The 61,995-nt window shown below is 61.1% G+C and overlaps 2 protein-coding genes across 5 annotated transcripts; one reads left to right on the top strand and one right to left on the bottom strand.

Moving 5' to 3' along the window:
* Positions 1-941: 941 nt before the first annotated feature.
* Positions 942-21,003, bottom strand: LOC137161106 (TBC1 domain family member 20-like). Of its 4 annotated transcripts, none has more exons than XM_067560172.1 (8): positions 20,952-20,969; positions 19,395-19,475; positions 18,613-18,647; positions 17,595-17,781; positions 4,233-4,334; positions 3,792-3,933; positions 2,898-3,082; positions 942-2,090 (listed from the first exon to the last, which is right to left on the bottom strand). In XM_067560172.1, the coding sequence occupies exons 4-8, from the start codon at positions 17,777-17,779 to the stop codon at positions 1,835-1,837; spliced, it is 870 nt and encodes a 289-aa protein (XP_067416273.1). In that variant the 5' UTR covers positions 17,780-17,781; positions 18,613-18,647; positions 19,395-19,475; positions 20,952-20,969; the 3' UTR covers positions 942-1,834. The 4 variants fall into 4 exon arrangements, with proteins under 4 accessions (XP_067416273.1, XP_067416272.1, XP_067416270.1 ...); XM_067560171.1 differs by lacking the exon at positions 20,952-20,969 and adding an exon at positions 20,912-20,925; XM_067560169.1 differs by lacking the exon at positions 18,613-18,647 and having other exon boundaries at positions 20,952-21,003.
* An 11,402-nt stretch (positions 21,004-32,405) lies between these two features.
* On the top strand, positions 32,406-60,699 carry DGAT1 (diacylglycerol O-acyltransferase 1). The gene is made up of 17 exons (XM_067560157.1): positions 32,406-32,647; positions 42,148-42,235; positions 48,108-48,148; positions 50,277-50,362; positions 51,605-51,657; positions 52,879-52,984; positions 53,386-53,505; positions 53,936-54,010; positions 54,559-54,662; positions 55,301-55,339; positions 55,959-56,000; positions 56,433-56,477; positions 56,761-56,873; positions 58,009-58,074; positions 58,469-58,556; positions 58,949-59,011; positions 59,354-60,699. The coding sequence occupies exons 1-17, from the start codon at positions 32,484-32,486 to the stop codon at positions 59,498-59,500; spliced, it is 1,440 nt and encodes a 479-aa protein (XP_067416258.1). The 5' UTR covers positions 32,406-32,483; the 3' UTR covers positions 59,501-60,699.
* Positions 60,700-61,995: the final 1,296 nt, after the last annotated feature.

Here is a 61,995-nt window from a genome sequence, read left to right on the forward strand (position 1 = left end):
GCCTTAGGTTTCCACCTCTGCCGCTGGGGCAGCTCCAGCCAGCCCCCGGAGAGGAGAGCCAGCAGGAAGGCCCGAGAGCAGCCGAGGCTGCGTGGGAGGCTGAGGCCTGGGGGCCAGGCAGTGCCTGGGTCACGCACAGCGGGCGGGTCTGGGTGCAGAAAGGGCTGGGATCATGGCAGGTCAGAGCCGGGCGTCACAGGCAGTGCGCTGGGGCCAGTCTGCTCCGGGCTCCCTGAGCCCCCTCTGCCGGGGGCAGGGAAGCGCCGAGGCGGGTGGGGGGTGACTGCCAGCATGGCTCCACCAGGCTCGGTCCAGCCAGGGCGCCCCTCTGGTGACGCTGGCCCAGGAAGGGCTGCAGGGCCCAGCCCGGTGCTAGTGGTGGGCAGGAACCGGGATCCCCTGCCCTGCAGCGCCGGCTGCTTTGTGCCGATCCCCTGGGCTCCAGACCTTGGGTACCCGTGGAGCAGCTGACCCCCATGGCACAGGCTCTCCAGAGCCCACGTGGCACGCACAGCGGCAGCCCCCCTGCTGCTGGCATAGCCCCGTAACGACCCAGGCCCAGGCGGGGCCTGGCTTAGCAGCTCCCGCCCAAACGCAGAGGGAGAAGCAGCGAGCGGCAGCCGGCAGGGAGCGTGTCCAGCCCAGGCCGGCCAGCCACTCGGCAAACGGGCAGCTCCTGGGGGGCAGGCACCTTGGGTCTGATTGTCAGGGGTGCTGGGCACCCAAAGCCGCCACTGGCCGCCCTGGCGGGGGACGCTGCTCAGCCCCATGGGAAATCGACCCCGGGGGACTCCCAACCCCCCCCGAAAGTCAGCCTCTCTCTGCTCTGCCCTGCTGCAGGGGCCGTGTGGGTGGAGCAGAACCAGCCCTCCTGCGCCCGCGGCTCCTGCTCTAACGGCTTCCCTCGAACCCGCCCACCCCCGCCCGCGACACGCAGGGCGCCAGGCTGACATACTTTATTCACGTGCATGCCCGCTGCTCCACGCAGGGGGCGGCCCGAGAGGCCTCGTGTACCGGGCACAGCGGGGCCCTTCCCAGTGGCAGCCTGCCCTCCCTGCAGCCGGGGGCTGGGCAAGGGGAGCTGAGCCTGCTCGCTTGCTCTGCCACCTCTTGGTATGGGCAGGGGGAGGCAGGACCCACTGGCTGCTGCCCCCCTTTGGGATCCCAGAGCAGACCAGGGCGTCCCAAGCCCAGCTGCTCCCACAGCGCCTCCAGCTGCTTCCAGGGGAGGAGGGGGCCGTTTGCACCATCCTGCCAGGGGAGGAGGGGCTGTCTGGCTCTCTTCCTTGGTCCTGTGCAGAAACACGCCTGCAGCTGGTGCTCAGCAAACACGACCCCCGTGTGGCCAGCAGGGCAGGACCGGCCGAGCCCTGCAGCAGCACAGCCGGCGGGGCAGCGGCAGGAAACAGGGAGCTGGGAAAGCTGTCTGGGGCCAGCGTGGGACTAGTGGGTTAGTGGATTTGTGCTCTGCTCCTCTGCAAGTGCCCCAGGTCACCGTTCCAAGCTTCCACACGGGCGAGCCGCAGCGTTAGAGCCCCAGCTCTCATACCGGGCGTCCCATCCTGCCCGGCAGGCAGGTCACCCCCTGCAGGGCCACGAGCGAATGGCCTGGCCTGGCCCGGCTCAGTTCCGTGCTGCTGTGGCTAGTGCTTTGGCTACTGGCCGCTCTGAGCGGAGCACATGGAGCTGGTCTGAGCTCGGCCGCCCAGGCGCCGGAGACAGTCCGACGAACGCAGCCTGGGGCGGCACGAGGCGGCAGCCTCCCCCTGCGGGGCCGTGGCTCCGTGGCCCGGTGCACGTGCCTGCCGCCGAGTCCCGTCTGGCTTGCCACGCACTAGAAGAGCTGCAGTAAGAACTCGGGGGCCCACTCCAGGGCGGTCTGCGTGACGGCCAGAGCCGCTGCCCCCAGCGTGGCCGAAATCCCCCACACGGCTGCTTTCACCAGCGGGCTGTGTCCGGCCGTGGGCAGGAGGGCACCAGCTTCCTCCACGGCGTGGGCACCATCCTGCTGCTGCTGCCGGCGCAGCACGGCATCCGGGCGCTGGTGGGAGGCGGCCAGCTGGAAGGCAGTGAAGGAGCCAATGGAGATGCTGGAAAAGGATGGGGAAGGAGCAGGTTAGCACAGCGGTGACACGCCCGGGTGGCCAGGGGCCGTCTGGGGCTCTCCCCACCCAGTGCCCAGATGCACGGCCTGCACAGATCCCAGCAGGCAATTCCATCCTCAGTGCCGGCCCGCGCTGCAGTCTCATCTTAAGAGAAGGCAGGAGGGCATCTGGGAGGGCACCATCTGCGTGCAGCCCCCTGGCTCCTGGCTGCTTGGCCGGGCCGGGCTGGACAGCCTGGGTTGTTGCCCTGGGCGGGAGGGAACTGGACCCGCCCCCATGTCTGTGCTTATGTCACTGTCGAGGGGCCGGAGACCCAGCGGCACAGGCCTGGGCGTCTCTCAGCCCCGAGTCTGCACAGGGACGGGGGGAGGAGGGAGGCGGGGGATGTGTGAGACAGCCGAGCTCCCCACTGGCGTTCAGAGACGCCACGAGCCAAGTGGGGTGCCCGGTCCTCCCCACGCCTGGCTGCAGCTGCAGCATCTCTGAGAGCGGGGCCAGGCTGTCCGCTTTCTTGCTGCTCCAAGGGAAAACTGACCAGGGGTGTGTGAACCTGCCCCCTTGCAGCACAAGGAGGGTTGGGCAGCCTGGCGGCAGCCCTGGTACAGACACACCCCAGCCCTCATTGCCGGGGGGCGGGAGGGGGGAAGAATTGCAAGTTTCACCAGACACTCCTGCCAGGGCCCAGGGGCAGCCCCAGGCCCAGCACTGCTGGAAATGCCTGGGAGACCATTGGGGGCCCGGCCCCCATCAAGCACCAGTTCCCCTCCCCCCCGCTGCCCCGTCCTCCCTCACCTCTTATGGTGCTGCAGGGCGGCTTGCTTCGCCAGCTCGGCGTGCGGGTGCCGCTGGAAGAGCCGGAGGGCCCGAGAGATGAGGCTCTCGTACGGCAGGTTCTGGGGAATTTGGGACAGAAGGTGGTGGACGCTGGGCATGTCGCAGTCACAGGCCAGCACCTCCTCCTCCCGGTGCAGGACGATCTGCAGGGAGAGCGCGGCATTGTCACACGGGACCTGGGCAGAGTCCCAGCCCAGAGCCTTCGGAATAGCCCACATTCCCCAGCCCAGACAAGGGCTCTGCCCCTGCCACGCCCCATCACATGGATCTGGGTTTTATACCACGCCCGCCACCCTGGGGCGTGAGCACCTGCGCTGTCCACCACTGACAAAACAGCCACCTCTGGGGTGGAGCACAGTGGCGGTTTAGTAGCACACAGTGGCTGTGCACCGGTTTGAGACAGGAAGTGGAGGAGAACCCTGCCACCCACTGAAGGTGCAGGGGGAGCTGGGAGACAGAACGCAGGTGCCCTCAGGGGAGTGGGCTGGGACTCCAGGTTAAGCAGCTTGACTGACTACAAGAGCCAGAGGATCGTCAGTGAGCATCAGTGGCCAGCGCCTAGCTCCGCAGGGGGGCAGTGGGCCCAGCGCTGGCCCCTCCTGAGCCCGCCCCACCCCGCAACAGCTCAGAGCTCTCCCAGCCAGCTACCGAGCTGTCCCAGCCAGTCAGCTGGGGAGAGCTGACCGGGGCCAGATCTGGGGAGGCTCTCTGGCCTGGTCACACTGGATGATAACAACGGGCCCTGCTGGCCTTGGAGGCAGTCTGGCTGCAGGTCACCTGCCCCTGGCAAGCCCTTCGGGACCCCCCTCCCTACTTCCTCCCCCCCCAGCTCCGCTGAGGCCGCGGACGTACCACGGCAGCGATGTAGACAGGCAGGAGCGGGTGTGAGGCCAGGAAGAAGTCATAGAGGCGCAGGATGTGGTGGAAGTTGGTGAGGACGTGGCCGTACCACGTGATGAGCCAGCTCAGGGCGAAGATGGTGCCCACCTCTGCCCTGCAGACACGGGAGAGAGGGTCTGGCAAGGCGCTGCCCATCCCCATCCTGCCACTGCCCCTTCCCTGCTCCAGACACCCTCTCCCCCACCGCTGCCCTTGTACCCCCATCCCGACCCACGGCCCCCACCATTGCAGGCCCGGGCGTCTCCCCCACACCCAAACTGCAGAGCCCCCCCAGCGATCTCAACCCTGGGCCCAGCGTGGCGGCGGGCAGCTGCTCGGCCTGGGAAGCGGCAGAGTTGGGCAGCACACGTCCGCACCGCCCCTGCCCCGCCCCGCCCCGCCCGGCGCCGGTACCTCAGCATGAAGTCGTGGAGGCGGGGGCTCTCCCGCTGCAGGATGGGCATGAGATAGTTCAGGATGTGCTTGGTGCTGTCCATCGTGGGGTCCATGAAGTCCCTGAGGAGGGGGAGAGGTTAGAAGAGGTCAGAGAGGTGTCCCCAGCGAGTCACCAGGAGCATCGAGGGGCGTGATGGCCAGGCTTGGACCCAGGGCGGATGGAGCAGTGCATGCTGGGACCCGGAGGCTCCATAGCGCCCAGCACTCAGGCCTGTCTCCAGGCCACGCTATGGCCCTTCCCAGCCTGGCAGGCAGCGACTTGCCAGGGCGGGCTAGCACAGCAGGGGCCCGGTGACCCAGGAATGGCTTAGGGGGCACAGAGGGGGGCGTAGGGGTTACAGGGACGTACAAGCCAGTTCACCCAAGGTGCCATGTGAGGCCTCGAAGGGCAGAGTCGCCCCGGCCATCCATGGCATCGCCGCACGCGTGTGTGGCTGTCGTGTGAGGGGCTCTGGGTAGACACTGAAAATTGGTTCTCAAGGGCTGCGTCTAAGGACCGGCAAAGGTGCAAAGCAGGTTTCCTGCCAGCCAAGAACCGTGTGTGTGCGCCTGTTTGCACGCGCACTAAGCGTTGTCTGGTTCACAAGGAGACTCCTCTCCCCAGTCTGAGCCAGGTGCTAACGCAGGATCATGAACCCTTCAGAGAGAGGAAGGTAACAGGAGGAAGGAAGCAGTGGGGGCAGGACGGGGCCTCTCTTGCACAGCAGAGCTTTGCTTTACGACATTTGCGGGGCACAGAACCCCCTGGCACCCTTCACCTAGGGAGTAAATGGACAGCAAGTTTGCTTCATGGAAGAGGGCTCAGCCTGCTGGGTTAAAACGAGTGGAGAAAACCTGGGGCGAGGTAAGGAGGGCAGCCTGCTAGCTGGGCGGCGTCGTAGGAGGCTGAAAAGTCCCAGGGGCGGCTGTGCTAGTCTGTGTACAGCAAAAACAGCGGGAGGCCTGCAGCACCTTCCAGACGAGCCAAGTGGGCTGCAGCCCACGAAAGCTTCTGCCTGCAGAAATGACATGTGTTAGTCTACAGGTCTCTTGCTGCTCCAGGAACTGGTGAGGGTTTCGTATGTGACCGTTTGTCTCCAATATTCTCACTCCCTGGCACCTGAATCTCTGTCCTTTGATGCTAACCGTATTCCTGTTGTCACTATATCTAGGTGCTGGGTGCTGGCACAGTGCTGGCCTGAGCTCAGTCTGACCAGCTGCTGTGGTGTGTGCGCGCAGCAGGCCTGGTAATTCTGGATCAGGGCTGGGCACTGCGCAGGGACGCTCCGCGCACTCGGGGTTGGCGTGTGCCTAGGGCTACCTGTGCAGAGAGAGCGGGGCCTGCGGAGGCCTGGCAGGCGGGACTGGCACTGCCAGAGGCTGCTGCTTTCAGGGAGCTGAGCCCCAGCAGGCAAAGCCAAGATTTCCTCACGCTACGGGCAGGTGGTGGTGAGGGGCCTCCAAGCCGGGGTGCCCCGAGGAATGTCACAGGGCCGCAGGCGGCAGATCTTAGCCGAGGATCGCACTCCAAGCACTCCAACAAAGGAGGGTGTTAAATGAGTGAACAGGGTAAAGGGCAGAGCCCACCACGAGAGCCGGAGTGCAAGGGTGGGATGGGCTTCCAGAACCAACACGACCCAATTCTCAGTGAAGCAGCCACACGACTCTCGCTGGCAGAGACGGAGGGTCCAGGAGATGGAGACAAATGGCTGGGAACAGAAGCTGAAAAGCAAAAGCTGGAGGGAGAAACAGGCAGCAGATACGGCTGCACTCCAGAGAGCTGGAGCTGGAAGACAGAAGGTGCAAGGCCTGAGAGGCAGAAGCCCATGAAAAAGAGGAGGAGACGCTGCACGCCCCAGGCATCCTGGCAAAACCAAGGACAGGCCACTCTGTCCCTCCAAGGACAACTCCTCCCCACAGATCACACGGCTGGGACAAACTGTCCTGGTTATGGGAAACTGACTGCCTGGGGGGAACATCTAACCACCTTCAAAAGGCTCTGCAGGGTGCGTAACATCCCTGATGACTGGGGAATGACTGTCCCACTCTCCAAACTGCCGGGAAAGCTTTTCAGGTGTTTCATGATGTGGATGTGAGGCAAAGGGGATTTTCTGTTCTATTTTTAGAGTCCTAGGTGTACCTCAGTTTCCCCCTCTACTTTGCATTGCTACTCAGTGGATGCAAAAGGGTTAAGTCTGCTCTTGGGGTGGTGCAGGGGACAGGAGGTGTGTGTCGGCCCCGCAGTCTGGGACGGCCTGAATGGGTCACTAAAGGGCAGAGCGGAGGGCAGAGGCCAAGGTGGACCCATATCAATGGAAAATCTGACAAGACAATGAAAACATTGACACCTAGCAACCAACAACCCAGAGGAAGGAGACTTTTCCCTCGCCGCGCAGCAGGGAAGCTGAGCAGAGCCAAGCGAGAGAACCATGTGGGACTATGGCGGTAAGTGCTGGCATTTGCAGAGGCATGGAGGGCTCGCGCCTTGCGCTGACAAAGGGACGGAGAGAGACGGAGCCTGGAATGACGCCCAGAGCAGCGTGGCTGGCGGATTGCTCTGGCGCGGCCAGATGGGCCATGTCTTGACCTTTATGTCTCTGTGCTAACCTCAGGACTCCCGTGCTGGGTTCCAGGTGACTACTAAATCCTGTTCCTTTCTAAACGTCCGCCTTGTGTCACTGCAAATACTGGCGGACGTGTGTTGGGCCCTGCAGAGCAGACGGGTCTCTGGCCACGAGTCTGTCTCAGCTGGACTCGCAGGGCAGGGCTCACCGCATGATGCAGGAGGGCTGGAGCCCAGAGGCCTAACTTTGAGGATGAGTAGGACCGCCTGGGGGGTCTGGCACACTGACAGGTCTCTCCAAGGGACTGTTCCAAAGCTGGGGCACAGTACAGAGCCTGGAGATCTGTGACAGGATGTAAATGAAGCTAGGACGTTAAAATGTCCCTGATACGAATTCAGGAACCTCACAAAGGCTGATAAATCGTTACGTCATGGGGAACAGGTGCACAAAACGGTGAATGATTTGGAAAAAAGAAACGAAGAGGGCAGCGCCCCGTGCCCAGCTGGCAGATCTGATCACGCAGGAGCCGCTCTGTGAGGGCTGCGCTGAGGAAGTGCACACTGCCCGTGTGGAAGCAAACCCCAGCATCAGTGGAAGCAGCTGCCGAAATAGCAAACTTGTACATGCAAGTGAGACTATATAGGGGGTGCAAGCCTTAAAGGGAAGGGCAAAAAATCTGGAGTAAAACTTGGCTCCCAGTTTGTCCCTAGGAATAAAGAGGGGGAGGTAAGTCCACACCATCCCAGTATCGGCCCCTGGCTAGTAACACTAATTACTGGACCCCAGCCCAAGGGGGCCCAAGAAAGTGTTACAGATGTGGGCTCCGAGATCACATGAAGAGGCAGTGTCCGAAGAGTGAGGGTTCCCATGTCACCCCCCGATCTGTTCAGGGTAACGCAGCTACCCTTGGGTCAGAGTCTTCAGTAGTGGTAGCAGCAGTTCTCGGCCCTCCTGTCCGGCCTTACCTCCTGGAGGCAGAGAACATAAAAAAGGCAAAAGCAAACCGTGGAGTGGGCCGGGCTGGCGAGACATGGGTGCTCTGATTTCCCGGCTCAGGAGAGTGACTTTTTTCCGGGGGAAGGAAGCGAATCTACGAGTGTTAAGACTGTTTAAAACCATGCTGCCTCTAGCCTGCATCGAACTGGAACGGGAAGGTTTCAGGGGCACTTTGAAAGGGGGGGTTCTCGAGAATCTCCCAGCAGATGCAGTGGCTGGGAACACAGACAGAGCTGTTACTGCTGGGACCCGTAGTGAAAGGGAACAGGTCTCGGAGATCCAGGAGTGAGCTCGGAGGAAGGAAAGGCAGCTGAGTGGGGAGATGAATAGCAATGTGCCTCAAAGGCAGGGGGAGTCCTACCAGTGACGGTTTGATTGGCCCGGTGTCAGGAGGAGGTGAAGGAAGCCGGCAGGACGTGATGTAGGTCAGAAGCAGAAAGAGGCTGTAGGACACCTCACGGCTCCCTTGCCTCTCCCGTCAAGAACCAAGGAAGCTTTTTACGGAGTTGCCATGGCCATGGCAGGCCCACTCTAGAACCCACTAGACAGAGAGGGAAAACATTGATACGGGTGGGGATGGACTTTGCCATAGGTCCCCAGAGGCAGGTGCTGTCGAATGTAGAGGCTAAACCAGTGGCTAAGGCTCTGGTCGCTATATTTAGCAGAGTAGGTTTCCCAAAGCAGATCTTATCAGATTACGGGTCAAATTTCACGTCCTCACTGTTCAGTGAGTTATGGAGGATGTGTGGGGTAAAGCAGCTGAGATCTGCCCCATATTACCCAGAGACAAATGGTTTAGCTGAAAGGTTCAATGTGACCTCACATCTCTGCTAGGAATGGATAAAAGAGGGCAAGCGACTGGGATGTTCTGTTCCCCTCTCTGTTATTTGCTTACTGGGAAGTACCCCAAGAGCCCACGAGGTTTGCCCCATTTGATCTCCGGCCGGGGAGAAAGGTCTGAGGTCCCCTGGGTCGCATAAAAGACTCCTGGGAGGGTGAGGCTGGGGCAGAGGGGAACTGGGGGCTGAAGATGTGCAGTGGTTTAGGAAGGATTTGAAGACGATGATGGGAATGGTTCAGCAAAGCCTCGTTAGAAGCCAGCCTGCTCAGGAAGCGTGACCACAGTGCCTGAGTCGCTCTGTGAGGTGGGCGCCTCGGTGCGGGAGTTACTCCCTAGAAAAAGGTACAGGATGCAGAACTCTCAGGAGGGGCCTTCTGCGGGCATGGACGGGCTTAAGGAGGGTATTTACAAAGTCCAGGAAGGCTGCCGTAGCTCACAAACAGCCGAGCAGCATGCCGGGCACACCCTGCATCTCTGCGTATCGCGGCAGCCCTGGGCTCTGACCGCAGCAGCCTGCCAGCAACCGCCAGCCACTTGCTGGTTCCCAGCAGCTGGGTTACCAGCAGCAGGGTGATCCCCCCACACTCCCAGTCCTGAATCTCCCCAACACATGTGCCCTGCACTGTCCAGCCCCCTCCTGCACAGCTCAGAGGAAGAGGATTCATTGCTCCCGGAAAGAGACAAAACCACAGCACAGCTTATGAGCTTAGCTGGGGTAAATACACCCGTCCACAGTTACAGGGAACTTTTAACAATAGGGCATCGGTTGAGTGACGCCCGGTACAAAGGATAAAGTCAGAAAGGGCTACAAGGAAATGAAAGTGAAAACACAGCTCGAGGACTAAAACCATCTCACAAGATACAGCCTTTGTTCGAGGGGATTTCTCTCACCCGTCATTTTTCTTCCCAGCCACAGCCGGCTTTCCCTCAGTTTGGACCTCCCACAAGAGTAGTAGGTGCTGGTGTCCCTTGTCTTCGTAGGTGAAAGATTTTTGCCTAAGCAGGTGTCTCACCTATACTCAGTTCCAGAGACTTCAATCCCCCCTTAGCTGAAGGACCCAAGCCTTGCCAGAGCTCTGTTCCCTGTCGGTGCAGTGACGGATGTCAGAGATGGCGTCTGTCCTTGCTTATATCTTCCAAAGTTCAATTCACTTGTTTCAAAAGGCAGGATGACCTCATGCTGTCCTTCCCTTCCTGGGGGCTTCCCGTCTCCCTGTTTGATTTCTGTGTAAATGGGCCTTCCATTGTTTCGGATTCCACCCTGCTTCATTTAGACAGGAGACAGATAGAGGACTCTGATTTCTTCCCGTCTGGGCAGGCTGCGCAGCCTAATATCAGCTAGGATCCATAATTCCTTACGTAGTGTTAATACAGACATCTCCCAACGATATTAATCACCAGGGTGTCACAGGCTTTCAGACAAGGCCTCACTCCAGCCACTTTCCGAATACAGTACTATTGTAGAGAATCAGCTGGTTCAGTTATCACCCGAGGTGCCGCCCCTTGTCTTTATAAACCAGTAAACCTTGAAAAGTAAAACCCAGACCAACCTTTTCCATCCTGCTGGATGCAAACATCATGCCGTCTTCTCCCTCACTTGGGGTGAGGTTTGCCTCCACCCCTTGATACTTGACGGGTCTGTTTCTGAGATAGGTAAATACATTCTCATCTTTCAAAGTCATCTGGAAGTAACTGGCAGGGGGAGAAACGCATTCCTTGGTTTAGGGCAGACCTGTTTACCAGCTCTGATGGAGTCCTGGGCTCCGGAACCCCTTGGGACGCAGCCAGTCAGGGCTCTAGTGCTCGGAGTCTGCCCCCCGGGTCTCCACACACCTGTGCAGCTGCCTCCTGACTGGCCTCGCAGGGTCCAGCACCCCTGCTCTGCCAGAACTCCCCCTATGGGCCTCCTGGATGGGACCCTGAGGAGCTCTTCCACACCCCAAAGGGGCCATGCTCCCCACCGTGCAGTCAGAAGCGATTCCCAGCCAGCGTGGGTGTCAGAAGGGTTTATTAGATCTCAGGATCCCAGCGTAGAAAGGTTCCAGAGGGGTAGGCATGTTAGTCTGTGTACAGCACAAACAACGAGAGTCCTGTAGCACTTTACAGATGAACACATTTAATTTCTGCAGACATAAGCTTTTGTGGGCTGCAACCCACTTCTTCAGATGCAAGAAACAGAAATCAGATCGGGTGTGTGTGTGTGTGTATATATATACAGCCAAGGGTAAGGAACAGCACTGGGGAGGGCAGGTGTTAGCAAAGTCCATTCAGTTAGAGTAGATGAGGCGTATTCACAACCGTTGATGAGAAGGTGAGAATGTGTGAACAGTGACAATTATTTCTTGTACTGAGAGAACCATTCCAAGTTCCTGTTCAGACCCAGTCTGACTGTGTCAAGTTTGCAGATCAGTTCCAGCTCTGCAGTTTCTCACTGAAGTCTGTTTTTGAAGTTTTTTTTGTAGAAGTACATCAACTTTCAAGTCAGCTACAAAGTGTCCTGGGAGATTGAAGTGCTCTCTGAGTGGTTTATGGATGTTACCATTTTTTATGTCTGATTTGTGTCCATTTATTCTTTTGCGCAGTGACAGTCCGGTTTGGCCAATGCACATGGCAGAGGGGCATTGCTGGCACATGATGGCATATATTACATTAGTAGATGTGCAGGTGAATGAGCTCCTGATGGTGTGGCTGATGTGGTTAGGACCTGTGATGGTGTCACTAGAGTCGATGTGCGGGCAGAGTTGGCAATGGGGTTTGTTGCAGGGGTATGTTCCTGGGTTAGTGTTGTCGTATGGTGTACAGTTGCTGGTGAGTATTTGCTGCAGGTTGGGGGGCTGTCTGTAAGCAAGGATAGGTCTGCCTCCCATGGCTTGAGCGAGTGAGGGATCATCTGCTAGGATAGGTTGTAGATCTTTAACGATGTGTTGGAGAGATGTTAGCTGGGGCTGTAGGTGATGGCCAGTGGGGTTCTGTTGTTTTCTTTGTTGCTTGCTAGCAGCTTAACTAGGAGTTACAGCAGCAACCAACCAAGGAGCCCCAGAGCCCCGTCCCCGGAGAACCCCCCTCGGGCCGTCCCCCCCTCCCGAGCCATCCCCCTGCCCCTCCCCAGTCCTTTGTCTCCGTCACATGCAAGGTGGCCACTCCTCTTGGTCTCCATCTGTCACAACCTGTTGCAACTGGCTGGGCCAAGGCAGGGGCAGGGGTCCTGGCCAGGTCTGCATAAGTATGTGTGGCTGGGAAAGGCCCATCGGCCCTCTGTGGTCTCTGAAATGATCACACACCGGGTCCCATCACTGAAATACGTCAGTAACATATGGGGAAACTGAGGCGCGCACACAGCACTCAGAGAAAACCCCAAGAATAGCTTTACTTCGTCACAGCAGCTCCCCTGGCATGCCTGGATTAAACACAGGCTGGTTATAATTCTAGCATATTTCCAGAACTCTGAATACCCCCCACGTACATACATACATACATCACGCAAGAACGTCGCTGATCAGTGAGTTATCAGTTTTCAAATTCTACCTCACAAGGCGTATTTTGTACAGAGGTTGTTACAAGAGTGGGTCGGGTGTGAATACAGGGCTGCTTTCGCTCACACCTGGCCCCTTACAAGGCGGGTTAGCCACAGGCTGACCTGAAGGCAGCAGTTCAGAACCCACTGTTCTCCAACATGTTTAATGACATCTGAAATCACTATCCTAAACCCACAGATTAAAGGGCATCTTCCCCTCTCCTTAACACCCCTACTTCCCCCAGTGACTGCTACACACCCATCTGGGTCACCCAGGCCAGGAAAGACTCTGGTCACCCCTGAAGGTGGTCACTCAGCTCTCTTCCAACGCTGAGTCTGCCCTGCACCCAGGGAGTTCTGGCCCACAGCTTTCCTAGCTGGATGAGACCCACCACTCCCATCAGGCTTCCCTGCTCTCAGCAGAGTGCTATTCCCTAGCTGCCCCAGAGTCCCACCGCTCCTAGCTGATCCTGGCCCACAGCACCCTCTCGCCGTGCCTCAGTTTCCTTCACCCAGAACAATAAAGAGTTGTCACCCTCTAAGGTGTGAAACCAGATCGCTGACCTCAGTCTGCCCTGCTCCCAGCGGTGCTCTGATCAAGAGCAACCCTAGCTGTGCCAGCATCTCTCCACACTCAGCAGTTTTTGTGCCACTGCACCTTCCAGCCGTGCCTCAGTTTCCCTGCTCCCAGTGGAACTCTGGCCTACCGATTTCCTAGCTGTGCCAGAGTCACATTTAACACTGACTCAGTTTCCTTGGTGTTGAAGGGCAGGACGTCACACCTGCTGCCTAGACCAGCACTTCGCACCAGTTCACGTCTCTCTCCTGTCTTGTGATTTACACAGCCACAGGCTCCCACACTCAAACGTTCCCTTACCACGGGGGATCCAGATGTTCTGGGGGAGATTAATGCCAGCAGCGACTCACACGCATCCCGTGCAGTCTAAACACTAACCACCTTCTTATCGTTCTAATCCAGGTCTGAACAATACCGACACGCAGTGGGGCCAGACGGGGGCCAGCCACGGATTTGTCAGTGTTCAATGGAGACACGGGACCTTGGCGTGAGCTGGCTCCTGCCCTGCTCCCTATTAAAAGGTACAAGATGCAGAATTCCTGGGAGGAATAGTTGGTAGAAAGGATTAACCGCGTTATTTACGAGACAGAAGGAGGTCCCCCCAGCAAGGCTGCTCCACAGACCATGCAAGTCAGCAGGTTAAAAGCGTGTCACAGACGAGAAGCCATTGTAAACATGATCCGTCGTGCAAAGGAGGATCCTCAGAGTGCACCTCTCATGGATTTGACGGCTGAACGCCACCGTAACAACTCACTCGGGAGCACTGAGTTATGTGACGAGCTAAACTCAGCTGAAAAGGCAGAGGTTTGAGTGTGTTGCTGCGTCACCAGAAGGTATTTTCCAGCAGGCCAAGACTGAGTCATAAAACAGTCCATAAGATTAATTTTGTGGAGCCTCAGCCTGCTCCCAGCAGAGCATATCAGACCATTGGAAAAATGCAGGAGCAAATTGCTAAGGTGATAAAAAGCATGCTGGAAATGGGCATAATTAAGGGTCAAACAGTCCCTGGGCGTCTCCAGTTGTTATGGCTTCCCAAAAGGATGGACCTAAAACTTTCTCTAAACACCACAAAACCTAACACCATGCACACCCTGGGTCCAGAAATGACAGGATGTTAGACACCCTAAGTCAGACAAAATACCTGAGCACGCCAGACCTGAAAAAAGGATATTGGCAAATCCCATTAGATAGCAAAGTGCAGGAAAAACATCTGCCTTCATTGCTGATTTGGGACTTTTTGAGTTCAAAGTGTTACCTTTTGGATTAATTAACCCGGGAGCCTCTTTTCAGAGACTCGTTAATCAAGTGTTAAACAGGACAGAGGACTTTGCACAGGCATTGCAATATATAGCAATTCCTGGCCAGCTAATAAAAACAACTTGGGAACTGTGACGACAAAACTCAAAGATGCAGGTCTCACAGTGAAAGTGTCAAAATGCAGGATAGGAGTAGCTAACCTCCCTTATTTAGGACATGGGTAAAGGACAGCCAAATTTCCCCAGATCCCTTGAAACCAGCCTGTGCCCAGATTATGAGGCAAGCCCCGTCTTCTATATCTTAGCTAACTCTTCACACCAGTCTGTAAATGGTTTCCGTGACACTGTCTGCACTATTGCAGACTGACGCAAAAAGACAAAACCAGACAAAACAGCACGGCAGCCTGTCAGAAAGGTGTCGATGAGGTAAAGACAATGCTTTGAGGAAAGCCCGTTCTTGCCAGGCCAGATTTTGACGAGCTGTTTGAACTGTGCACTGATGCTTCCGGTACCATGCTGGGAGTTGTACCAGTGCAAACAGGGCGGGGCACAAGAAGCATCCTATTGCTTTTCTGAGTAAAAACTGACACCCACTGAACAGAATTATTCCATCAAAGAAAAAGAATGTTATGCAATTGTGTGTGTGAGAGACAGATGGTTCACAACTGTCCATCAGCAACTCCTGTCTGGTCTGACATACTCACTACACCTCATACAATGTTGTCATGGTACAGACCCAAAAGGCATCATGCAATATCTCACTGGAAACTAGTAACGCCGTGGTCATTAATATTCTTGCATGATGTGTACGAAGAACGATGGATCTGGGCTCGAATTATGGTTTTAAAATGTGTTTGGCAAGGAACGCATACACCCAGCCTGCCCTGGACAGAGGAACGGGTGTTTGCTTAGCTGACCAGCCAGGTCATCAGGCACAGACAATGAAGGCAAAGTTGCATAAAAGGTGAATAAAGCTATCACCTGAGCGAGACGGGGAGAGAACTTCTGAACTATAAAGACGTGGGGTCTGAACCTCAAACGACAAGGGACTGAATCAACTGTTTGCATAGGATATTACTGGGTTATAAAGTGTATCAAGTCAGGTCTTTCCTGGAAGCTAATGACTCCTTGCTGATTGGTGTAACTGTGAAATGTCTGTATTAACACGATTGTGAGGAAATCAGGATACTTAACGATATTATGCTTTAAAGTCTGTGACCAAACACAGGGAGAAATAGGTTCTCCCCCAGACAGGAGGGAAGGCAGCTGTCTACCTGTCTCCAATGAAATTAAGCATTTCATTGCACCAAAAACAATAGAAGCCCAATGTACATACAACTCAGCCGGGGCATGGGAACCCAAAAGGAAAGGAAGAAAAGCGTGAGGTCATCCTGAGTCTGAGGACAAAACGGTGCGCTTGGGAAGATATAAGAAGAGAGGAGAAGCCAGCGTGTCATCCATCACTGGACAGACACATGGGGCCAGAGCTCTTGCAAACTGAGAAAGATGGGTCCTACAGCCAAGGGGGTTGAAGTCTCTGGGAACTCAATATAGGTGAGAAACCTCCTTAGGCAAAGACCTTTCACCTAGGAAGACAAAGGAAAGCAGCACCTTGCACTTCTGTGGAAGGTCCTGGCTGAGAGAAACTCAGCCACAGCTAGAAAGACAAAGATGGGTAAGAATCTACCTTGGCCCAGGGCTGTAGCTTGTTAAGTTAGGTCTCAGCCAGAGGAAAGCAGTTGGCAGGTTCTCAAAGACGTTATTAAGGGCACAAGAGCAAACTATCCCACTGCATAGGAAAGACAGAAGTATGGCAGAGACCAGCCTGGCTTAGCCAGGAGATCTTCAGTGATCTGAAACTCAAGAGAGAGAAGTGGAAACTAGGCCAAATGACAAAGGATGGACATAAAAAAGGTGTATTCAGGAGCTCCAATTACGCCTTTCTACACCAGTCTCGCGTTGGGGGTGTCATGCGGGCTGGCTTGAGTGGGGGGACATTTAGTATATTGTGTGACATCAGCATGGCAGAATCATAATAGTCCATGTGGGATATGCCATGTCAGGTACTGTTCGGAAGGTTACAATGTGCTAAGTAAGATAATAATACTTATGTTCATGTGTAATATGTGACATGGAAGTTATAGATGTATTTGAGATGTCTATGTTTCAAATTGTGCTGCCTGGGCAACACCCCAGATAGGAAGGCTGCAGAACAATGGCCTGAGTAATGGCTCATTAAGGCATTCCCAGGTGCAAGGGGCCCAGGGGGAGAAGCCAGCATCACCACTGAGTCACCAGAACCTGCTTACGTGACTCTGGACTCCATTGCAGGCAGCACACCTGAGGAAGCACCAGGACTGTCCCATGTGACTCTGGACTCCATGTTAGCTCCTGTAAGTTTCACAGGCCGCATGGCCAAAAAACAGAGGGTATATAAGATCAAGCCAGAGAAGCCATTTCGCCTTTGTTCCCGTTCAGCGGCGGACTCACACCTACCTCTGGATCTATTCCAACTGAACCAAAGGACTCAGACCCATCCAGGTACTGGATGTGAACCAGAGGGAACTACACAAGCCTGCAACTCCACATTTCTTCCAGAAACCTGATGTAAATGGACTTTTAATCATTTGTATATCTGTGATTTGCTCTAACCCTTTAACATTTCTCTCATGGTTGATTTCTTTCTGTTTACAATAAACCTTTAGTTTTAGATACTAAAGGATTGGCTGCCAGCGTGGGATTTTAGGTAAGATCCAAACTTATATTGCTCTGATGCTGTGGCTGACCCCTTAGGGTCAGAGGGAACTTTTTAGCAAAGAGCAGAGAGTTTAAATAACTGGTCTCTTTGCTGAACCTAGTGGCTGATTTGGGAGCCTGGAGCTGAAATGCAGTAACGGGGGCTGTGTGCATTTGTGTACTGGCTTCTGTGGGGATTCAGAAGTGCAGTTTGTAGCTGGTTGGGAAGCCTGGCTTCAGTGCCACCCACCAGCGCTGGGAGAATCTGCTCTCCTTTTGCAGCCTGCCCTGACCTTGGCATTCTCAGTTGGCTGCCCTGGGCACGGACTTGTTGTCACTATATCTAGGTGCTGGGTGCTAGCACAGTGCTGGCCTGAGCGGAGTCTGACCAGCTGCTGTGGTGTGTGCGCGCAGCAGGCCTGGTAATTCTGGATCAAGGCTGGGCACTGCCCAGGGACACTCTGCGCACTCGGGGTTGGCGTGTGCCTAGGGCTACCTGCGCAGAGAGAGCGGGGCCTGCAGAGGCCTGGCCAGCGGGACTGGCGCTGCCAGAGGCTGCTGCTTTCAGGGAGCTGAGCCCCAGCAGGCACAGCCAAGATTTCCTCACGCTACGGGCACTGTGTGCCCATGCAGCGCCACAGTCCTTGAACAGACGCTGCTCCAAGGGCCAGAGGACAAAGGCTAGTGCTCTGCACTGCAATGCAGGAGACCCGGGCTCGAATCTCCCCAGGGCAGCCATTAACACTGCAGGGGACCCGGGCTGGCACAGCCCCTTACAGCATCGATCCCCGGTCCTAGGCACAGGCTGGCCGAGGCCAAGTCCCACCACCTCCCAGGCGGCTCCACTGGCCCGATACCTGAGATGGTGGGTGGAGAGCTTCTCCAGCAGCGCGCTGCCCAGGCGCTCGCCCGCCACCAGCAGGAGCGTGACGGCGATGTCGTGGTAGCCCTGGTAGTAGTGCAGCTCGGGGTGAGCCTTCAGGACATGCAGGACGAGGTCGATGAGCTGCTCCTGCAGGACCTGGCGCTGGTCGGCCCGCATGCCTGTGCGGAGACGGAGGGTCAGAGCCCCCACTGGGGCCTCCGGCACTTTGCTCCAGCACCTGCCCTCAGCCAGCTGGCCAGAGCCGGCCCCCCATGGAGCCTCCGTCTCCTCCCGCCCTGGCTCCATGGGCTCTGCTTGGGCAGAGGTGCGTGGGAAGACCCTTGGAGAAGAGGTCCCTGCAGTGTCCCCTGCGGCGGCTCAGACCACAGTCCCCTCTAATCCCCTCTGGGAGTTCAGCCCAGCCAGGTCCCTGTGCCCAAGAAAACTGCGCCTGGGGCCCATGGACCTCGCCCTGGGCTCTGTGAGGGGGACTGGAAGCAGTGCCCTAGGAGCTGGGGGGCCCCGCATCCTCCCTCCCCAGCCTGCTGAGCCAACCCGTCCCTCGGCCGAGCCCTTGCTTATGGAGAAGAGGCATGGAGTAGCCAGCAATGCCCAGTGCGGGGTGCACATGGGACGGGAGATGATCCATCCCCGTGTTTGGTGTTGAGAGTCTGTCAGGGCGGGCTGAGAAGAGAGTTGTTTGCAAAGCACAGGGACCCTCTGCCCTTCCAGCCAGACTTGCACGCGGAGCTTCCTCACCAAACCGTTCTTCAGCTGAGCCCCCCCCCCCCCCCGGTGAAACTGGGGTGAGACAGGTGCCCCCCAACCCTCCCCAAACAGCCTGGCACCTGGCTAGCTAGATTCACCCCCCAAGACGGGAGGGGAAGGACGGGGAGGGGAAGGAATGAATCTCTAGGTGGGGGTGTGGGGAGAGGGCGGGGGGCTAGGTTAGCGGACATTCTAAGCGGGCTATGGAGGGGAGCATGGGATCCAGCGAGGGGCACGGATACCTTCCGAGGCAGGCAGCTCCCCTCCGGCACCAGCTCTGCGTGGCAGAGCGAGGAAGAGGCAGGACAGAAAGAAAACACAGTTACCAGGGAGACCCCTCTGCAGCACGGTCCCCACTGCGCTGGACCCAGGCGGGGGCGCGGGGTCAGCCTGGGGAGGGGGCATGTGCCGTGGAGCTCAGTGGTGCCGGGTCTAGCCCTGCATGCGGCTGCACCGGACCAACCGCAGGAGCCGATCCCTGCAGCTCCCCTGGGAACCCTGGGCCCTCCCCGAGTCTTGCAGTGGGGCAGCAGGAAGCAGCTCTCATGACGTGGCTGTGGGGAGGCACTTAACCCTTCCCTGGCCACTGAGCTAAGAGCAACTGCTCAACCCAGGAATAAGGGCATGGCCCCTAGGAATGGCCCCTGCCCACTTTGACCCTCCTCTGAGCCCCCGCACAAAGCTCCCCACCCCCTCTCACATGCCCCGGGTAGCAGGAGACCTTGGGTCTCCATCCCAGCAGCGGAGCCTCTGGGGGGAACAGGCGAGATAAGGGGTGGTGGGGGACATGCAGACTTTCTCCCCTCAAATCCTCCTGCCCCCCAGCACCTCCAGCCCATATGCACCAGCAGCTCCCCCCCAAAGCGCGCCACAGACGGCGGTGGGGCCGTCAGGCCGGTGTCACCTGGGACGAAGCGATGGCCGACCCCGGCACATGGCAAGGCTCTACCCAGCTCCACAGCCAAACCTGGCACCAGGGAAGCTCGCTGCCCTCAGGCGTGCCCGGCCCCGGGGCACGTCTCACCTTGGGGGAAGCGGCGCACGGAGCGGCTCACGTCCAGCTGCACTTGGTTGTAGTCCTTGTGGTTCTGGCGGACAGCCCTGCCTGGGGAGAGAGGCCACGGGGTGAGGGGAGATCCCACAGTCCCACACACACACCCCCACACACACCCCCACACCTCTCTTCTCAAGGAGCTGCCGGGCTGACCCGGGGGTTTGGAGCATGGGCCCCAACTCGGGCCCCACCCAGCCCTAGGGGCTGAGACCCTCCTCGCTGCTGCCCTGGGAGCCCTCCTTGGCTGGAAGGACAGGGTCAGCCTGGCATCAGGAAGGTGGGAGCTCGGGCAGCCCGTCTGAGCCCTTGCCCTCCAGGCCCAGATCGCTGGGTAAGGCACGGCCAGCCAGCCACACGGCCCCAGCTCAGTGCCCCCCAGCCAGCTCTGCTCTCCAGCGCAGTGCGGGGCCCGCACCTGCATCCAGCTTTCCCCACGCTCCGAACAGCACCAGGCTGGTGAGCAGGGCGGGCAGCAGTACCACAGTGGCAGGGAGCGCTCTGTGCTGGCTGTCCATCACCCTGGCCCCAGGGTCTGCCAAGGAGACGAGGAGCGGTGCCAGCTGGCGGGCACAGCACATGGCGAGAGCTAACGAGGCAGACGTTAGCCCCAGCTCTGACATGGGCTTGGGCAGGTCTCTTCATCGACCTGGGTCTTCCTCGTGCCTGGCCGCTCCCCAGGCTCGGGGTCTGCAGAGTGGGGGGGCGGGTGGCGTCACAGTTCCACTCCCAGGGGGGCGAGGATCAGTCAGACCAGACGACACTACAGAGATGGAAACTGCTCCCAGCACCCAGCTGACCTGTGCCAGCTTCTACGGCAAGTCCCTTGCCCAGGCCTGCGTCACCAGCCTCTCGCCCCAGCCAGGCTCAGTGGCTGAATGAAGCTGCTTGTAAGTCCACCGAGCCCACCAAGACTATGCCAAGGAACCCCAGAAGGTGCTGCAGGCAGGGCCAGGTGGCCAGGCCAGCGCCCCGAATCCTTGCTTTGCAGCTGCTGTAAATGCCTGGGAGCTTCTTCCAAAGAGCCGGATGCCTGCAGCAGCTCTCAGCACGCAAAGCCGCCACCGCAGTGACCCACGCGGGCCACTCCCGAAGGCCTTGGTAGCCACCCAGGTTTAAACAGCTTCTCGCCACTCCAGCCCACCACCTCCCAGGTCTATCATGAGGTGCCCCCCACAGGGACCGGGAGCCCCAGCATGCACTGCTCTGCCTGGATCGGAGCAGGCGAAATGTTACTGAAGCGCTGTGTGACTACGAATTAACCCTGGAACGCCATAGCCCCAGTACAGCGCTGGAGAGAGAACCCAGGAGTCCTGGCTCCTAGCTCTCCCGCTCTAACCACTAGGCCTACAGCATCTCCGCACATAACCAACCGTGCAAGGAGACCCAAGCACTTCCTGCTCACAGCCCGCCGCCAGGCAGAATTCACCGGCGGCCGGCAGCCCGGAAAGGCGCTGGGCCGCCCAGCAGTGAGGCTCTGCGGCCCGGACCTGGCCTGGGAGGCAGGTTATGGGAGTTGAGCCTCCATACCTGGCCTGGGAGGCAGATTATACACGTTGACGCTGAGCAGCTTTGGCCAGACCTTCCTGCGGATCTCGTCGGTGAGCAGCCCCCCCTCGCTCACCGCTGCCCCCCGCAGGGTCTCCACGGCCACGGGGTCGCTCGTCAGGGCCTGGTGGATCGACAGCAGCTTCTGCTTCCTCTTCGACCCGAGCAGCTCTGCCAACAGGAAAGAGACGTTCACCCTCTCAGCCCTGCCCAGCCCTGCTCCCCGGCCGCCGACACTGGGCCTTCCCCCCCTGGAGCCTTCTCCCGGCTTCACCTCCGCTCACACCCCTCCCGGCAGTGCCAAGCGTGATCCTTCCCCCTCCCAGGGCTCGGTGCACGGGGCACATGCTCTGCTCTGCCCTCCAACTAGGCCTGCAGACTCCTTGGGGAAGGGACCATGACTCCACCTGGGTCAGCATCCAGTAAACAGCGCGCACATGCCCCTGCAAGGATGCGCGCAGGAAGGGGAGAGACAGAGAGTGGGGCAGCCAGCTTCCCCCCTTCAGCCAGGATAAAGGCAAACTGGGGAATACGCCCGACTCCCCGCTCCTCAATGGGACACACCCAGGGAGCAGAAAGGCCGAGATCCCGAAGGGGCAGCCAGTAGGCACCAGTCTGGTTTCATCTCCCATCCTGAGAACAAGCAGCCCAGTGTCGCTGGGGAGGGGGGAGCTGCACACACAGGCGCCAAGTGGCAAAGCAGGAAGGGGAAGCTCCCACCTGGGACACGGGGCCCCGTTCCAGCTACCCCATTTCCAGAAAAAAACCCAACAAACTGGAGGGAACGGAGAGAAACGATTCCCTGGAGCCTCCTGGCTGAAGGGTTTGACGTGAGCAAGGCTTGGCTCAACGACGGCTGCGGGGCGGAGCTGTGGAGATGAAGCTACCAGACCCTGGGAAACGCCCGCTAGTGCAGAACGCTGCAGTGCGCCTCCTCGCCCCCACGGGCTCCGCCGGACTCCCAAACCACAGAGCCAAGTTCCAGGTACTCCAGGGCCTCGCCCCAGGGTATCTAAATGAGTCCACTGTGGACAGCTGCACTTCTCTGGCACCAGGGGACCTTCTGCCAGCAGCAGCTCATCTGTGCGGTAAGCAGAGCTTTCCCGGGGGCAGCCCCAGACCATGGAACAACCCCCCGAGGGAGGAAGGATCACCCTAAAGTTCCCCACCCCTGTTCCCTGGGCCAGGCGCACTCCTTCAACCGCCTTTCTGACAGCCCAGAGTGGCCACTTACAAATGAAACACCCCACCACACACCCGGTTCTCCCCTGGGCAGAGCTTGAGAGCGACAGGACAGAGGTCAGCCGGGTGCATGGGTGGAAGATGCTCGGACACCCTGGTGATGAAGGTGGGATAAGACCCTCCAGAGATCAGAACAGACGTGGCTCTTTTACAAACCCCAGGGAGGAAGAGGATTTATTTAGGGTGGTGCAGGGGAGCAGAAGCTGGGCCCATCTTTAAAGAGACTCTAGGGGTGACCTAGGAGTTACCAACCACGGCGCCTCCCTGAAGCACCACAGTGCTGGCTGGGACCAGAGTGAAAAGAACTGAACATCGGCCCAGACGGGACCGCCAGGGTCTCAGGTCCAGTCCCCGCTGTCGCAAGCAACCCCATCATGTCATCCTGACATGACACGTTCCAATCGGCTAATCTGCAAGAGAAAAGTTGTGCCTCTCCAATCTACTAGAGATATTTAGGCAGGGCCACAACAGCTGAGAACCGGCGAGCCTTGGGCAAAGCTCCCGGCAGGAGGTTGCTATGAAAAGTAAGTGGGCATGGGGCGAGAGGCTGAAAACGAGGAGTACGTGGACAAAAGGCTAGTGTGAGCTGTTTGGGACATGGACCGCCTGGTCAGTGTGTCTGTGCAGCTACACGCCCCATGGGTCTCTGATCTTGAACGGTGGTTCTGGGCTCTGTAACGGGACCAGCGTTTAATTATACGACAAAAAACTACATTAAAAGAACATGAAAGTTGCCAAACCAAGCACTCAAAAATGAGGAAAGCCTTAATTCAGCCCCCTTAGCGCGCATGCATTACAATGCAGGCTTTAATTACATGAGCAGATATTATTTTTCCACAGGACCTCATTCATTGCACAGGAGGGACGATGCTCACTTCATGAACCGCCGTTCAGTATTTATCCACACTCTCCACGGGGCAGCCCCAGGCCTTGTTTGCCACGCAGTATCTGAACCCTGCTCTATGGCAGCGTTATTCATTTACTCATGGCCTTTCCTACAGCTCTCATCACGACAGCATCCGAGTGCTTCACAAACGATTTATTTTGGCAACACCCCTGTGAAACGAGGGTCTGCCAGCCCCATTTTACACAAGGAGAACTGAGGCACAAAGACTGATTTTGGGGTGGCCAATCTGAGACATCTAGGAGCCGGTTTTGCAGAGCACTCAGCATTACAGAGCACTTGATACGTTCAAAGTGCAGCTCCCCTGGACGTCAGTTGCAGCCAGGAGTGCCCAGCACTTCTGCAAACCAGACCCCAGGGTCTCAAGTGAGGCACCCAGCAACTGAGACGCGCAGTCAGTGACCACCTGCAAAGAGTCTGGTTTAAGTGACTTGCCCAGCTTCACCCAGGAACTCTGTGGCCAAGACAGGGAGAGAATCCAGTTCCCCAAGGCAGCATTCAACTGCCTTAACCACGAGACCATCCTCATCCTGCCTCCTTCACTGTACACCTTCCAACCTCTACAACGAACGGGGCAGCTCCTTCGCTACGCAACCCTGACTGCATCCCCAGCGCAGACCCCTCCTGTGCAATGAATTGGGCAGGGGGGCTCTGAGAGCACAGGGGAGGCACTCTGCCCCCTGCTCGCAGTTCTGGTCTCCAACATGCTCAGAGCTGACGGGATCTGCTGACCACGTGTGAACTGCAATTTTTCAAAGGCTTGTAACTTGGTCAAATGTGGGTGGATTTACAGGGGGATGGCAAAAGGCACCACCCTGACAAAAAGGCCAGGCCTTGCCCAATACCAAGTCCCTGCTCCAAAGCATGGGGGCGCCACAGCTTCGGAAAGGAATGGCCACCAGAATTTTAACATGGGCCAACAACCCATTTTCCCCTCGGCTCCTTCTCAAAACCGGCTGAGCCGTTTTAACTGAAATTTGCGAAATGATAAATAATCAGAATCAATCAGCCTGAAGCAGCCATCTGGTTTGGGAAGCTTCATCCCGAGCAGTTAAAGATGGAGACAGTTATAAGCAATTGAAAGCAGGGTCTCACCCAGAATAATTGCAGATGCCATGAGCCCTGCCTAGAACGACTGGGCAAGGGAGGAGAGCCGGGAGGTGAGAAAGTTTGTAGGGGACACAATGATTTGAGTTTGTCGAGTGCAGAAGGCGGAGGACTGCCCCAAGCTGGGTGAATGGGCAGTGCCAGAGCCGGCAGATGCGCTGTTAATAAATGCACAGTAATGCCACTGGAGGAATAATCGGAGCTACTTGGCCCAGTCTAAACTAACCAGAACGGCTCAAGAAAGGGGCCTGGGCGTCACGGAGGACAAGAAACGAAGCTTCGGTTCAATGCGCAGCAGCAATCCAGAGAGAGACGACATGCCAGAGTGAAGAATCGCACTGCCGCTGTATGAATCGCTGCGCTGGGACAGAGGAGACAGCTCCAGCCGTGCTGCGGATGGCGCAGAAGCAGGGCTGGCTGGCGGGCCGAGGGACAGGTGAGAGCAATTTGAGTGCCAGGGTATTCCTGAGGGGCAGGCTGGCTCCTTTCAGCGTCCCAGGGGCTGGCGCGCAGCCTGCTAGCTCGCCCCACGCTGCCAGCTTGGCAGATCTCACAAGCACGCTGACTTCCAGGCAGGCTCCAGCAACGTCCGCAGCTGAGAGGACGGGCGGGGGGGAGCAGATGTTGGCACATCCACCCCGCAGCTGTCACCCTCTCCTCTGCGTGGACACCTGGCTCACGTGCGTCTAAGCCCTGTGACTAGCCCCCCCTCCCGCCGGGACTTCCTACTCCTAGTCCTGAGGTGGCCAGCTCAGAACATCCTATTCCAGCAGCAGCATCCCCAGAAACCAAGACTCCTTGCTCCGGGCTGGAAGACCGAGTCCCAGTCATCGCAGAGCGCATTGCAACCAGGCCGCTATCACCCCCCACCTCGCCCCTGGCGCCTACAGCGGAGCTCTCCAGGGACAAGGGGAGGGAACAGACTCGGACAGACATGGGAGAACAGCGCCGCGCATTGCACACCACTCCCAACCACGGCCCCATCCCTGGCCTTCCATAAATCACCATTCGAAACCAGGACGCGCAAGGCCGGCGTGTCAAGGCGACGACACCAGCTGCACGTCACCAACACCCGTGCGGGGCAGGCCCCGAGCGTCACAGCGCGTCAGACACTTCCCAGGGAGCGCCACAAGGTCAAGGGCCCAGGGCCCCAGTTTATGCCACAATATGCGTGGTGTGTCCCAGTGCCGCGCGGGGACTTCCCAAGGCAGCTTTCCTGCGATGGGAGGGCGGGGGAGGGATAGAATCGCTCTACATGGAGAAGGGAAGCCATCAACTCAGCACACTGCACCTCCGGCCCCTGTTCCGTTGGGTGCATTCCCGCCCATCTCGGGCTCTCAGACAGTTCCTTTCCCAGCAGTGAAGTTGCAGCCATGCGGAGAGGGTCCACCATTCTGGGCAGTTCCCCTTTTCCCTCTGCTGCTAAGGGAGTTCATGCACTCAGATGCAATCCTGCAGGTTGCAGGTTCAAGTCCCGCTCAAGCTCGCACTGAAAGATCACCTCCCAGTCGCAAAACGGGTGCCTGATCCCCCAGGCTGGGACAGCGAAAGGTGGCGGCTGTGAAGCTGGCATGAGACTCCTCTGCGCACCACTGGCTGTGAAACGGACAGGCCTGAACCGCGGCAGCCCCTGAGCATCAGCGAGATTTCAGCCTGCAGCTCCTGCCTGCTGGGTGCCCCCGCTCTGTGCCAAACTGCTCCCTAGCCACAGCCTCTCCACCTCCAGCGGGTCGTAGCCACGTCGGGAACGAGGCGGCCCCCTCCCAAGATACAGCAACGAGGCCTACGCTCCCAAGCATCCGAACCCTTCTTCTCCCCACGCTGGGGGGCGCAGACATGCCCCTGTCCGAGAGCATGGCAGGAACGCCCCGGGCAGCTGCATCGTGAACTACCCAGCAGGCAGGAGCATGGGACAAGCGACTCTGCGAGCCCCCGTCCCGCTCGGCACAGCTCCCCTGAAAAGGCCTCGTGGCCGGAAGGGTGATGCACACCTTTGGGGCAGCGCATTTCCCAAGCCCAGGGCAGGAGCTCACACACAGCAGGCTCGTTACGCTGCAGCGTGGGGAAGCCACAGATAATGTAACGACCCTCCCTAGCGCTTATCACCCGCAGCGCTTCACAAGGAGGGGCAGGGGCATTATCCCCATTGCACAGATGGGGAAACCGAGGCACGGAGCGAAGAAGTGACTTGCCCAAGGTCACCCAGCAGGCCTGTGGCAGAGTCGGGAACTGAACCCAAGTCTCCCGAGTCCCCACCCAGTGCCCTACACAGTAGGCCACGCTACCTCCCATTGGCACAGCGCAGCCAGCCACTGGAGCCGCCTCTCGGAGAGGGGCAGGTGGGGCAACCCGCCAGGAATGGAACAGCCCAGCCCCACAGCCACAGCTCCCCACAGCCGCCTGCCACAGGACACCCCACCTCCCCGCTGAGCCGGCAGCAGCGACTGCAGCAAGTCAAAGAGCAGCGCCCCCCATCGCCTCCCCCCCCAGAGCACGGGTCAGCGCCCCCCATCGCCTCCCCCCCCAGAGCACGGGTCAACGCCCCCCATCTCCTCACCCCCCCCCCAGAGCACGGGTCAGCGCCCCCCATCTCCTCACCCCCCCCCAGAGCAGGGGGTGAGCGCCCCCCATCTCCTCACCCCCCCAGAGCACGGGGTCAGCGCCCCCCATCGCCTCCCCACACCCCCAGAGCAGGGGGGTCAGCGCCCCCCATCGCCCAGAGCAGGGGGGTCCGCCCCTCATCGCCTCCCCAGAGTACGGGGTCAGCCCCCCATCTTCTCCTCCTCCTCCTCCTCCCACCCCCGAGCACGGGGTCGGCGCCCCCCCCTTCACCTTCCCGTCGCCTGCCCGGGGGGGGGCGGCTCGGCCGGGCCGCCCCCCTCTGCCTCCTGCCGCTGCTCATCGCCGCGGAGCCCACGTCCCGCCCCCGCCGCTTCCGCCTCCCCCATTGGAGCGGCCTCGGCTGCCCATTGCACAATAGCGCCGTCGCTCAACCCCTGGAACGGGCGGGGGAGAGGAGGCGGGGCCGCGGGGCGCAAGGAGCGCTGGGAAATGTAGTTCCCTGAGAGCCTGGGGTTGTGTCAGAGAGGGGCGGGGACGGGGGGGCGGTCTGCAGGGGTGAGTGTGGGGGGGGGGGGTCTGCGGGGCATCAGGGGACGCATGAGTGCAGGGGTGGGGGGTGCATGGGTGGGGGGGTCCACAGGCATGGGAGGGTCTGCGGGGGTGAGGGTGCATGCATGGGTGAAGGGGTTTGTGGGGTGAGTGAGCCGCAGGGAGGGGGCAGGTTGGTGGGGCTATTCGGGGTGCTCCGCATAGCTCATGTGTGGGTTCAGTGTGTTAGGGCCCCTATCATTTCTAGACAAGTCAATAACATGGAGCTGTCCAACCTCCTGTCCCGGGTTTAAGGCAGGCTCCAGGGAGCAGCGACAAGGATGAGGTTGATGTAGGGGCAGGTCAGCCCACCTCTGCTCCTGCAGGCTTCTTCCACTTGCTGCTGCAGCAGCCGGTGCTGCTTCCTGTCAGACACAGCAGACTGGGCGAGCGGAGCCTCAGCTGGGCTCCCCGTTTGACCATGGCTACATTCTGCTGGGGTGGGCTAGAATCTGTTCAGATGCGGACAGGTGCCTGCAGGACCACCCACTCTCATCCTGTTATCACCAGTCCCAAAATATTCAGTGTGTTTTCCGGCAGCACCAGCTCCTGGAGTCATGTGATTACATGAGATTCCCCAGTTTTCATTTAAAAAAAGAACAGTCTCTAGGCCTGCTAATTGCGGAGAAAAGCTTGAAACCGTGACCTCCTAAGTGCTCACAGGCGGCAGGCAGAAAACAACAACATTTATAGTTAAGGTCTCATGGTTTTCAAGCCGATCCCATGATTTCTTAATGTCTGGAATTGGCCATCCTGAGTCTCTCTGTGCCACAAGTGCCTCTGCCGGTTTTGTGCATTTGCCCTGCTGGGCATCAGGTGCTTTATTTAAATGGCACCACACATGTGTCACCCCACCAGCCCCTGGCACATCACAGGAACTTCCACTCAGCCCATCACAAGCCTCAGCTTTGGTTGAGACGCGCTCCCTCCACTGAACTGAAAGTACATTATAAGACGTTTACAAAGTCACTGGAAGGCAGTGTGCCCCCATCCAAGCCCACCCCACTGTTCACAGACTCATAGAAGATTGAGGTCATCTAGTCCAACCCCCTGCTCAAAGCAGGACCAACCCTGACTAAATCATCCCAGCCAGGGCTTTGTCAAGCCCGCTAAGGATTCAGCTTCCACCCACCTCCCAGGTAACCCATTCCAGTGTTTCACCACCTCCCAGGGAAAAATTGTTTCCTAGTATTCAACCTACACCTCCCCCACTGCAACTTGAGACCATTGCTTCTTGTTCTGTCATCTGCCACCACCGAGAACAGCCTAGCTCCATCCTCCCTGGAACCCCCTTTCAGGTAGTTAAAGGATGCTATCAAATCCCCCCTCATTCTTCTCTTCTGCAGACTAAACAAGCCCAGTTCCCTCAGCCTCTCCTCATAAGTCCTGTGCTCCAGCCCCCTAATCATTTTTGTTGCCCTCTGCTGGATTCTCTCCAACTTGTCCACATCCTTCCTGTAGGGGGGGGCCCAAATCTGGACACAATACTCCAAATGCGGCCTCACCAATGCCGAATAGAGGGGAATAATCACTTCCCTCCATCTGCTGGCAATACTCCTACTAATGCAGCCCAATATGCCATTAGCCTTCTTGGCAACCAGGGCACACTGCTGACTCATATCCAGCTTCTTATCCACTGTTACCCCCAGGTCCTTTTCTGCAGAACTGCTGCCTAGCTCGTCGGTCCCCAGTCTGTAGCTGTGCATGGGATTCTTCCGTCCTAAGTGCAGGACTCTGCACTTGTCCTTGCAGAACCTCATCAGATTCTTTTTTGGCCCAATCCTCCAATTTGTCTAGGTCCTTCTGTATCCTATCCCTGCCTTCCAGGGTATCTACCACTCCCCCTAGCTTAGTGTCATCTTAGAGTGACACCCCCAGCTTGGCTCCAGGAAGGCAGCACACCATTCTATTATCCATCTATCCTTTGCAGAATGTTCTTTCAATTCTTCTGAATATTGAATCTCTGACAAGGATAGTGTATCTTCCTTGGACAGCTGAAGAATTCTTTGCAGGTAAGCTTGATTTTCTTTCAGGTTGGGCCGAGCTACCGTCCGCACATAACCCATACATCTCTCCATTCCCTTCAGCCTGATGGATCCTGAGAAGTATCTTCCATAGTTTCCACACTGAGGATTGAAACTTCTAGCTGTGAGCAGTTCTTCCTGCTTCTCTTCTCTCTGGTGGCCACAGTCTGTCTAGCCTCAGCCGTCTCCAGCCATGTAGAGTGCCACTGTGACCACTTGCCTCTGGTGGTTCCCGGCCTCCTTTCTGACTTCCTCTGTCACCGATTCCTTTGTGGCCAGCTCCATTCTTCCTCAAACCCGGGGTACTGGTGTTTCTTGAACCTGGATGTCTAGGAACTCTTCAGCTTCTCCGGTTCTTAGTAATGTCTCAACTTGCCCCTCCAATCCAAGAATCTTCTCCTCCAGCACAACTACCAACTTGAAGTTCATGCACAGCAAACCCCTCCTGGTTTCAGGTAGGGAAGAGAACAGGGCACATGCGTTGCAGGTCACCACCACTGCTCCATTGCTGGCCATCTTGAGATTGCACGTAGTACTGAGCCTCTCCAAGACTGCCCTGTGCAGCTCTTCAGCTCACCTAGCAAGTGACATTTCATACCAACTCTTCCCTGCTCAGCTCCGCCCCGCCCCACCCCCGCCATGAAGCAATTAACTGCTCAGAGACGTCAAACAGCTGTGCTGACCAAAGCCCTGAGGCTTACCCCGGGGCCTGCGGCCCAGCTGCGCAGCCCATACACACAGACAACAAACAAACCGTCAAATACACACAAAGACGCTCACCGAGTCCCGCTGCCGCCAAGCACAGAGGCGGCTGCTGGCGTTACGCTGTCCAGAACTCTCCTGTTAGGGTTAGAGAACACGACCGACAAGGCAAGGTTAAAAAAACTGGGTATGTTTCGTTTTGGAAAAAGGGAGATTGAGGGTGAACCTGGTAACAGTCTTCAAATACCTCAAAGGCTGCTCCAAAGAGGGCGGGGTCGGTCGTTCTCTGTGTCCACGGAAAGTAGGACAGGAAATAATGGGCTGAATCCCCAGCAAGGGAGGTTTAGGTGAGCCATTAGGAACAGGTTTCTAATGCTCTGGGGCTCTGGAACAGGCTTCCAAGGGAGGCTATGGGATCCCCGTCATTGGAAGTCTTGAAGAAGAGGTTGGCAAACACCTGCCAGGGCTGGTGGGGGGCTACTTGGCCCTGCCCCAGCACAGAGGGATGGAGCTGATGGGCTTTCCAGGCCCCTTCCAGCACCGTATTTCTGTCACTCTGTGGCTATGGGTTATCCGTGTTTCTCTCCCTGCCCACTCACAGCGGAGCCGCCTGGATATCCCAGCAACAGGCCCATGACCCAACACCATGACCCCTTGTGTAAGTGGGGGAATGGTCCCACCATTGTGGGGAACTTTCCTGGCTCATACACTACCCCAGTGGAATCAGCTAGCAAAAGGAGCTGAGTCCTCCTCGCTCCCACTCCCTTACCCAGAGGCCTGCCTGAATGCCAGGGCTCCCCTTCCACGCTCCTGTGACAAGGCTGGGCCCAGGATTCCTGGGGGCTCGCCCCCAGTGTTGTCATGGTCACTTTAGGGCAGGGGCTCAGGTGTCCCCTCCCCTGGGTGCTCTCCCTGACCCACCAATCGGTGCATTTAGTTCAAAGCAAATACAATGTATTAAACAGCCACCAATTGAAAAACAAAGAAAACAATGGGACAGGTTAAAGGAAAACACCGAACGCTGCCCCGTGGGCAGGGGCACCTCACCCGGCATCTCTGGGGCGTGAGGGATGTTCGCAGTCTGCTCCTCACGCGCCCCAGGCCTGCTGCCCGGGCCCTGGCCATGCCGCGGGTCGGACACTTGCTCTGGCAGTGGCTACACGCCCCCAGGCGCTAGGGGGCAGGACCCTCCTCTCCAGCATCAGTCCCCCCCTCCCACTGGGGGTCACGATCCGGCCTGCAAGGCCTCTTGGCTGGCAGCCCAGGGCTCCCCTTGCTCTCCCAATTGTTCAGCCCACCCAGCTCCAGACGGCTCCAGCCCCAGCCCCCAGCTCCAGCCCCACTCTGCACCCATCCCCCAGCTCCAGTCCCAGCCCCCAGCTCCAGCCCCAGCCCACTGTGCTCCAGCCCCCCAGCTCCAGCCCCACTCTGCTCCGGTCCCCCAGCTCCAGCCCCAGCCCCCCAGCTGTTGCTCTGTCTCCAGCTCGGCTCCCTGGGCTGCTCTCCCCACCCCCCCGGCCCGGCTGCCGGCTCTGGGGTGCTGCTCTCTCCCTCTCTCCGTAGCTGGGAGCCCAGCTCCAGCCCCCCAGCTCCAGCCCCACTCCACTTTGGCTTGGCTCAGCCGCTGCTCCATCTCCAGCTGGGCTCCCTGGGCTGCTCCTCACCCCCCCCCCCCCCCCGGCGCCTGCGCCCAGCTCTGGGGTGCTGCTCTCTCCTTAGCGGGGAGTCCCGCTCTCCCCACTGGCAGCTCTCCTCCAGCTCTGGGACTGCCCCCACCCCCCCCCCAGCCTCCCTGGCTCCCTCATTGGCCTGCCTGTCCTGTCAATCAGGCTGACCTGGTGCATTGTCCTCTCCCCATTGGCCCTGGGGACTGTCAGTCTCAGGGTCCTGATTTCTCCTCGACCCGCCCCCTGCCTTTGGGATGGGGAGGTGGGGACCCAGCCCCCCCTCGTCCCCCCCCCCGCTGAGTGTCAGGGAGGGGCCGCGGGCCCCTTACACTGGGCATGGGAGGGCGCTTGGCAGGCGAGCGCAGAGACTCCGGCAGGGAAGGGGTTAAGATCCACCCAGCACCCAGCTCTGTCCCGCCTCCCGCCTGGGGGCGGAGCTCCCCCTGCCGGAACTCCGCACTACAACTCCCGGCCTGCCCTGCGCGGGGAGCGCGGGAGGGGGGGGCGGACTACAGCTCCCAGCATGCCCCGCCCGCGGGAGGCGGGGCGGCGGGGACTACATATCCCGTGGTGCCAGCGGCGGGCCAGCTACGGTGGCCGGGAGGCGGAGCCGGGGCGGGGCAAGCTGGAGGGGCGCGGTGTGCACACGCAGCCTGGTGGGGACGGGGACCGGGCTGGGGACGGGGCTCCCGGCGCGGCGGGGCCCGCACAGCCAGGCATGGGGGAGCGCGGCGCGGGCGGCGCTCGCCGCAGGCGGTCCGGGCCCCGGCGGCCCAGCGGGGGCGGCCTGGCCGAGGGGGAGCCCGGGCGGGAGGCGGAGCCGCCCAGGGGGGGCCCGGAGCCCCCCGCCGAGAGCGACCCCGACAACTGCGGGGCCTTCAGGTAAGGGGACCCCCCACCTGCCCCCCCCAGAGCGCCCCCCCCCCACGGGGCCCCTAGAGCCCGGTCCTCCCGCCCCCTATGGGTCCTGCCCCGGGGGGCTGCGCCTCCCCTTCGCCCGGGTCCATAGCCCGCCCCCCAGCCCCCCCGAGCCCCTCCCCTTGGGCCCCCTTCCACCCTGGTGATTTCCGGCCCCTCTTCCACCTAGGGGACACTTCAGAGCCCCCCCCCCCGCTGGATGGGGCTGGCTGCTGGAAGTGTTGGGTCACCCGTTAACTCTGAACCCTAACGACGTCCCGCCGAAGCTGTCTGTGCCGTGGCACCGCAGGCGTGTGTCTGACTCACCCGCTTGTGCCCACGCAGCGGATAAGCCGCGGGCATGGTTCAAGGACCTTGATTAAAATGCCCTCTGGCCCTCTGCACAGAGCAGGCGTGTCCCCGTGCTTTCCATCGGCGCTCACGGGTACGGAGCGTCTCCGCTCTTTGACTTCCATTTTGTTTTACGCCCCTATTTCTAATCTCCTCGATCTTGCATTGGCCGCTCCTCTTAATTCAGTGCCACGTGCGTGTCCTCCCTCTTCTGTCTCCTCCCTTTCCCTGCCAGTGCGGTAGGGCAGCGCTGACCCCGGCCGTGGGGTTGGGACCAGGCGCTGTTGACTGTTTGTTCTGGGGGAGGGCGTCGGTCCCGTAAAAGGTGAAGGATTATCGCTGTAAAGGAGGCCGGCCCTAGCTCTGTGTTGCTTCTCCTGGCACCTCCGCCCAGCCGGACGTGGTGCCGCTGATCATGGCTTTGTGTATATTTTTCTGCCAGTTTGGAGCCACATGGCAACACCTGTGTCCAGGCCAATGTGAGTTCCTTTTGCCAGTCAGGGTCTTGTGAGAGACTATCAAATGCTGCCCTAAATTTGCAGGACAGCCGTGGCATGGTGTCTCCCTTGCTCTGATAGCCTTTGGCAGGTATTCAAGCAGGATGTAGCTCTGTCATGGGTTCCCAGACTTCAGAGCACGGACCACATCTTAATACAGGTCTGGTCTCTTGGGGTCTGGGGCGCGGGAACAATTGGTGTAGTGGGGCTGCCGAGAGCCACTGAACCAAACTGTAATCCCTGTGTGTGAGAGAAACCACTTTAAGCCAGGGGTGCAGCAGAGTTCCGGCCCCTATGCCTGGGGCACATCCTGACATCTACAGTTGCCTAATGTGGTGGTGGCATTTTTAGAGCATGCTCAGTGTGGTTTTTAACAGCCCCTCGTGCGAATTAGCACTTGGAACGAGGGAGGAGAGATCAGCACTGACTGGCCAGCTTGCCTCGGCGCACCATCTGAGAGCCTCTCCAGAGGCTAGATTAATTGAGGAGTGCAGTTGTATGATGGGGTTGCTTGTGATGGGGCAGGGGCAGCATTCCTGGTGCTAATTTATGTCTTGTGTTCCTAAAGCTCATGCTTCAGGGTTTCAGTTGGCCATCAGCAGGGGTCAGGAAGGAGGATTTCCCCCCAAAGTATTCTGGGAGTTTATCTCAGAAGCATCAGGGTTGGCCATGGCAGGAGGTGGGACATTGGGTGGGGTGGCCAGGGCTCTGAGCTGGTACTGGGCACTCTCGCTGGTACTTGGCTGGCGGGTTCTTACTCACGTGCCCCAGGGTCTCACTGATGGCCATATGTGGGGTTGGGAAGGAATTTCCCCCAGGTCAGACTGACAGTGACCTTGTTGGGGGGTGGCTACCTTCATCTGCAGTGTGCGGGTCACTTGTCAGGATTGAGTGCATTTTACTGAATTACTTCCCTGCCATTGCTGAGGCCTCAAGCACTCGTGCCCCTTGGACTCTCCTAGTTTCTGCTTGTGGCACACACGTCTAGTCTATGGGGCTCATTTCCATTGCTGGGTTTGCTGGGTGGCGCTGGTGGCCTGCGAGAGACAAGAGGTCAGACTAGTTGGTCCCATGTGGCCAGGAACCCTGCCTCGGCCTCACCGCCCTCCTGGTAGTGCTTGTTGCGCATGGTGCTGTTCTCTAGATGGTCAGTAACTCTTTCTTTGTTGTGTTATCCTGCTGGGTTTGAAGTTCGACTCTCTGGGGTGTTTGGAGAATTCACTAATGCAGGCAGGGGCGGGGAAGAAATCCCCAAACCCTACAGAATGGCATCCTCCGCTCAGCGTGACCTCCTCTCTATGGAGCATGTGAGGTCACGCTGTGTGGAGCAAAGTGATGTCCTGCACACCAGGGATTGCCATGACTCACGGCTGTACTAGCGTCTGTAGAGCTGAGACCCCAGAGTGATGGGTGCGTTCGAGATGCTTGGGATTCCACGGCAGTAACTGCAGGGATCCCGTCCTGTTCTCCAGTTCGATAACTGGCCTGCCTGCCCTCTCCTGTCCCCTTTCGCTAATTCATGGCTTTTCAACATGACACGGCAGCCTCCTGGGAGGTAGGTCAGCAAGACTGGATTTCTGTGTCCAGTTTCTCCAGGATTCCCTTAGCTGCTCTGTCAACAGCTATTTTCAAAGTTCATTCCTAAGTGTGCAAATCCAGTCCGATCAGGAACTGAAATGCTGGTGGCTTGAGGCAGCTCTTCTCCACGCAGGGGCCTGGGATAATGATACCGACAGTCAGCCACCCCAACATGTCACGTACTGCCCATGCACCTTCCATGCTGGCCTCCGACAAACATGTAGCTTCTCTTCTTAAGCCTCTCTCCCACCCCCGTGCCCCACAAGGGGAATTCCTCATCTCCTGCCCCCTTTCTGGGAGAGGGCAGTTGATTCCTTCGTACCCCGTTCTCGGGCAGCAGAGAGGCAGAGGTGGTGAATCTTCCCCCAAAGCAGAAATGCCTGTGGTGATTTACGCTCCCATCTCTTCCCAGTGAGTGTGGCAGTGAGGGCATACCCTGAGGTGCCCGCTCAGACCCACAGTAGCCAGAGGAGCACACCAGGATTTTAGAGGGAGCATTAGCCTGTAGGTTGTTTAGCTGACGTAGGTACGTTGCCTTCTGGAGGCTGGTAATAGAACCCAGCATGTGAGGCCTGCTGCCAAATCTGGAGCAGAGAGAACAAAAGCACATGACTGTGTCTGCGTCTCCGGCTTGCTCCCAAGCAAACAGACTCGTGTGCGCAGCGCCAAAGCGAAGCTCCAGGATCGGCTTCACCTGGAGACTGCAGTTGCGTTTCTGTAGCTAATCACTTCCAGTAGTGCTGAGGCTGCAGGCTAGGTCAGGGCCTCCTTGTCCGAGGCCCTGTCTGAAGGCATAGCTAGCCAGCCTCTGCACTGATCCAGGCTTGTCCTGAGACTAGAGACAACAAGGGGGTTCCCCCAGGAGGGAGGACCAGTGAACAGGTAGTTACACAGGCTAGCCATGTATACAGCCAGCTGCTGTCATCCTGGCGGATCCCAAAACACATCTATCGAACATCTTACCCGGTCCCCCTCACCGCCGTGTCTGAACACCTCAGCCTTCCATGGTTTTATCCTCCCAACCCCCGGGCGGGCAGGGCAGGGCAGGTCTCGTCTCCCCACTGTGCAGGTGGGGAGTTGAGGGTCAGACTAGGGGACTTGCCAAAGGTCTCTCTCAGCCTGTGGGGAGCGGGGAGTTGAACCCGTAGTCCTAGGCTGGTGCCTGCACCACTGGGCCATCGCTTGTCACTCACTCACTGCTGTAAACCTGGATGGCTGTCCTTGTGACGGAGATTCCCCTGGAGGTTTCTAAGAGCAGGCTAGACACACAGCCGTCAGGAATGGTCTAGTTATTATTTAGTCCTGGCCGGAGTGCAGGGGACTGGAGTAGATCACCTACTGAGGTCCCGTCCAGTTCTGTGATTCTGTGCGGCTCACTTCATCTGCCACTGAGATGCAGCCTCCTCAGGAGTGTTGCATGATGGCGTTAGACAGCACAGTGGAACACACAGTAAAGAACCCTGTGTCCAAGGCAGTGTGTGGGGGATGGGGGAGTAGCCAGGGTTGGAGAAACACCCTTCCCTTCATGGATTGCCATGGGCTCCCAAAGATGGGTCAGAACTGCTCTGGTCTCCTCTGACAGTAGCAGACTCGCAGTACAGGGCGAGGATCACGTGCTGGGATGCTGGTGTGATGTCGCCCGCCTCCACCCCTGCAGCTCTCCACTCTGTCTTCTGTGGCCAGCACTGATGCAGCAGGTGGCTGCTTCACACACACACCCGCGGGTCATGGTTTGTTTAAATGCTAGCGTGTCTCACTGCTCCAAGCCGTGTGACAGTGCTGCCGTCTGTACGCACCAGCCGTGGCTATCTGACCTGCTCGACAGACACGGGCTGTAACCTGTTCTCTTGTCGTGGCTGCCCACCACTTCCTGCTTTGATCAGGGCTGGAGGGCAGGCACCTTTTAGGGCGGGCCCAGGTGCGGTAGGTGGGATGCTGCATTCTGGAGAGTCCAGGTGAGAGGAATCGAACGGGGCACATCTCTCCCTGGATGATGGTGCCGCTCCTGGTGACTCTGCCACCTGAGACGGAAGGAAGTGGGGAGAACCGTGTCCGTTCTCTGCTCCAGTGACGCAGGAAATGGTCTTTCGGTGTCCCCTGGCTTGCTAAGGAATAACAGTGCCCAGGACACTCAGCCCAGGCTCCTGAGAACCTCACACCTCTGCTGAGTGGAGGAGGAGGAGGGGTGGGACTCAGCCATTGCTAATTGTGCGCATGAGCCCTCGCAGGCGGAGGGGAAGTGTCCAGGCCTGGCACGACCTGGTTCAGGGTTAGCGGTAGAAAGGAGCAAGGTGTCTGCAGCCAAGTCCAAGGGATCACAATATCCTGCTCCGGGGTCTTCTGCTAGCCACGCTAAGCACAGTTCCTCATGCAGCACAGCTGTCTGGAGCAGCCGCTGGCAGTATAGCTGCGTGTGGGTGTCAGCGCAGGAAGCCCCCTGCTTCTGGTGGATTAAGGCTGTTTCTTCTAGTCCTTGTCTGTGCGTTTCTGGGGCTAGGACACTGGCAGAGGTAGGAAGGTGGGCGTACCTAGGGGGCTTCTCCATAAGGTTGGACAAGGTACAACTTCAGACTGGGCACTGGGTAAGTAGCCGCAGGCAGGAGCTGAGCGAGACTTGTGACCTGGCTCATGCTGGAGTCTGAGAAGTGACCCTCTGAAGACTGTGCCCCAGTCACCACTCCGGCTAGCACAGCTGCGATCTCTACTCGGAGCTGAGCGAGCCGGGGTCCCTCGGCCTGGGACACTTGTGGAGTCTGCAGTGGGCCCGTAGCTGACCCCGCTGTGCCAGGCTACAGAGAATTCCTCGCGTGCGCAGGAGTCCCGTGGACAGGGAATGGCTGCTGGGTCGAAGTAGGTGGCGCTGTGTGGAGTAAGAAGGTCGCCATTCCTACAGAGCATCCTCCGGAGCAGCTGTGTGTCACACGCACTGTGACAGCAGGAGTGTCCGGCTGTTGGATGCTGAGTCTGGCTGGGAGAGACTCTTGAGCCTGTGTTTGTGATCAAAAGAACGTCAGCTGACTTGATCAGATGGTGGAGAGGCTGTTATCTTTCTCAGCAGATTATAAATGCGACATCGGGAAAGCTGCCCCCAGAGTGAGTCAGAGCCTGGGAGGATACAGTGGGGACAGGAGGAGCAGTAGGAGAAGAATCAATGCAACCCAGCTGGAGGTTGCAGGCGTTCATGATGCCTACTGGTACTGAGAATGCCCCTGACTTCGGGCCTAGTGCGGTAGGGGGTCCGTAATCTCTGCTGTGCGGGACAGCCCTGGAACAGCAGTGGTGCTCTGTATGGCTGGTATGGAAAGGGAAGCCCTCCTCTGGCCTCTCCCAGCGTGGAGAGGGGCGTGCTGTCTGCGTTTCCATGGTCCCTGTCTGTGCCTCGTTCACCAGCCCTGGATGATGGGAGGCCTAGCAGGCTGCTGCCTAATGTTCAAATGCAGAAGAGTTTCCAAGTGTTGCAACAGGAAAAGGGAGAACTCCGCGAATCACACGGATAAGAGTCTGAGCTCACGGCAGCGAACAAACGGACTCCCTGCTAGTCAGAGGCTCAGCAATGCCCATAGCTGCGGGGAAAGTCGGCATATCCCTGCCTTGACCCTGGGGATAATCCCAGCTCAAGTACTTGTCAGTAAGGTGATAGAGAAGTCAGGTCCCTGCCAATCTCTCTTGGCATCAGCTCTCCGTCCACAGCCAAGCTTAAAGCCCGTGTCCGGCAGGGCAAGTGCCATGAGCAGGATTTTCAGCCGACCGGGGTCCCCTGGGTAGGTGCCGACACTGGCTCCCAGTCTAATTCCTTGTGCAAGCACGCATGCCTCTAGCTGCTGCTGCTCTTCCAACCTCTGACCCTCACCAGAATCCCGCTCCGGCTCCTCCCCACGGGCTCCCTGCAGACCAGTCCCACCCTGGCGGGCTGTGGGCCCTGAGGTTGGGCGGGAAGCTGCTGCTGTTGCTGCTGCCGCCACAGTCCAGTGCACGCATGCTGGATGCCGGGTCCTTGCTCAGCAGAACCCTGTGTCCTATGCCCCTTATTAGGTAACGGTGGGTGGTGACCCAGCGGCTGGGCTGTGCACAGATCTTTGTTACTGCAAAAATCAAAGCCAGTCCTTGTCTGTCCCTGGCTGGGTCAGCAGGATCCTGTGACCTCCTTGCTGAGCAGAAGAGGAAGGAAGCCTTGGCTGGTTATCAGAGGGGTGGGGCGGGGCGGGATCCAGGGACTCCAACCCAGCTCGATCGTGGGTAAGTCACTAACATCACAGGAGGCTCCAGTGCCCACTCCGGTTCACAAAGTGTGCCCAGGGTGCCTCGTTCAGGTCAGGCTTTGCTGTAGAGACTGGTCTGGCTGGGTGCAGCGTTCGCTAGGGGATTAAAGATGTAATCCCTCCTGGAGAACAACCAGCAGGGTGCCGTCTGCCCCGAGCAATGGTCTTTGGACTGATGCTTTGCCATGCTGGAGGCTCCCGAGAGCTAGTGGGCGATCTGAGCATGCTGCTTCCAGTGCGAAGGAACCCATCTCTCCGAGCACCTACCAGCTGTTCCGCCTTCTGGGCAGGGAGCCAGCCATGCAGGTTGGGACAGAACCCACCCCCTACCCCCCCAGTCCGGTAAACCGGCTGCTTGGTCTGAAAGCTTGACCCACTCTCTCCCGGGCAGACGCACCTGCCTCTTCCCTCGCTAGACCAGGGTTAGGCTGTGCGGAAAATAAGCTTAGACTAATCGTGGTCCTCCAGTGATGCAACCCTGCTGCCTGCTTTGTCCAAACTCTGCTCCAGGGGGGTTCCCCGCTGGGCTCGTGCGGGCCTGGAGAGCGATGCCTGCTCCGGGTAGCAGAGGGCGGCGGGACTGGAGAACAGCAGGACGCTGCAGGCCAGGGCTGGCGAGGGAAGCTAGTACAGAGGTGCTGTGCCAGGATTCATTGCCCCTAGACTTGCATAAACACCGACTTAGCTCAAAGCCCAGCGGGAGGCAGGGGGAAGGTGGCGGCTGCTGCTTCCCAGCAGGACTTTCCTGTCTCTGCCGTGTCTCAGTTCGCTCTGCAGGCCGGTTCGGTCCCGGGTCTAGGAGGGAAACCATTGGGAGGGACGGCTGGATCCCAACCGAAGGGTCACGTGAGTTAACGCTTGTCCAGTGGCTCCCACTCGGCAGAGCAGGATGGGCCGGCGGCGGGTTCGCTGGGAAGTCCCCTGCCGATGAAGCGAACGCAGTGACGTGTGGGAGTCTGAGCCCTCGCTGCCGGTCAGCAGGGCTGGCCCGTGGGCCTGTGCTGGGCAGGCCCAGAGCGCCATCCCCAAGGCAGACACACGCCCCTGGCCTAGGCTGCAGCTCTCCCGCCGTGAGGCCTCTAGCTATAGGGCTCCTGCTCAGAGAGCCCTTAGCAAAGCTAAACACCGCGCTTCTCCTGGTGCTGCACTCTCAAGCGGGGGGGAAGGCCTTGAATCAACACGGGACCCCCCCAGGCATCTGACGGCTCGGTGGCCCTGCTCGAGGACATGGCTGGAGAAGGGGCAGGCCGTGCCCTGGGCTGTTGCAGACCTGCCGCAGGATGGCCCCCCGCTGCCTGCACTAGCAGTGAGGACTGGGGCTCACCGGCACTGCCGGTGAAACGCCGCGGCTGGGCTTGCCTATAGGCTGGGGCTCCTGGGGAGGAGGGACTAGCGAGCTCTGTCCCACGGCCGCCTTGTCCAAACAGGCCACCGCAGCCCTGTCCCCAGGGCAGGGCGAAGGGACAGGCCCCCCCCAGGCCTGGCACCGTTGTGAACGGCTCTGCCCGGGCCAGGGCAGGCTGGCAGCCAATGAGCGGGAATGTGGGAAGGGGTCTTGCTCCTCCTCCCTCCTGGCTAGTGGCACACTCCTCCTCTGACCCCCCCTCCCCCACCCCCTCCGAATGGCTCCTGCGGCAGGCCAGGAGGCCTAGATCAGAGGCGTAACCCAGTAGCTTAGGTGGTTGTGGTTAAGCAGCGAGTCAGTTACTCTAACGTTAATCTCTGGGTGTCCGTGACACTTCACCGGTCCCACAAGGGGGGCAGTGGGGTGTGGGGTGGAGCGCGAGGGAGGCGCTTGGCCATGGGCTGCGTCCCCACTGCGGGTGACTGGGCGTCCCTGAACCCCTGTTGGAGATGGCTCTGAAACCAGCTCCTCGCAGCTCAATGCCCAGCTGGGCTGTTTTTCTCTGATCTCTCGCCCGGGCGACTCCTGCAGCGACCGGCGTGAGCGTAGCGCCGTTCTGTTCTTCCACCACAGGTCACCGGAACAGCTGAGCGCTTTCCCGTCGTGCGCTGAGCAGGGCGACTAATCTCTGTCATGTTCGTTTTCCTCGGCACCCTAGGGGAGCAGTGCGCGTGCCGTGGCATGTCTTGTTCAGGTGGAGATTTTAATGCCCGTGCTGTGCTGTGCTGTGCTGTGCGTTGGAGGTTGTCGGAGCAGCGCCAGCGCCGAAGGATGGTCCTTAACTCCCTGGGGGGGCTGGCATTTCCCTGTGTAGAGCCGCTCCTGAAAAAGCTGTCACGCTTACGGGAGCAGTCCGTGATGCCAGGGGAGCGAGCTGTCAGCCAGGACTCTCATCCCAAAGCGTGGGGCTTTTAGGGTCTGTCTACACGGCAAAGAAAAACCTGCAGCTGGCCCGTGCCAGCTGCCTCTGGCTTGTGGGACTCGGGCTGTGGGTCTCTTTCACTGCAGCGTAGACACCTGATGGTTCAATCAAAACCTCTCTGTCCATCCCATTGTCACCCTGGCCTCACAGAGGGGGCAGTGTGTCCTCGTTCGCTCTGCGGAGGGAGCTTGCACCATTCCCGGTATCGGGATGGTGTGGGCCCGGCTTTGTGGAGTGTGCTGGCGGAGAGCTCTGTGCCTAGCACGCCGGGAGGAACGTGTGGTGTTCTGGCAATGCCGGTTTGGGAACTTGCCGGCTGGTTCACAGCCTGACTCCTGCGAACTGCTTTACAGCAGCAGGGCCTGACTGCTGCGTCCGCTCAGGCCTCCTGCCCGGCCTGTTACGCTAGGTCTCAGGTCCTCGCTTCCTGCTACCCGGGGGTCTCTGACTGCTCCCCTCCCTCTTGTCTCCAGGTGTCACAAGGTGCAGGAGTCTCTGCTCAGCTCGGCCAGTGGGTACAGCAACTACAGGGGCATCCTGAACTGGTGTGTGGTCATGCTGGTGAGTAGCGTCCAGCATTTACCATTGCAGCGTCTGAGCCGTCTGCACTGGGGCGCCGGGCAGCGTCTCACTTGTGCTGGAGGCTTGTACCCGAGCCTGGCCTGGCTTCCTAGCACCTGCTCCTCCAGGTGCTAATGCCCCGCTGTACACACTAGCTGTAGTCCCTTCCCGTCCCCCCACCCTCAGAGCTACCTCCCACCCTTCCTGGAGCGAACCACGAGCCACCTAGACGCTCCAGGTGAAACCATGCCGAGCCCAGTTCAGGGGGCGGGGAGGCTCTAGCCCAGACTGCATCGACGTGGGTACCAGTGGTGCAGCGATGGATCTGCCCACAGGCGGGGGCTTCCTGCGCTCTGTCCTTAGGAGCTGTTTGCAGGCTGACGGGCTCCTCCGGCAGGTTTCAGAGGCGCGTCCCGCCGAGGGCGGTGTGACCTGCAGGAGCAGGTGAGGCTCGGTAGGTCCAGCGGAGGCTTTTCGAGGTACTCGGCTTGCTGGCTGCACCGGGCTGGCCTCCTGGAGATCACACGCTCTCCTGGCGAGAACACAGGACTAAGCCAGGCCCCTCTCGGTTCTAGCCGCGGCTGTGCGATGAGCTGGCCTCTGCCTGCACTTTATCTGAGCACTGGGGGTTAATGCGGGTGCGTTGCTGGTCTCTAGCATTCATTCAGAGCCGTAAAGTGCCCACCGCTGACTAAGGGGGGGGGGGACAGGGTTTATTTGCTACTTGCTTAACTCCATGCTGCCGTAGTAGGAGCAAGCTAAAAGCACACGAGGCCCGGGGCACAACCAACTCCTCTGAGCAAGGCAGACTTCGTCCCCTGTGTCCGCCAGCACCTCCCCATGGCTCTCGCCAGGAGACCCCTCATTGGACTAGCCCCACACAGGCCGTCTCCAAGTGTAGCTGTCCTGGGGATGCCGGCACAGAGAGCGCCTTCCCCAGGCTGGAGTGGGGAAGACCCTTGGGGACAGTGTCTAGGTTTCTCTTGGCAGATGCAGGAGCTGCTGGTTGGTTCTGCGTGTCGGGAGGAGAAGCAGCCAGTCCAGTGGAATCCTGGCCAGAGCCTCACCCATCCCGCCGGCGACTCCAGCCAGAGCACAACCTCCCTCACGGAGCCCCTTCCCCGGTGCAGTTGGGCCTGGAGCGATGCGCAGGGCTTGCTCTCCCACAGAAAGGAAAGCAGTGGTTCTGGCTGGCGCTCTGCCTCCTGCCTTGCCGAGAAGTGCGACAACCAGCAGACAAAGGAGACGGGTGCGGCTGAGATCTGTACGGTGAGCAGCGGCGCTGCTGCCTCCTCGCCCTCTGCGGTAGTCTGAACTCGACCCCGAGAGCAGCGGTGGGGCGTACCCCAGCCAGCAGACGGGCGTGATCCTGGGCTTCAGGATGAGGGAGCAAAGCCAGCCCTCTGCCTGGGACCCAGTAAGGCAGCAGAAGCGACTCCCGTGGTACACGGGCCAGGATTCCCCCAAAGAATCCATCTCCCCGCTAGCGCTGCCGGGTCGGCTCAGTCACGGCCAGCTGCTGTAGGTGTCAGCGTCCGAGGTCTGGTGGGGATCCGTTCGCACCAGGCCTTCCCGGTGCAGCGCATCCTTGGGGACTGACACTCCAGCAGGGCACTTCCCTGGCACGAACCCCTCCACCAGTTAATCTGGCTGCTCGTCTGTTCCTGTGTCTGCCGCAGACCATTGCGCAGGTGCTGCGGTGGGATGTGAGGCAGGTGCCGCGTGCCCACCCCCGGGTGGCTGCATTTCAGCACCGGGCGCAGTGATCCACGGAGGGCTGAAGTGCTGCCCCCTCTGAACGCTGCTGTACGAGCGAAGCCATGTCGCCCAGTGAAGCTTTGCGATTTGCACGGTGCCCGCGGGGCTGTGACGGCCCTGACGAGACGTCCTGACCGGACCCGCTGGGCCAGAGCGTCTGGACCGAACAGGCCTGTGAGGAGAGATGAGGACTGGTGCTGTGCTGGGGGATGCACGTGAGGAGCGGCTCCGCCTGGCGGCTTGGGAGGGTCTGGAGGGGACCCAGTCAAGGGCTAGTGGAGCATTCGGAGGAGGACGGGGCAGAGCTGCTGCTACCTGCCCCGTGGAAGAAATCTAGATCCAAGGACCCCTCATCACTCCAGCGCAGCTCAGCGTGAATGCAGCCTGGGGGCCGGGAGCCAAGGATGTTGGCTCAGAGCCACAGCTTAGTCCTTAGCCTCTTGCAGAATAAGGGTCAATTGATCTTTGTGTAATAAGGGCGGTCGGCCAGGAGAAGCGAGTGAACACCTGGCTGGGTCTGTGGGATGCAGGCTTGGCACAGGCTCTATCTGGGCCACTGCTGACCTGGGCAGAAATGCCTGGCTGAGGCAAGCGGCAGGGCAGGGGAAGTGAAGGCTGCAGTCGGGACAGGTGCACCAGGGCACTGGTTAATCCGGAGTCTGTTTAATTGAATTAGCCCGTGAAAGTGAGCAGCAGAGACTAGGAAGCAGCAGCCGCTCTCTAGTGTCACCGTCAGCTAAGCTCTTGCTAACGGCGCGGTGCAAGCTCCCCATTGCGGCAGAATTGTCTGGCCATAGGTCATCCCCGTCCATGGGAAGCGGGCCCTGCCTTGTCTTTTAGCCTCTGTTTAATGTGACCAGCTTGATTCTTGCTGGCCTAGTGCATCAGTCAGTGCTGTGTCTGACTTGGAGCCGCTCTACTCCACTCCTGACCCACCGCCACCCTCCCTGGTCCTCCGCGTCTCCTCCCTGGCGGACCTGCAGAACGGCTGCTGGCTTTGCAGCGGGCACAGCTCTCTGCTCCTGCTTCAGCACCATTCTGGCCCCTCTCCACCGGGCAGCACGGGCCTTGGGCGCTGATACCCCAAATGCCTCAGGGCCCCTGGTTTGTCTGGTCACCTCCGACTCCCTGGACACAGCTGGCATCCCCGGACAGTGACTGAACCCTGTGGCCTCACCACACTGAAGATCCAGGCCACCGTGGGCCTGAGCCAGCCTGGCACAGACCCTTACATGGACTCCTGGGCCAGCAGAGCAGCTCTCCGGGTGTCAGGCCGACACAGGCGTTCTGCTTTGTGCATCGGTGGACTTGTGTGCTTCTCGCTGCCACTGGCGCCAGGCCACGGGAGGCAGTGACCCTAGGACACAGACAGACAGTGGTTCAGGAGGAAGAAGGTACCACTAGAGACTGCCCCTGCCGCTGCATTAGAGATGATGCAAAAGCAAGAGAAACCAGCTCGAGTCTCTGCTCTTGGCTTCAGCTGGCAGAGCAGAGCAAATATCTGCTGGAATGGACACCCTCCCCCGCCCCCCTTTCCAAAAGCGACCTGGCAAGAGCTGCACTAGGGCGCTCCGTGCCACACCCCTGCCGGCGCGGCGCCGCGCCCTGCGTATGCCTGCCGTCCCCTTTGGAGTTGCTAGAAGAAACGCGTGTTGGCTGAAGGACTCTGACCCTTTCCAAAGGGGCCTGGGGAGTGTGGAAAAGCCAGGAACTCACATACTCGCCCTGCAGCACATGCAGTGGCTGCTTCTCTGACTTGTGACTCACGTCCTGTGCTCACAGCAACCCTTGCTCTCCTTGTGATGCAAGCGCTGCCCTCTGGATTGGGACACCGGCGAGCGTGGGGGGGAGAGGCTCTTGCTGTGTCTGGGAACGACCTGCGCAATACTCAGGGGTTGCAGAAACGCCTTCCTGTGCGCACGCTGCCAGTGGCTGCGGTCTTAGCCCGCAGAGCCGCAGGCCGGGTGGTAGGTGAAGTCTCCCCAGAGCGGCTGTGGCGGGGTCCCAGCGGCACAGGCCAGGCTGCGGGGGCGGGAAGTGTTCCGTGGCTCTGCACCCCAGGTCCTGCTGGCTAAGCAGGGCTGGCTCAGACCGCCAAAGCCCCACGTCCACGTGCTGGACAAAGCTGACGGGTTCTCGTTCCAGCCCCTCCTACACACACACACACACACACCCCCAGTCTGTGCTGGCGCGTCAGCCTGCCTGATCCTGGCCGGGCTGGGGACAACAACCCAGCCCTGTGGCCGCAGCAGCTCAGCGCGGCTTCCCCGGGGCGGCTGGCTACCAAGAAGCTGGCGTGTCGATCCCGCTGTGTCGGGGTCCGTGGCTGAGACCTCCGACAATCCGCTGTCGTGAGGAGGGGGAGCAGCCACCTGCGGGGTCGCTCTGGGGTGAAGCAGAGCTCCAGCTCCTGTGGGGTTTGCCTGTGTCCAACTTGCCCCACAAGTCCTTGTTGCCTCACTGCCTGGTGACCTCTGGCTTGGTGCGTCCCTCGTGTGGGCTGCGTCAACGTGGAGCTGAACCCTGAGCAGGGCGGGGCCCGACGGGGGGGGCTGTTGCTGCTCCGTGGTGGCCCGGGGCAACTTGCGTTAACAGCTGATGTGGGGAATCCTTGCGTGGAGCTGAAGAGTGCCACGGGCTCGTTGCCCCGGGGCCGTCACCGCGCAGCAGGACAGTTAGTGGGCTTCGGGAACGACCGGGGGCTGTTCCACAAAGCCCGGGAGCAGCCTGGGCCGGGGACAGCTCAGCCGTGAGCAAACGCGCAGGCCTGAGACCAGGAAACTGGGCCAGGCCAGGAGCTGCAGCGACCACCCCCGGGGCAGTGGCCAGGCTGCCAGCAAGGGCGCGGTGGAGGCTCGAGCAGCTGTCAGGAGCTGATGGGCCCCCTCCCGAGTCCAAGGCTGGCAATGCCGGGTCCCAGAACCGACGGGCAGCCGGTGCAGTAAGAGGGGCTGAACTCCAGGCTCTGCGGGGGAGACTCCCTGGCAGCAGCTGCCCATGCCCAGACACGGGAAATGGAGAAACACGCACTTGGTCACAACTTCCTGCTTCCCTGAGCTGCCGGGGCAGATACCGTCCTGGACCCCAGCCAGCCCCCGGGCCACGCCTCGGCTGGCACCAGTCCCGTGCGTCTCTGGAGCTGCAGTGGCCTGGCCGGAGGGCGCAGAGCAGCCGCCGCTGGCCGCACTTAGCCCTTGTTCCGTGGTAGCCCGGGCAAAGGGCGGAGTGTGGTGTGTGGGCCACGAGCTCTTCCTCGGTGTCCTCGACCTCTTGGCTCAAACATCCCCACTCTGGGTCTCCTTGTCACTCCCCAGGGCCAGCCTGCCAACAGCCAGGTGCTGCAACAGCCTCCGGGGCCACGGCTGTTGAGGGAACTGAATGATGCCCCCGTAAGCAGAAGTGCAGAGTCCCCCAGGCGTAGGATCCCGGAGCGCAGCACCGTGCTGGGGGAGATCCTCCCGGGGCAGGCCAGCGGCAGCGTTTCCGGGGCTCTGACTTGGTCCTGCTCTGCCTCTGGCTCCCCCGGCAGGTTCGGCACAAGCCGGGGTGGGCCTGCTGCCAGCTGCTCAGGAGGGCCGGGGGTCTGCACCCAGGCGGGGACCCCCTGTCTGAAGGGCACAGCAGTGTCTGGCTGACATGCCAGCCCGGTCGTGGGTGCAGGCAAACAAGCCAAGCCTCTGCTCAATGCTGGGCACCCTGGTCCAAGGGGCTCACGTGCCCCCACCTCGCTCCTGGGCCACATCCTGCGCTGGGCGCTCTGCTCTCCTCCACTCACCTGCCTGGGAGCCAGCGTCGCTTTGAAGGGCAACAACGCAGACCAACCCCCTCCAGCCTGCCGCCAGGCTCGAGATCTGAGCCTCCTGGGAGCCCGGCCCCTGCGAGCCGAGCCCCAGTGTGGAGACGCACCCCCCCACACACACACGCACCCCCCTCACACACACACCCCCCCGTCCTGGGGGGGAGCGAGGGTCCCGGCCCTGCAGCTTGGGCCCCTCAGACCAGCCGCTGTCTGCCTGGCGCTAGGCCCATGGTGCCAGGCTGGGCGCTCCAGGGACCGTGCCCGGGCTTCGTGTTTCAGTCCCTCCCTGAGTAACGCTGGCTCCTTCTCTTCCAGGTCTTGAGCAACGCCCGGCTCTTCCTCGAGAACCTCATCAAGTAAGTGTGGACCCTCCCGCTTGGCCCGGTGGCCAGGGCTGCTCTGGCTGGCTGGGCTCCGGCTCCGCTCCCGGGAGGGCAGCGTGGGCTGCCGAGGCAGCTGCTCCCCGCTCTGCTTCGCTTGGTGGGGCACCTTTCGCTCGCAAAGCACGCCTGCCCTGGGCCCTTTGAACCCCTCCCCGCTCAGCTGAGCCAGCCACGCCCCATGGGGTGCCACTGGCCGCCTCCGCTGACAGCCCCTCCCCCCAGAATCGCCCCGGGGGCCACTGCCTCGCCAGGAAGCTGGCCTGCAGGCTCAGAGCCTGGCTGCAGCTGGGCCTGGCTCGGCGGTGGCGAATGGTAGTTTGGGGCGGGGGTCCCGCCTACAGGAAGGGTGCACACCCCTAGCTAGCTGCGGCAGCGCCCGCTGAGTGTGACAGCTGGGAGCTAACCTGTGACAGGCTGAGACGGTCTGCTCTGGAGCACTTGGCGCTCACTTCGTGGGCATATCTGGGGGGGTGCGTGCTGCACTCGGCAGCGATCTGGGGGGCAGCGTCTGAGCCCCGGTGGCTTGGCTAGAAAGTCTGGCTTGCTGGAGTGCTGCGTCCTGCCCTAGCGTTCTGGGTAGGGCCGAGAAGAGTAACCCCCCCCTCACGGCACTGCAGACAGACAGACTGCTGTCTGCAGGCTGAAAACACAGCTTCTGCTCCGCCTCGGAGCCTGGGAAACCTTGCGTTAAACGCTAAGGCCGGGCAAGGGGCTGCTAACGTTCTTGCCCCCCGTGAACCTCGTCGGCGCACACGCTGGCCTGTCAGCCCTCGGCCTGGCCCGGGGCCCTGGGAAGGCGGGCGTGGCGCTCTGCGCTCCGCTGACCCCTCTGGGTGTTGGTGACCGAGGCACTGGAGCCAGGTGGGAGGTCTGCCCCTGTGGGCGGGGGGCTGCACAGATAACCCAGCCTGGGGGATGCCCCCCTTGAAAGGAGACTTGCCCAAGACCCTGGCGGCTGAGGATCCCGCGGTGCCGTTCATGGGCAGCGAGGCCTGGCCGCATTCCTGCTGCGGGCATGGGCCCAGTCGGCGTCCCTGCCACTGCCCCGTTGGCTACTCCGGGCTCTCTGTAGCCCCCTCGCAGGGCTCTGGTGCGCCCAGCTGTGGCTAGCGCTGTGACAGCCGCCTGCCGCGGCTGAAGTTTGCAGGTGCCGAGCCAGGGGTGCCACCGTGTGGTACCAACACGCACTGCAACGTCTCGCTCTTCTCCCTCCCGGCACAGCAGGGCCGGTCCCCACAGCTTCTGGGGAGGCTCCACGCCTGCCCTGCAGAGAGCCAGGGCCCCGTCCCCCTCCGACAGCCTGGGGCTGGGCCTTCCTTCAGTCTGCACCGCTGGGCTATCCCAAGCGCCGCTCTTGTCCTGGGCCACGAGCACCGGTTGAAGCCCCCTGGCAGCAGGTCCCAGCCGTGGTTTGGTCAATCCCCCTTGCCGAGTGCGGGGCTGGAGCCCGGCTTGGAAGTAAGGCCTGGGCTGGCTGGCGAAGGCCAAAGCGTCTGCGTGTCACTGGCCCTGGCAAAGCCCAGCAGGCCTGAGCGGGAGCCCATTGCAGACTAGCCTGAGGGGCTCCCGTGGCCCTGCATCCGACATTGCGGGGCACCCTGGGAGAAACGCCAGCCCTCTGAGCAGAGGGGAGAGCTGCTCCGCCACCTCCCGGAGACGGCCCAGGGCCCAGACTGACTTCTCACTAATCTCTGCGCTCACCCATGGCCCTGGGGATTGCGCAAGCGAGCCAGAAATGTGCAGCAGAGCTCTGAGACATGCGCCCCCCTCTCCTCCCACAGGGGGACAGAGATGGCTGCCCCTAGAATGAGCCTGGGCAGACGTGCTAGGGATGCTGATGGCACGCTTCACGCCCGCCGTCTGCTTGCATTGGGCAGGGCATGTGGGTGGCTGGTGAAGTGTGCAGGGGTGGCGGCTGGGGGACTGGTGCCCCTTCCTTTACAAGGACCCACTGCTGACTGTTCCCGGCACGGTAGGCCCCTCCATGTAGGCCTGATGGCCGTGGGGCACCCTGCCCATAGCCCGGTGTAGGCCTCTGATGTGTGTCGCTGGCCAGACCTGAGCCTCCCTCCCAGCCCCACACGGTCCGTTTCTCTTGCAGATACGGGATATTAGTGGATCCAATCCAGGTGGCCTCCCTGTTCCTCAAGGACCCCTACAGCTGGCCTTCCTTGTGCCTTGTGATTGGTGAGTCTGTCCTGCCCCCTGTCCTCATGGGGCTGAGGGGTGGTAGGGCCGTGGTAGGGAAGGGGGGTGAGCTGCCCCCATGGGAACCAGCTGCTGATGTCCCAGCAATCTAGAGACGGGCACGGCCCCCTGGACTCCCTCCGGCCCTTCTCCACCAGGCCGGTGCAGGATTGTTTCCCGACTACCCCGTCCAGCCCCTCTCCATCAGCGGTGCTGGGGCGTCTGCTTCCCGTGGCCATCACCGGCGGCTGGAGCCGTGGGGACGTGCCTCCGAATAGCTGACCCCGCTCGACTCTCCCCTTCACTCACCACGTGCGTCCTGCTGCTGGTGCTGCTCCAAGGAGAACCTCTGTGCCCGGGGTCCCTCCCTCTGGCCCGGAGACTAGTGCAGGGGGCCGAAGCGCTGGTTCCTCCTCGGCCCACGCTGCTGGCTGAGGTTCGGGCACTGGCTGTGGCGAGTCCATCTGCCCCTGCCATCTCTGCCCCTGTGCTTCACCCAGACACATGCTGCCTGGTCCCAGAAGCCCAGCCCCCGGTAACGAGCGCGCTGGGCCGGGGCTCACTTGGCGTCCTGGCCAAACGCGACCGCCAACTCGGCGCTGTTCCTGGCCACATCTTCGTTCCGGGTCTCAGGCGCTGCGCGGAGGCCACCGTCCCGGCTGGAGCTGGCTGGGCAGTGCTGGTGGCGGCTGTGCTCGGCCAAACGTGGGGCTCTCCCAAGGGAAGAGCCTGACCCTGAAGGAGCCCGCGTTGCCGGCTGTAGATCTGCCCCGTGGGTCTCCCCAAGTAGTCCTGCAGGAGGCCAGCGCCTGGCACCCGCCCCCAGCCAGCGGAGCGGAACCCGCTCGCACAAGCTGCAGGAAAGGGGGAGAGCTGTGGGACTTGTTTTCCCAGGCTCCTCTGCAGCGTCTCCAATGCCTTCCTGCTCCACCTCGCCCCAGTCCAGTCCTGCCTGGCTCAGCCTGGCCCATCTCGTGCCCCACTGGCCGTCTTCTCCCCTGCGCCCCACGCCCCCGTGCTCTCTGCGGCGCGGCAGGGCTGCATGCAGGGCATCCCCAGCCCTTCGCAGCCGAGCTGGGAACGCCAAGTCCAGCTCCTGCCCCTTGGGCCCCAGCTGCTGTCGGGCCAGCCCGTCTGCCGCAGGACCTCGCACCGCGCGCAGGCTGCAGCGGCAGCCCCCCGAGCAGCCTGGCCTGCGTCCGGCAGAGGGGCTGGCTGTGCTAACGGGCTGTTCCTTTGCAGTGGCCAATGTGTTTGCGCTGGCTGCTCTGCAGATAGAGAAACGGCTGGCAGCGGTGAGTCTCCTCCCCCTGGACTCGTGGGACACGACCCCTGGAGATGTGGGGCTGGAGCTGATGTGCTGGGCCGCTCCGGTGCCCACGGCTGGGGAAATGGGGGGGGGGGTCTCCTGGCAAGCGCCTACATCTTACGGGGCCCCACAACAGGCTGCTTCTTAGGCCCGGGTCTCCGGCATGACTCGTGGTGCTACGGACAATGGGTGGAAGGGACCTGAGGACCAGAGCAGGGCGATAGACACGTCCTCGGGCTCCAGGCATGCCAGCCTGAATGGGCTTCTCCGACTGGCCCCGGAGGAGGCCCAATGAGCCACTGGGGAGTCCCCCGTCGTGCTGGTTAGCGAGGGACAGGCTCTGGACTGGCCTCTGCCTTGTCCTCAGTCCTGCAGCCCGTAAGTGTCCGTGGGCCAGCGAATGGTGCCTTGTTCTGCCCTGGCTGCCTCCTCCCCTCTGCAGGCTGGGCTGGCCCCCCCAGTGGGGGGTGGCTGGTTATTGCCTTAGTCTTGTTACTGGGGGGACAGACCCTTTTGGAAGAGAGAGGAGGGGTTGGGCTAGACACTGACGGCTGGAACCGGCCCTTGGGCTGCAGGTCTCTGGGACGACTCTTGCTTGGTCTCCAGCAGCTGCCATGTCTGTCGCTACCGGCTCAAATGCCTGCAGGGGAGGGGAGCTGTCTGTGCTGGCCCCGGTCGTAGTACCACAGGCCGGGAGGGGGGTAATGGGGGCACCTCTCCTGCAGAAACCCAGGGCTGTGAGCCCCGGGGGCAGCTGGCTCGCTGCTGCGAGAGGGACGGTAGTGCTGTGGGTCACGCTGAGCTGCAGGCGTGTTCGGGGCCTTTCTCCAGCGTCTGGCCCGTCTGAGGGGCCGGGGGGAACTTGCTGCTTCTGCGGCGGTTCCTGTTCCCCCTGCTGGGAGCCCTGCCCTGGCCCGGCTGGCATGCAGGTAGAAGCTGCGCTGGGGGCCTCTGGCCGGTCAGGGGAGAGCCCAGCAAGCAGCCCTGCCGCTGCGCCTGGGTAAGGGAACCTGCCTGCAGCGAAGTGAGCAGGGCCCAGGGCAAACGCTGCCTCCCGTGAGTGCAGCAAGACTGTTCTGTGCCCCGGGGGCTGGCCACGCCGTGGGGAGCGTGTCTCTGACGGGCGGTGGGGGTGGGTAGCAGGGGCGGGGCAGGGCAGGGGGCTCAGGGCAGTTGCACTTGCCTCACGTCTCCCGGCTCCCTGCAGGGCTCCCTCTCGGAGAGCGGCGGCACGGTCCTGCACACGCTCAACCTGCTGATCATCCTCTGCTTCCCGGCCCTGGTGGTGCTGATGGTCTCCTCCGTCACGCCAGGTACGCGCGGGGCCCTGCTGGTCCCTGGCCGTCCTCACCGGCTGCGTGCGGACGTGGGCTCAAGTTGCAGAGACGCCCTGGGATAAAGGGGTCCCTGGGCCCCCCAGTCAGGAGCAAGGTCAGCGGGGGGTGGCCTAGGTGAAGCTGGGCAGCGACTTTCCCTGCGGAGCCGCGCTCTGACCTCTGTCCTGTTGGTCTGAGGCGGGGGGCCCCGGGAGACAGGCTGACCTCCGTGGTGGTGGGACGTTCGTTGACGCGGGTGCTGCTGGGCCTGCCGGGGCCGGGCCGTGCCTTCTGGTGGGGCCGTGAGCCGCCCGTGCGCCGCGGCTGGCTGGGGAACAGCGTCCCGGCAGGGGCGCCCCGCTGGCGGGTCACTTACGCTCCCTGTCGTCTCTCCGCAGTCGGTGCTGTGTTCGCTCTGTCCATCTACACCGTCCTCTTCCTCAAGCTCTTCTCCTACCGGGATGTGAACAAGTGGTGCCGGGAGACGGGCCGGGCAAAGGCCGCGCGCGCACGCTCCGGTGAGCTCTGGGGGCAGGCGTGGGCAGGGGCTGAGGCAGCACGGCACAGCACGCCGCGCCGTGTCGCCAGGAACGCTGCTTCTCTGCGAAGGGGCTCGTGTTCTGAGCACGCGTGGGGCTAGCCAGAGCCGCCTCTCTGGGGCTTGGCAGCCAGGTCTCACTGTCGCGGGGGCCAGCGCCCCCAAGCACGGGGGCTCCTCTGGTCCAGGAAGCAAAAGGGACCTGGCCAGGCCAGCACGAGCGGTGAAATGCCGGCTCCAGGCTCTGCAGGGCAGGGCTGCATGATGGCAGCGCCGCGCTGAGCAGTGCGGGGCCTGTGACCCATCCCTCTCCCTCCGGAGGAGGGCAGCAAGTCTCACCCGCAGCCCTGGTGACCCGGGGGCCAGCTGCCCTGGACTTCGGGCTCACGGCTGTTTTCTCTCCTTGCCAGCTTCGGGGCCGAAGAGAGCCAACGGGGAAGTGGCGCAGAGTGAGGTGCGCTATCCGGCTAACCTGACCCACAGAGGTAACTAGCCGGAGCGCCTGGCATTCGGCTGGGGATAACTTGGTGCCTGTTACTGGTCACACCGGGCGTCCGGCCTCTCTCCCGGGGCCAGGACCTTTGCGTTCAGACGTGGCTGAAATGCCGGGGCCGTAGGCGCTCACGGCGGCATGAAACAACTGGCCCCGGAACCCCAGTTCCCCTCCCTCTCAGGGGCAGCGGGGCTGATTCAGGGTGGGGAGAAGGGGACTGACGTTGAGCAACCTTCTACTCGGCCACGGTGGAACAATGGCCCAGTTTACGGGCTGCTGGCTCCTCCCCAGAGCCAGCCCACCCTCCCTTCCAGCTCTTAGACCCCTCTGCAGGGCTCTCCATCTCCTGGGCTTCCCGGAAGGCAGCAGCCCTGTTCCATAGGGTTACCTGCCATGGATCCCCCAGCCGGTGGCTTGCCGATTCCCTTGGCGGCTCAGGGCAGGTGGTGTCAATGCTGCCTGTGTGGAAGCTCGGTAACTATCTGTGCGAGGGCCAGGTGCCTGGAACAGCGCGGGTGTGACCCTGCGCGTCTCTTGCAGACATGTACTACTTCCTGTTTGCTCCCACCCTCTGCTACGAGCTCAACTTCCCTCGCTCCCCCCGGATCCGCAAGCGGTTCCTGCTCCGCCGGCTCTTCGAAATGGTAAGGCAGACTCGGCCCAGCTCCCGCTCTGGGTGCGTGCGGCGCTCGTGCTGGGACAGCCCCCAGTGCCGCAGGCACGGATCGTGGCCTGTCCAGCATCTTCTCTCCTGGGGAGAGCAGGGCAGGGCTGACCCCAAGGAGGGCTGGTGGGGCTCGGAGGGCTGGCGGGCTGCTCTGTTCCACCGCACAGACTCCAGCTTTGAGCAGAGGCCCCAAGGCCGCGCTCTCAGCAGAGCTCTCCAGACCAGGTCCTCCTGGGGGAACAGCGGTGGCTGTAAATGCCAGCCAGGACAAAGGGGCGGGCAGCCGCCTGCCCGCTGGGGGCGGGAGGCACCGATACTTTGGGGAAGGCGACGTCTGTCGCTGAAGGGGTGCAGCAAACCCGACATTGCTGCCAGACACCTGTCTCCTGGAGCAGCTCCTGGCTTTGCCTGAGCCCCGCCATGCTGGGACAGCGGCCGGAGGGGGGGAGACAGACCAGTGTGGCCTGGTGCCTGGCACGTCGGTTCTGTGGGGTGAGCACTGAGGGCCCCATGTGCCTGGGCCTGTCTGCCAGATCTCTGCCATGTGACTGGCCAGGGCAGGGCAGGGCAGGGCAGGGCCCGCTGATATCTCTGCTGATACCTCTTTGTCTCCAGCTCTTCTTCATCCAGCTGCTGGTGGGGCTGATACAGCAGGTATGTGGAAGGGAGTCTCTTCTCCGGGGGCAGCTCTTGGTGGGAGGGGGCACCTCCGCGTCTAGGCTTTCTCCAAGCACAGGAATAGCCGAAGCTCCTCTGGCCACCCACCATTGCTAGGCGGGCGTAGCCCCTGGGTAACTCCTGGTATGTGGTGCCGAGTGGCTGACGGTGCCCGCTACAGCCTGCCCGCTCCATGGCTGGCATCTGCTCGGTGGGAACTTCTGAACAGCTGCTGCTGGTGCCTAGCGTGGGGGGAGGGGAGGGGAACCATTTGTGCTGGAAGCTGCGCAGGGACCCCATAAACATCAGGGGCACAGGCGCAGAGATGCTCCCTGACGAGCGTCTCTGACCTGCTTCGTCGGAAGGCGGCTGGATGTAGGCCCCCGGCAATGGGTGGGGCCCAGGGGCGGTTTAGGACCAGCCAGAAGAGGGGCTGGGCCGACCCTCCAGGAACAGACTCTGAACGTGGGGAGGGGGTTGTGCTGCTACCTGGGGATGACTTACCCAGCAGGCAGTGACCGCAGCTGGGGGTGTCCCGGATCCCGGGGTAGGGGGCAGGCCTGGTGCTCTGGGGGGAGCCGCCCGATGGTCTAGAACCAACCTTCTTCTCTTTCAGTGGATGGTCCCCACTATCCAGAACTCTATGAAGCCCTTCCGGGTGAGTGACCCAGCCGCCTGGAAACAGCGCCGCGGGGTTCGGTTTCCTCCCCCAGCTAGGCCGACCCTTCTCCTCGGCTCCTGGAAGATCCCTCTTCTGTCTCCCCTCTCCGGCGGGCTTGGGCGGTTGGGATAACCCCTGGGCGAGGCAGGAGCCGGGTGTCTCCCCCTCTCCACGGTGGGCTTGGTACCGTTGCCTGCCTGGCTGGTGGCTGGGCCCTGGCCGACGTGTGGCATGCACCAGGGAGGGCGGCCCATGAACAGGGCTCATCAGGGACCCGTCCGGCCTCCTCCCGCCCGTCTGGTATCGAAACTACCTTGCGGTTGAAGGGCCGAGGCTGCCTGGAGGGCGTAGGTGGTCCCACAAGCAGCCTCCCCCTGCATGGCCTGACCGGCACGTGGCTGGGACTGACGCTGAGCGCTCTGCTTTCAGGACATGGACTACTCCAGAATCATAGAGCGCCTCCTGAAGCTGGCCGTGAGTACTGCAGCGAGATCTCTCCACGGGCCCCTCCGCAGGCCACCGTGGCCTTCCTGAAACCAGCGCCCAGCCCGGCCGGGCTCGGCAGAACCTGTTCTTCAGTTCTAGTGCTGGTTGCAGAAGCTCCCCCTGCCCTCCTGTCCCACGGCTGCCCGGGGCGGCTGGCTCTGCCCTTCAGCCGGGGCTTCCCTTGGGTGAGGCTGCCTCCGGAAGGAGGCGACCCTTGGAGTTGGCCCGGCGCCTGCGTGCTCTGTTCACGTCGGCTCCTTTCTCCGGGCAGGTCCCCAACCACCTGATCTGGCTCATCTTCTTTTACTGGTTCTTCCATTCCTCCCTGAACGTCCTGGCCGAAGTGATGCAGTTCGGCGACCGGGAGTTCTACCGGGACTGGTGGTGAGTGCGGCTCCCGGGGCCCCTCTCCCTGCGGGGTGCCCGTGATGAGCCCTGCTGAGGGAGAGCGGCCACGGCCTGGGGCACCAAACCCTGCAGCGGGGCGGGGCTGGGGAGCGCCTGGGACTGAGCGAGGCATTGGACCAGCTGCAAGGAGCTGGTGGCAGCCGGCACCTTGGAGACAGGAGCTGCCGTCTTCAAAGCATGTAGCAACGGGGAGAAGCCGGAGGGCTTGTCTGTGTAGCCCCTGGCCACCTCCCCGCTTCCTCCGGGCGAGGGGTCTGTCGCGAGCCCCATGAGACCGACAGGACGCTCACAGCACGTCCAGTGCAAGCGTGCGAGTGTTGCAGGGGACGGGCGCTCTGTCCTGCAGAGACGCTGCCCACCTCGACAGGCCATACCGCGCGCTCCAGGTGGGAGCTGTGCCGCTGAGCAGTTCCTGCTGTGCTGGGGCTCACAGAGCTCCTCACGCCTGGCCCTAGCCCGGCTCCCGGGGACGGGGGGGTCAGGTGTTGCTAGATTCCACAGCCCAGCAAGAGGAGGGGCGCTCGAGCCGGGTGTGAGCCAGCAGGGCATGGCTGCTCCGCCAGGGGACTTCCTCCGTCTCCATGTGCTCCGGGCTGGGCGGGAGGGAGCTGCCTGGAGACCCAGGCACCTGGCAGCTGTTGGGCAAACCGGGCCGGATGTTAGTTTGAATTGAATCCGGGTTACGCTGTAGATCGCTCTGCCCCTTCTCCTCTTCCGGCGGCGCCTTCCTGGCGGGGCAGCGGGGAGCTCTGCCCTCAGCCTGGGCCAAGGGGTCCCCGTACGGTGCTGCTGTTCCCACTGTCCGCTGCGCTTCTCACAACAACACAACCTGCGTAGTGGTGCTCGGCTGCACCAGACTCCACACACGGCATGGGGCCAGCACACAAGCAGCCAGCCGGGGGTGTGGGGGACTAGCAGGGGACAGAGGCTGCGAAGTCCCACGTGCCTCTGAACCTGCCCTGTGTGGGCGCCCCGAGAGCAGGGCCCTGCCCCGGGGGCATGTAGCCAGAGCAGCTGGGCCATAGGGTGCAGAGGGGGTCGGGCCGGGCCCAGGTCTCATCCTGCGTGCCCCGGGCCAGGCGCGGTTGCTGACAGTGGTTCCCTCCCCCAGGAACTCCGAGTCGGTGACCTACTTCTGGCAGAACTGGAACATACCCGTCCACAAGTGGTGCCTCAGGTACGGCTCCCCACGGGGTGCGCGGTGTCTCCGAGCCCCAGCTGAGGGGCTCCAGTAGCCAAGGACTTTGTGCGGCTGCTCCTGACCCGGCTACCCCCGTCCACGTCCATCTCCGGGGGGAGGTGAGACCCCGGGAAGCTAACGGCTCGGTGGATAAAAGCCGCCTTGAGCTCCTGTCTTGGAGGGGCCGCCCCTGCTGGGAGCAATCAGCCAGCCAGCCCCAGGCTGCCCTGCATGGGAAAGGGCAGCTCCCAGAACCTATTACCTGCCCTCCCGGCCCTGGGGCTGGGGCATGGACTCCCAGATCTGCCCGGCCCTGCAGCTGCTGCCTCGTTAAATAACCCGGGCCATTACGGGGGCTTTTCCCTGCCCATTCGCTGACTCTGTGTTCCAGGCACTTCTACAAACCAATGATCAAGCGGGGGGTCAGCAAATGGACGGCCCAGACTGCAGTGTTCCTGGCGTCCGCTTTCTTCCATGAGGTGGGCACTCGGGCTGGCTGCCTGCGTGGGTGGGGCGGGGCGCTCGCTTTCAAGAGCTGCACAGCCGGGAAGGTTTATGGCCTCGCTGGGAGAGAGTAAAACTCGCAGCAGAACTTCGCCCTGGCCAGGACAGCCAAGCACCCCAGCGAGCCCCCGCCCCGGGCTGGGTGTGCCGTCCCTGGGCAGAGGGGCGAGAATCTGCTCCCCAGGTGCTCTGCTCCCCGGGGTCTAGTTCTCGGCTGGAGAAATGATCTGGCTGGCGTCTCTGGGCTGACCTGGGGGAGGGAGGCTGTGGGGAGCGGTAGGGGGTGTACCCAGGGGGGCCAGCAGCCCGGGAAGGCGGGGGGCCCGGTGCTCTGTGCAGAGCTGCTGCAGCCCCTTCTCTCCCGCAGTACCTGGTGAGCGTGCCCCTGAAGATGTTCCGGCTGTGGGCGTTCATGGGGATGATGGCCCAGGTAAGAGCGGTGAGGCGGGGCGGCCACCTGCTTCCGGGGGTTTCTTACCCTTCCCGGGAACCCTCTACCTCTGCGTGCTGGGAACCCGCTTGTGCCTTCCGCACACCAGCAATGCGCACTGTGCGGCAGGGCCACGCCTGCCCTCGGCTCCAGGCAGTTGACTGTGTCTGTGTCTTCTGCAGCTGCTTTAGTGCCTGGCTCCTTCCCAGCGCTTGGCCCCCGCCCCCACCTTTGGGGCCAGGGGCCTTGCAGGGGTTTTGAGGAGCCCCTCGGAGGGGGCAGTGTGCCTGGCAGCCCATCGGTGAGGCTCTGAGTCGAGCTCTGCCTGCTTCTCTGCCGCAGATCCCCCTGGCCTGGCTCGTGGGCAGGTTCCTCCGAGGCAACTACGGGAACGCGGCCGTGTGGATCTCCCTGATCATCGGGCAGCCCATCGCCGTCCTGATGTACGTCCACGACTACTACGTGCTCAACTACGAGGGAAGCCAGTGAGGCAAGGGCTGCCTTGTTCCTCCCTCTCCGGGTGCTCGGCGTGCAGCTGGGCCCGGGGGGGGGAGCCCTGGCTTCCTCCGCTGGCTGAGCACTGCTGGGCTGTCCTGCGGCACCAGCACGTGCGGCAACCTCCGCGTCCTCGGAAGCTGCCTGTGTCTTTTTATACGTGTGCGCGTGTGTATATAATCAGAGGGAAAACTATTTTTGTGAATTGAATGTTGGATCAATGCAATATCCTGCCGGGAGAATCACCAGCGGGGGGGTGGGGAAGGGCCCCCCCCCTGCGCCCTTCTCTCTGCCGGGGGGGGGAGGGCTCAGGATCAGAGTCCAGGGCATTTCCCAGGCTCCTTCAGCAGCCCCGGGATTGGGGCTCGGAGCTTGTGCGGGGCCTGCCCCAGACCAGCTGGAGAGCCGGCTCGCCCGGCCGCCACAACTGGCCTCGTAGAACCAGGTGGGGTTTAAATCCCTTCTGCTCAGACCATCTTGGCCCCTGCTGTCTCCTCCTCCTGTCAAGGCTCTGCTGGGGCTGGTTTGCCCGGCCGAGGTGCAGAGGCAGCCCTGCCCGGGAGCTGCTGCTAGGCACTTTACAAGGACTTTCACTCCTCTCAGATTTTGTTCCCGTCCGTCCCAGGGGCAGACAGGGCTGGCTGCCGCCTCCTCCCACGGCAGCTCCGGCTGACGGTCTCTTCCTCAGAGCTGCTGCTGCTGCAGCCACCGGGGCTCCCTCATGGTACCAGATGCTCCCGGGGGGTGGCCCTCCCCTTGCTGCAGGACCTGGCCCTGGGCTTCTCGGACAAGCACCAGTAAAATTCCTGTCACCTGGGCTGACCCAGGAACTGCCTGCGCCTGGGAGAGCCTGCTGGGGTCAGGGCCGTGCCCGGGGCTACCGCTGGGTTCTGCGCTGTGTGCGGGTTGCACTGTTTCTCCTCTCGCAGGCCTCCAGTATCCGTCCTAGCAGCCCAGAGCTGTGCTAAGCCCCGCACCTGCCTGCGCTGCCCTCCATGGATGCACTGTGTGGGGGTGACTCTCCTGTGACGGCAGCTCCACCGTGGAGCTGGGCTCTGTCCCCTTCAGGGAGGTGTGACCCGGCCCCCGCGTGGACCCAGTCCTGTGTGTGCTACCCCTCGTCTCCGCACGCCGCGTCTGGAACACGTCCGCTCTGTATCTGCCAAACCCTGAATAAAGCAGCTTTTCCAAAACTGGCCTGGGCCTTTTGCTGGAGGTGGGAGGGAGGGAAGCAGGGCCCAGAGCTCAGCGGCCATAGAACCGGGCTTCTCTCCCCAGCGCTGCGGGGGGTTGATCCATTTCTTCTGTCTCCTCACCCCAGCCCGGTGCCCAGGGCAGTGCCAGGCTCCCTCCCTAGCTCCATCCTGCACCAATTTCCAGCTTGAAGGTCCCAACTTGCTTCTGCCAGCGGCAGCTGAACCTGGGCGCTCCAGCTCAGCCCTGCAGGCTGTGGGAGGAGAGGGGTTGTTTGGATGAGAACGTGGCATTGGGCTGAGCTCTGCACCTGCCTTGGCAATGCAGCCCCCTGAGCGGTGTGGTCAGAACCCCTGCAGGGCCCTGCGTCAGTGCAGGGCGGCTGCAGGTCCCAGTCCTGCTGCGAGGGCCGAGCTCCCCCAGGCAGCGCTGAGCTCACTGCAGGCACCTGCAGGCAGTGCCTCTGCCTTGCCCATGGCCGGGGTGGGAGCTCGCACCCTGCATAACCGGCCCGAGGAAAGGAGAGGCTGGTCCTGGCTTCTCATGGGAGCTGGGCCCCTGGCCCTAGCACTGCTGTGTTAGTAACACATGGGGCAGGCTGCAGCCCCTTCTCCCTACACCCCTGCTAGCAGTGCTGGATCAGGGCAGCGTTGGGCCCTTGGGCTAGCAGGGGCTAGCTACAGCCTAGGCTGCTGTTCTCCCCCTTCCTCTAGGGCAGGCTGTGCGTCCCTTAACCACCCCTCCCTGGCTGCAGGCAGGCTCCGCTCTGCCCGAGAGAGAGGACTGGGCCTCCAGCCCCATCCTGGTGCTAAGTGCATCCTGCCGTACCCCCCAGCAGAGCTGCCAGGCCAGGGGCGGCAGCAAAGCCTTCCCCAGCAGTGGTGTTCAGGGCAAGCAGGCCTGGCCCAGGGGCTGCTCCTGGCTCTGCCCTGGCACCAAGTACTCGGGGGGGCTGAAGGTTTTTCTAGAGACAAATGAAAACTGCAGGTGCTAGGCCACCCGCTGCCCAGGCCGAGGGGGTCTGTGCCTTAGTCCAGCCCCGTGGGAGGGGGCAGGACCGAGTCAGCAGGTGCACTGAAAGGGGCAGGGTGCAGCCCGTACCACTCAATGACCAGGTCTGGGTGAGCGTAAGGGCAGCAGGTCACAGCAGAGAGAGGCAGGGGGACAGAATCCAGCAGCAGGGCCAGGCAGGGTCACTGCTCCCCAGCAAGAGGAAACCACCACTCCAGAGCCAGCCCCAGCACTTACACAGCCAGGCCCAGCTCTGTGCACTCAGCACCCTGCGGGGGGGACCA

Source organism: Emydura macquarii, unplaced genomic scaffold (assembly GCF_026122565.2).
Source record: "Emydura macquarii macquarii isolate MOO-44397 ecotype Brisbane River unplaced genomic scaffold, CSIRO-AGI_Emac_v2 contig_2246, whole genome shotgun sequence".
NCBI classification, from domain to species: domain Eukaryota; kingdom Metazoa; phylum Chordata; order Testudines; family Chelidae; genus Emydura; species Emydura macquarii.

Coding starts and splice junctions, on each gene's coding strand:
- DGAT1 (XM_067560157.1), top strand. CDS start 32,484: ATGGGGGAGCGCGGCGCGGGCGGCGCTCGCCGCAGGCGGTCCGGGCCC. Junction 50,363..51,604: donor TTCCTTGTGCCTTGTGATTG/GTGAGTCTGTCC, acceptor GTTCCTTTGCAG/TGGCCAATGTGTTTGCGCTG. Junction 59,012..59,353: donor TCATGGGGATGATGGCCCAG/GTAAGAGCGGTG, acceptor TCTCTGCCGCAG/ATCCCCCTGGCCTGGCTCGT.
- LOC137161106 (XM_067560169.1), bottom strand. CDS start 17,779: ATGCGGGCCGACCAGCGCCAGGTCCTGCAGGAGCAGCTCATCGACCTC. Junction 4,335..17,594: donor CTCTCCACCCACCATCTCAG/GTATCGGGCCAG, acceptor CCCCCTCCTCAG/GGACTTCATGGACCCCACGA. Junction 2,091..2,897: donor GCCCTGCAGCACCATAAGAG/GTGAGGGAGGAC, acceptor ATCCTTTTCCAG/CATCTCCATTGGCTCCTTCA.